At 49.9% G+C, this 64,412-nt stretch overlaps 2 protein-coding genes and 1 long non-coding RNA gene across 7 annotated transcripts in view; 2 read left to right on the top strand and 1 right to left on the bottom strand.

The window, feature by feature from the left end:
• Positions 1 to 6,377, top strand: part of AOAH (acyloxyacyl hydrolase) — a 108,339-nt gene extending 101,962 nt beyond the window's left edge. For both annotated transcript variants that reach the window (XM_072599137.1, XM_072599136.1), the window contains exon 22: positions 5,580 to 6,377. In XM_072599137.1, the coding sequence (XP_072455238.1) occupies positions 5,580 to 5,708 (129 nt within the window). In that variant the 3' untranslated portion in view covers positions 5,709 to 6,377. The remainder of the gene's footprint in view (positions 1 to 5,579) is intronic.
• A 12,045-nt stretch (positions 6,378 to 18,422) lies between these two features.
• ANLN (anillin, actin binding protein) lies at positions 18,423 to 54,495 on the bottom strand. 4 transcript variants are annotated; one of them, XM_072599139.1, is made up of 26 exons: positions 54,152 to 54,495; positions 48,803 to 48,956; positions 45,844 to 46,158; positions 44,470 to 44,852; positions 43,805 to 44,018; positions 42,289 to 42,479; positions 42,049 to 42,156; positions 40,160 to 40,268; positions 35,177 to 35,284; positions 34,603 to 34,832; positions 34,156 to 34,298; positions 33,642 to 33,789; positions 33,046 to 33,181; positions 32,489 to 32,668; positions 31,718 to 31,841; positions 30,539 to 30,587; positions 30,150 to 30,206; positions 29,053 to 29,091; positions 28,804 to 28,825; positions 28,527 to 28,639; positions 27,617 to 27,670; positions 25,436 to 25,570; positions 24,677 to 24,763; positions 22,909 to 23,016; positions 22,085 to 22,257; positions 18,423 to 19,531 (listed from the first exon to the last, which is right to left on the bottom strand). In XM_072599139.1, exons 1-26 carry the CDS (start codon positions 54,167 to 54,169, stop codon positions 19,408 to 19,410), a joined length of 3,522 nt encoding a protein of 1,173 aa, XP_072455240.1. In that variant the 5' UTR covers positions 54,170 to 54,495; the 3' UTR covers positions 18,423 to 19,407. The 4 variants fall into 4 exon arrangements, with proteins under 4 accessions (XP_072455240.1, XP_072455241.1, XP_072455242.1 ...); XM_072599140.1 differs by lacking the exon at positions 27,617 to 27,670; XM_072599141.1 differs by lacking the exon at positions 25,436 to 25,570.
• On the top strand, positions 53,957 to 56,720 carry LOC140497791 (uncharacterized). The gene is made up of 2 exons (XR_011964844.1): positions 53,957 to 54,218; positions 56,424 to 56,720. It is a non-coding gene; the product is annotated as an uncharacterized lncRNA (long non-coding RNA).
• Positions 56,721 to 64,412: the final 7,692 nt, after the last annotated feature.

Genomic DNA, 64,412 nt, shown 5'->3' on the forward strand with positions numbered 1-64,412 from the left:
GAGAGCAGGCCCGTGGGGGAAGAGCAGGGTGGCATGTGGAAAGTCCAGGGTCTTCCTACATGTGGGTGAGTCTAGTTAGCTCTCTATGGGACCCCCCAGCTACTCACCCAAGAGACAAGGACCCCCGTACACATGTGTTCTGAGAGACCCTGCCCGAAATCTGCCAGCATCATTTCCAGAGGCAGGGGACTAACTGTGTAGGCTTCCTGGGGAGGAAAGACGAAAGCAAGCAAAGACTTTGGTTTCCACATTGACTGTGGTACCCTGTGTGTCTCCTTGAGCATGAGGCCTGGAGGGTGTGCCACAGGGCGTTCCTCTCCATGGCCACAAGGACCCCTTGGTTTGAGGGCACTTTTTATCATAAAGCTGATTAAATGTGAAAGGTAAATGTAAAAAGGGGGAGAGCATTCAATAAGCATATATTAAGCACTGACTGTGTGCTTCTGCTGGGAGTACTAAGTCCATAGCAGAATGGCCTCTGCCCTCCAGCAGCCTAAGGCCTGAATGGAGAATATGCTAGGCACCAATGGATAACCCCAAAATGATAGAAGGAGACAGACCAGGCCAACAACTAGCCTTGGGGGAGGGGAAAGGAGAAGGTGGCACACAACTGGGCTTTGGAGGCAGCCAAAGATTCTCCTAGGCTAAAGTAACCAAGGAAGACATGGGAGGGGGAGAGACTTGGAGGTGAGCACATGAAGGTGGGAGAGGGAAGAACCCAATAGCCATATGAGGGGCTGAACCTGGTGGCGCCTCCCCCTCCACCAAATGGACAGCTGGAGGGGTCAGGTGATGGTTAGAGGAGTAGGGCAGAGTGGGAGAGTGGAGTCTGGGGTGCCCCATAGACCTCTGGGATTCCAAGAAACATGCTAAGGAGGATACTGGGGCTGGAGCTGTAACTTTGGGAGGAATCAAGTAGGGGCTGACAGTGGGAAGTAGATGAGGTCAATGGGGAGAGAATGTATCGTACTATATCTATGCACATAGAAATCATAGGTAGGGGGAAGGAGAGAGAGAGAAGGGGGGATGGATGGGTGGGTGGGTGGGTGGATGGATGGATGAGTGGATGGATGGATGGGTGGGTGGATGGATGGATGGATGAGTGGATGGATGGATGGGTGGGTGGATGGATGGGTGGGGGGGGTGGATGGATGGGTGGGTGGGTGGATGGATGGATGGATGGGTGGATGGATGGATGGATGGATGGGTAGGTGGATGGATGGGTGGGTGGATGGATGGATGGGTGGGTGGGTGGATGGATGGATGGGTGGGTGGATGGATGGATGGATGGGTGGGTGGGTGGATGGATGGATAATCTCCCAAGTTAGGCTATAAACAACTTGAGGGCAAAGCCTGTTCTACTTCTGTCCACATTCTCAGTGCTTAGATTGATGAATTGAGTCAAACACACTTCCTTAGAAGGAAGGAGATGAGGGACCTTCCAACAAAGGAGACTTTTCAGAAGCAGTCAGAAAAGGAGAAAGCAAACCAAGTGAGCCTAGTCTCTCAGAAGCCAAGAGAAGTGAGTCCTGGAGAAGGGGGCACTCAGACAAGCTGCAGAGAGCATGGGCCAGGTTGGGACAGAACCCATGGTTTCCTAGGGAAAGGGAACTCCCTCTTTGCTGCAGGTGAGCATCCTCTGTGCCACTTAAGGTCCCTGGAGAACTGTCTGAGCACTAAATGAAATGACTTGCCCAGGGTCCCACAGCCATGACACGTCCAAAGTGGGTCATGAGAATGGGGACCAATAGAAGTCCATTGAAATCAACAATGCTATTTCCACTCTTTACAGAGTTAATAGTGTGGCTTCATAACACAGACTGCACAATATACCAATAGACCTTTTATATGAGCATTAAGGTAGCATCCAGCTAATTTCTCTTTGAAATTTATTTGCAGCTTGCTCAAATCTGAGCTAACTCATTTCTCTTTCCATCTCCTTATCCTCACCTCTCCCACCTTAATTATTGAATCCTATAAGGAAATTACACTATGATCCTTGGTTGCCTACAATTTTTAGGAAAATAGCCTAGATCCTGTTTGTCTTTTTTTTTTTCAAGCAGACCAGTTAATTCTCAGCTATTTTATTTGCCTCCACTGAGCTTGGGAGTTGCCTGGCTCTGGAGCAAGTCCCTTGTTTCTAGAAAGCTGATTGCTTTGTGCAGGTGCATCTCATTACAAGCCAGAAAACTGTTTGTAAGCGCCCATGTTTCTGCCAGTCACTTCCTGATCTGTGAGGCAGCAGGGTGGGGCAGACAGAGCCCTGGTCTGACTCCTACTTTCACCTCATAAGTAAAACAGGTAATATACTACCTGCGGTGTCTGCCTCCAAAATCCACTCTTTGTTTACCAATAAGTTGAGTTTTTCCTAATTTGGAAAACCAACATGACACATGCCTTTGCTCCTTTTCAGAGAAAGATCACTACTCCCGTGCAGCACATGGAACTCAGCTGCTTCTTCCTTGTAGGTTGGTAGGACTAGAGCTGGAGAGGTACTACAAGGTCATCTCATCCAACCACCTCATTTTACAGATGAGGAAACTGAGACCCTATGTGAAGTGACTCACCCAAGGTCAGCAAGCATTAAAACTCCAGTTTATGGTTAGATGAAGTTTCAGGCATTATCAAGGCTTGATGGTTACTTTAATATTGAGTTATATTTTCATGCAAAATAATACTTGGCTTCACTGTGCATTTGACCTGTTTCTCTCAGATATTCATCCCTGAGGAGAACCTGCCTGAAGGTCCTCATATCTATGAACTGGAGACATTCCCCAGTCACCTGATAATAGCTACCAGAACTAGATAAAGGGTAGGATACAAAGAATATCCTTGGGGATAGAAGATAAAAGTTTTGTTGAGAAGAATAAGCCAAAACTTTGGTAGCAATGGGTATAGAGACTTGGGTGGTTGTATTTAATGTAGGAATGTGAGATCATTTGACAGAGGGAGTGAGACTTCCCTCTAGAAAGGAACCCATCACCAAGGCATAGCACTGACCAACTGGAGTCAACCCAACCAAGAAATGCCTCTACTGCCATTCTGGGAAAAAAGAACCCAGACAGTGAAAGTACAGACGTAGGAAGCTAACCAACAACAGAGCAATAGATAAATTTGACTAGCAATAGATAAACAGAACCAGGGGTGAAAATCTTTGGTGACCTTCCCTTCAGGAATGTACATAAACCACAAGCCTCCCTGCTTGTCATCATCAAATACAAAAGGCCTGTAAGACTGGAATGATGAAGTTATTGAAGGCTAGCCACTCTTTACAATCATTGGCCTATCCATACTATTTATCATCTTGGACTTGAAGGAAAGCCTGGGTGTGAATCCTGCTTCAAACGTTACATCAGTCAATATACATTTGTTAAGCACCACTACATGCCAAGCTCTATGGAGGTATGGAGTATGTCAACACAAAGGTGAAACATTCCTCCTTCCCTTGGGAGACTGGCATTTTAGCCAGGGGAAATACACATATACAGAGATTAGATAGATAGATAGATGAATGGATGGATGGATGGATGGAGACAGAAATGCAGATAGAGAAATAGAGAGATAGAGGTAGATATACAGACAGAAAGATAGAGAAATAGAGACGGAGACAAACAGACAGAAATAGAGAGAGAGACAGAGACCTAGATATTAGATATGATCAATCAACAAGCACTTATTAAGACCCATGCTTCTGTCATTGTGTTGTGCTGGGGATCCAAAGACAGAAGTGGAAAAGCCCCTGCCCTCAGGGAGTTTATATTCTAATGGAGTGGACAGCATGTACCACTGGGAAAGGGGAGGCAGGTACCAGAAGCTTGGGGACATCAAGAAAGGCTTCATGAAGAAGGTAATGCTGAAACTGAGCCTTGAGGGAAGCTAGGGATTCTCTGAGGTGAAGGGGGAGTGGATTCCAACCTGAGCAAAAGTGTGGTGATGGGATATGGCATGCCCTGCATGAGCCAGGGAGATCAGTTTGGTTGGACTCATAGAGTTGAGACTGGGGAGGAATGTCCAACAATGCTGCAAAGATAACTTGGGACCAGGTGGGGAAGAGCTTCCACAGGGAATCAGGGAGTTCGTGTTTGAGTCTAGTCCCAGGAGTTTGCTGAGTAGGGGCCAACCCGCTCATACTCCTTCTTAAAGAAAATCACTTTGGCAGCTGTTGAGAAGATGGAGTAGAGGGATAGGGGCCACAGAATGAGGACATCATCACGGTGGTGACTGACCAAGTCAGCAAGGTTTTACTAAGCACCTAGTCTGTATCCGGTCCTGTGCCAAGCGCTGAGGGTACAAAGAAAGGTTCCACAGCAGTCCCTGCTCCCAAGGAGCTCACAGTCTAGCTACGTACAAACAAGCCGTGGACAGGCTAAACTGGAGATCAGCACAGGGGAAGGGTCTGAGAATTAAGGAGGATGGAGATGGGCTTCTTGCAGAAGGTAGGATTCTAGGAAGAAGCCCCGTGGTAGAGGTGAGGAGACCCAAGGATTCCAGTCATGGAGGAGGTGGGTAGGGGCTTGTTGGTGGAGCAAAGGGGGTGATGGCATTGGATAGAAGAGTGCCGAGAGAGGAGTGGGGTGTAAGAAGACCAGGAAGGTGGGGAGGAGCCGGGTCATGAAGAGGTTTAAGAGTCGATTGGGGCCATTTCTTTGATCTCAGGGAAGCAGGGAGCAGTGGAGATGACTGACAGTGTCAACCTCCTTCTTTAGGAGGCTAAATGATGGACCAGATGGGATGAGATCTGAGGTGGGCAGCAGTGGTCTGAGCTCGAGGGGATAAGAGTGTTCACTGGATGGGTGACAGAGTCAGAGGAGAGAAGGGAGCATGTACTAGAAACGTGATGTAGGTGGAGTGGACAGACCTTGGCAAAGGATTGGATATATTGGGGAGAAGGGACTGGGGAGAGAGAAGGTAAGAGTTGACCCTAGTTGATGAGTTGGGTGACTGGGAGGATGGTGGCCAACTTGTTGACAACAGGGAATTTGGAAACGGAAAGTTTGGGGGGAGAGATAATGAATTCAGCTTTGGACATGTTAGGTTTCCTCTGGTCCACCTAGTTCATAGAGCCATATAGTTCAAATAACATAGTGACAGCCAACACACACACATCCACCCTGCCCGTCCAAGGGTGACTTGCTTTGGGGACTGTGCTACAATATCATTCTTTAAAAAAAATAGAAAGATCATTCAAAGTGGAGAAGAGGAGGCTCAGGCTGATGAGGAGCTGAACTTAGGCATCCACAGGGGACCATGTTGAAGAGGAAGAAGGATTCCTTGTGCTTGAATACAGTTTCAGAGGCAAACATGGGCTGGGTGGGAGGGGGCAGTGTTCTAACAATGAAAGCTTTCCCAGAGCAGGAGGGGCAGCCTGGGGGATTCCCTCTCCTTGGGGGGCTTCATGCAAAGCCTGGATGACTATCACTGGTTTGGGGGGATAAGCCTTGACCTGGAGAGCACAGAGGGAGGGCACTTCTAACTCAGAAATTCTGTGAAAAGAACCTCTGATAGCTCCCAAACCGAGGATACGCTGCCCAGGAAACCCACAGTCCAAAGCCAAGTATGAATCTGATTCTCTCTCACAGGTAGCTTCTCAGCTAGCTACAAAATTCTTCTGGGAGACAGTCCTCCAGCAATGGCCCCATATCCTGGGAAAGGAGAATCCATTCAATGATGAGATCGAGCACCTATTTGGAGATCAAGGTGGTCACTGAGTGCCCGGGGCTCCTTGGGCAACCTTTCCTCTGACTCCAGGAAACTAGGACCAGGACTGCTGCAAATCTACCCTCCATCAGAATGAGTACATACCAACGTAGCCAGGTTTGGCCATGCCCTGAGACGTCCAGTAGCACCTTCCTGGCATCTTTGGGGCTCTGGACCCTCAGCTCTCCTCTGTGCTAAGGTCATACATTCCTCTGTTGGGATGGAAGCTCACTCTGGGCAAGGACCATTTCTTGTTCGTCTTTGTACCCCTTCCTGAGCCCAATGCCTTACTTACAAGACAACTAGGTGGTGCAGCAGGTAGAGCCTGGAATCAGGAAGACTTGAGTTCAAATCTGATCACAGATACGTACTAGCTGTGTTGGCCTTGGGCATGTCACTTCACCTCTGCTTGCCTCGGTTTCCTCAACTGTAAAATGGGGATAATCACAGCACCTACCTCACAGGGTTGTTGTGAGGCTCAAATAAGGTAATTGTGAAGCACTTAATAGGTTCCTGACACATAGTAGGTGCTAAGTGAGTGCTTATTCCTTTCCCCTTACTCATAGTAAGTTCTTAATACATCTTTGCTAAGTGTAACTTAATTGAACTGAGTAGCATTTTTTCTCTTATCAGAGTGGATTTTCTCAGAAAAATCGGGAAATAAAAAGACCTCTGTGTGATCTTAGTCTACAACGTTTGCATGTTTCCAACTGCATGGGATCTTGGCTGAATGGTGGCACCGATGTGCCATTCCAATGCCTTTTCCCCTCCCGATTGTGCCCTGAATGGTGATGTGCCCGGCAGGCTTCACTCCCCGTATGGGAACTGGCTCAGATCCCTACAGGGAAAGTCAGTCCTGCCCATTGAAGCCCTTCTCCACCAGGCCTTGGCCCCAGAAACAAAGGGGAAATGGGGATTGGCTCACAGGAAGTCGTCATGGTGGAGGATTACCTAGAGCAGAAGCTGTTGACAGGGACGCTAGGCAGAGGGAAGGCAAGCCAACTGGGATCCTGGGCCCATGTTTCCTTGAGGACAGTGCCCCCTCCTGGCCTCTTCAAGAACCACGTCATAGCCTTCCATCTTCAGAACAGGCAGCCCTGGCATTGGCTTCTTCAGACTCCCTACTGGAACTAGATGGCTTTTGTGCCCACTGTCACGAGATCTCAGGACCAGGGAGAAAGAACAAGCCCCCAGTGGCGATGGGGTTTAGCTAGACTGGTTCAAGCCTCCAAGCCAGGTCTCCATCTCAGGGTGCCACTGACAGGGCTTGGTAAGGCCCCAGGTGTTGGCATTCTGTAATTATTGCTAGATCCTGGGTGGAGGGGAGGGAGCTGATGATCTGAGGAGCTTCCGGTGGAAATGAGTAACTCCATCCTCCCACTACCCTAGAGCTGCAGAAGTGTGACTCTCCTAAGGAGCATCCCCAGAAGGGACCAAAGCAAAACCAGGACGACTGCAAATGTACCCTCCATCAGAATGAGTACATACCGAGGTAGCCAGGTTTGACCTGGCTAGCCTTTGACCCCAGGCCACCAAGAGCTGAAGATTTTCAAAGGGAAAGGAACATTAACACAGTCACTTGGCTTCATAAACGTCCGGAGAGACCAGGAGAGTCGGTGTTAGGGATTTCAGACCAAACATCCCCAGTATTCAGCTGGGCTCATCATTGGGTACCTCACTAAAACAGTAAGGGCCATCAAATTGCCCAGTTTCTGGAAGGAGGTGAGAAAGACAGCCATGAGGGCCCCGCTCCACTCACACAATAGGTTTCCCAGACAAACCTTCCTCCATTTCAAGGTGCTTTGCCAATTCTCACCAAAAAGCCCTAGCTGGTAAGCCCTTCCTAGCACGTTTGCCTTTAGTCCTGAGCCGGAGGATACAAACAGCAAAGGCATTTAATGAAGTAGCATTGTAAGAAAAAGAGGAATAAAACATTTTCCACATAAACCTGAAGAACATTGTCCTGCCATCAGTGGAATAAAAGGAGATGTGTACAGGACACAGGAGAGGCACATATGGAGGAATATATGGGCCCTGGTCCATGCATGTGCAATGCCTCTCATCTTTGGGGGAGCTTGGCACATGACATCCAAAAACCAATACCATCAATGCTCAAGTTCAAGACTGAAAGGCCAGGAGAGGAGGTGAGATTTCTCACATGGGCACATAACTCCACCCTTCCCCACTGACTATTTCACAGGCTTCGTCCTAGAGAGAGAGGTCTGCTTTGCCATTCCCTGCATTTTGAATTATTCATGTAGCCAACCTGCCCCCTTTTCCCATTCAGAGTCTAGTTTGGGCACCAGAGAACTGAGAGGGAGGGAGGAGTGGAGAACCCTGGAGGGAGGCACAGAACTGCTCCCCAGCATTGCTCCCACTGGGACCAATCCGCTCTGAATCCTGGGACCTGGAGCAGAGAGGCACGTTTCCAGCCAGAGTGCTGGGAATGACCAGCAGTTTCAGAGCTAGGAGGGATGATAAGCAGAAGGTGGCAGGGAGATGGACCTTTCTCTTATTTACCCCCTTTATCTGTCTGCCATACACAATATACACACTGTTGCTCTTTCCCTCCCCAGCCTGAAGTCTTCATTTTTGTTTGCCTCATTAAAGGGGCCACCCCGCCCCGCCTCCACCAGCTACTTCTTAAACAGGCCTATTCAAAGAATGGGCGTTACCTCACCCTAAGTGAATACCTGAACAGACTTTGATCTAAAGGGGCCAAGATCTCTCAGTGCATCCTGGGTCATCTCCAGTCATCCTGATGAATATCTGGTCACTGGATCCAGATAGCTCAGGAGGAGAAAGTGAGGCTGGTGACCTGCACAGCCCTCTCTCAAAACAAAGTCAAGTGCAAGTCATGTCATCATTTCTCTGATGGCACGGTCTTCGGCAACAAAGGACAAACACAACACACGCGTGTATGTAAACATATACCCCACATACATGTGCACTCATGCAATAGATGTGTGTTCATTGTGTGGTGGGTAAATGCCTGTGCGTACGTACATGCATATACATTTACACATACGTAAACTTTTTTATTTTTATAAATAATGTGCCCATTTAAAAAGTCAATTGAGGCAATTTTGTTTGAATAAAGCTGGTTAGGAGGAGGTTTCCCAAATCTGTGTTCAGGTGGAAACTTCCAGGTTTTCACGATGTCAGTGTCACAGAGTGATCTTCTACTTGTATCATTGTATCATTATTGTATCACTACTGAATCTGGGCCAGCCTCCAGGAGCTGCCTGGACCCAAGATGGCAGAAAGACCAAGGTCTTGTAGTCATAGGCTGAGCGCCCTCTGCTGGGAAATGGGCACACAGCAGCCTTTGGGAGCTTCCACATACATGCATGCCCTCAATACCCTGGAAGAAAAAATCACTTGCTTGAGGCTGGCTGCTCGAAGGCATGCCACCTGGTGGCCAAATGACACATTGTGCTCCATCTCTGGCTAATTACTGATGAGTGACAGCCTGTTGCTCTGGAGCTTATAAAAAACAGGGGAGTGAATGAGCCAGGGGAGTTGGGGTACACATAATCCACATTAGCTGTCACACATGGGAGGACACATATTCAGGGACATTTGTGGCCAGGTTACATGCGTGAAGAGGCACACGTGGTCAGGCACAGGTCACACCCCCCATACTGCCCCACAATCCATGTCTTCTGGCAAGGTCCTTGCAAGCTTCCTGCCCAAGTGGCCTTCCATGTCAGGCAGTCTCTACCAAGTTGGTGATTTCTGTTCAAAGGTGGGGCGTGGTGTTTGCCTTTACTTCCTCCTGCTGGTCTCTACTGGCCCCTGTGGGATAAGCCTCCTTGGTCTTGGTGGCTCTTCTGGAAAGTGCTTGCTAGCTCTTCTCTTTCATTCAGCTGAGAGGCTACCTCTTCTCCATCACAGCAATCATGGCCTCAACCACCTCTCTTTAGCTCAAAGCCCAGAAGCTTTTAGAAACAGCTCTTTGAGCAAAGCACGTCTCACACCCCCTGTCATTGTACTTGTAAAAAGTCCGCAGCGGCTGTTCCTCCCATAAAGGAATAGGAGAGCTCTGTCCAGGCTCAAAGACTGAACTGAAATGGAAATTTCCTCACCAGGCATCCACTTGCCTCGGGACTCAAGTCCTTTGGATTACAGACCAGTCTTTACTGATTTGTGCCTTCGGGCTTATATCTAGTTTTTAACTGTAGCTTCCCAATGACTAAAGTTTCAGGGTACCTCAGTCAAAATCCTCCATCTAACCTACAGTTAAAAATTCCTCATCATTCCCTGTCTGATTGTTTCATTCAGTTGGCATCCATTCAATATATTGCCAAAGAGTTTGGGGCCTCCTAGGCTTTTTAACCTTTCATTGGATCAGCCTTGCAGATGGACAGGATGGGAGAGGCACAGGAAAAAAATGATAAGCCCAGGGGCTTTCTCTTCCATCTAACCACATTCCTGCCTTTATCATATCCATGTGTTTGGCTACAAACTGCCTGTAGACAGTTAACATGGTTTTAGACTGTGCTGGCTAAAGATGGATTGAGATGGGGGGTGGGGGTGGGGGGTGTCTCAAAGTTGGGATTTTTAGTGCCCACATCGCCCATTTCTGTCAATACCTTGAGGCCTAACCTGAAGTCACCATAGGGAAAGCTGTCCAAATGACCAGATTCTAGAGGGAAGTGAGGCACGCAGGGACTCGGGATGAATAATGTGTAAACTGGACTGAGAAGTCTTCGGGGAAACACAATCACCTCAAAGACATGCCTACCTCAGTCTCCTCATCTATACAACGGAGATGCTAACAGCACCTACTTCCCAGGGGTGTTGTGAGGATCAAATGAGATAATTCTTGTAAAGCATTCCCCAGTCTTTAGAGTGCTACATAAATGTTGTCTACAATGAGGAGGAGGAGGATGTGAAGGCTTATCATTCTGAAGACTTATTTTTTTCTGACTCCAGGAGGGAGAGCAGTAACCAGCTGATGTAATTTCCATGAGGGTCGATAGAGGTTATGCACATACATGGTTCCATACACCCATGCAGGTGTACATAGAGGGGAGGTGTAAGGAGGGCGAGAGGGAGGTCACTGCTCCTTGAATCAGCCCACTCCATTTTTGGTTCCCTTGAATTCTTAGGAGAAAAATGTCTTTTGTGCCATCGATACATGTGTCCATAGGAAATGTAAAGCTGTGATGGCTTCAGACCCAGCCTGACAGGGCAGATTAGGCATTGCTTTCATTATGTCCCTCTTTTTCCTCTCACAGCAAACTCCTTTGGCCATGGCAGGAAACAGTTTGACTTCACTCTCTCGAAGTGTCCCTGAGTCCACAGTAACGGGTTATGGGAATGGGAAAAACCCTGTCCCGGGTACATATCTACTGATTTCCATTTGTTGGTCCAACCTGCCTCCCCATCACAGGGAACTGAAACCCATTAGAAACTTTGGCCTCGACAGAGATTTCTGCGGAAGAATTTATTGACATGAAGAAGAGTTGCCCAAGGGCTCTCTCTGATTTTCAGACACATCTGCCTGTGTCTGGAACAACCACTGGAATTCCCTTCTTTGTCTTGTTGTCTTGTGCTCCATCATCCTTCCCTCTTTGTCTCCATCCAAATCCACTCGCCACATCACTGCCCTTTGGCATCTTCTTAATTCACAACTCTTGTAATTCTTCTTGTCTGAAAAACAAACCAAAAGAAACCCTTCCATAGCTCCTGACCATTAACTGAATAAAGTTCAATTCCTTAATTGGTATTCAAGGCCCTCTATAATCTGGCTCCAGTTTGTTCACCAGATTTTCCCTGTATTATTCACCTTTGCATATTCTTGGTTTCTGCCAAACTGGACTCTTCTGTTTCCCAAGAAGTATGATGAGTGACCAAGTGTCAAATCATCAGGTGACACAAGTATGAAATCTGATTACTGAGCTAATTCACAAAAAACATGACTTCCCCTCCCTTTTCTATCACTTTAATAACCATGGGTTTTTGCTACTAAGAAAAACCTGAGGGAACCAAAAATGGAATGGGCCAATTCAAGGAATGAGCAAAGGCTGGTTGACCATCTACAGGACGTTCTGGGGGTCTATAAAAGATGATTCAACACCAGGGCATGGAGGGGTTGGGGTAGGGGTAGGATGATACACCCCACAGTGACAACAAAGTCAGAGAGACCCAGGCTCTCTAAAGGTACAAAATAAAATGGCTAGATCTTTCTCTCCTTAGCCAGTGCTCTCTGGCAGAATTGGGCTTTGGACAAGACAACTTATAAGGCCCTTTGCAGTCCTAAGAGTTTATCATTTGCTGTTTCCCCTTTATTCACTGAAAAGAAAATCATATAATTGAGATTCAAACCAGATTGAAGCCAGTTACAAGGGCTGTCCTCCATACATGGAATGGGGAGGCCTGAAAGGAAGCAGAAGAAACAGCTCCAGCCTCTTCTCCCTCAGTTCCTCTCCAAAGCAGACTTTCATTTCTCCCAGGAAGGGAAGCAGAAGCTTGGCCACTCTGTTCTCCTCAGAGAGAGGAGCTACCTGACCCCCTAGGATTATATTTCTCTTATCCTTTAAATAGTTTTAGTCTAGAGGATGTGGTTTTCAGCTTCAATCTAACTTCTAGTTGTTTCATTAATTGAAAGAAGCAGAACCAAAGCTTTATATCCAAGGCTTGTCTCCCTTCCCACCAAATACCAGTTCTGCTACAAACATACATATGGTGAATAGAAGAGAAACCCATTTGTCCAAATCATAGTAAAGCAGAAATCAGAGAAAGAATACAGGGAGGATATGTACCAGGCAATGAAGCATGAAGGAGCTCTCCCACTGGGAGTGGAGTAACTCAGATCAACAGAGAGAGAGTTCTAGATCTCATCCAAAGAGAAACTCCTCAATGTCTCTAGTGTGGCAATCTGGGCATGAGGATATGATGGCAACTGCTGGGTCCTTTAATGTCTTTTCCTGAAGCAGCCCAAAGTGGGCTTGGCCTCACCCATCTCCCCTCGAAGCTGGAAGCCAAAAGCACCCATAGTGACTGCAGAACCTGAAGAGACTCAAAGGGACTCAGTATATCCAAAGAGACTCTTGAAGACCTGAAGAAATCTAAGCTTCCCTGCTCCCTCCAACTGCACCCTAAGCCTCACATAGGTACCCTGGCATTGAACTGCACCAAGGAGAGCAGAGTCCCACGCCAGCTGGCTCTGGGACTTGGATTACACACAAAGATAGATCAACCAGCTGATGAGAAGGGCAGAGAGTGGCTGCCACCATGGAGGAGGGCAGCTATGTTGGGGGCATGTGTCAGTTAGCCCTGAGGGACCTCATTTCTCAATGTGGCCTTGAATATAGACTCTTGATAACTACAATAACGCCAACAATCCTCATGGAGAATCAAAGACTACCTTGAAGCTACCTGATTCAAGCCTGGAATCACAGTCAGCAGGAAAGCTCCTCCCTTTTCCATGGCATCCAATTTCCTTCTAGGATTTCTGTGTCTAACTGGATAATAGGTTTCTCTGCTACCTGCTATTTGTCTACTCACTGTGGAACTGGTATTCAGTGGGAAAGGGGTCAAGCCTTGGATAGAAAATTTAGGATCCTACTTCCCCCAATTAATGAAACAGCAATCAAAAGTGAGATTGAACCTGAAAACCACAGGTGGAAGATGTTGGGTGAATATGGGACGTTTTCCTGGACTCTTCACCACATGGGAATCTGGGGCTATCCGAATTCAGAACTATCCTGTCTATTCCAGGACAATTGACTGGCTGAATCTAGGTGTACTGAGATATTACCATACCCCAAACAGATATACTATATAAATAAGGTAACATTTGCTTGGCTGTGCAGGTCATTTAAAATAGATTGGGAATGAAAGTACAAGGAGTGAAGGACAATGTAGGAGAAGAAACAGCAAGACTATTAAAAGAAAATATGTTCACTGTGCAAGCAAAATATATGGATCTAAAAGAAAGGATGCATAGAGACAACTTCAGGATTCTGGGTCTCCCAGAAGAACGTGACAGGCCAACAAAACCTGAAGATCCTAATGAAAGTAATAATAGCAGAGAAATACCTGGAACTTCTGAATGTAGAAAATGAAATTCCAATTCAAAGAATTCACAGATTGCTTCCAGAAAAAAAAAAAAATCGAGGCTACAAACTCCACGACACCCAGTGGTCAAAATCAGCAGTCTGATTCAGGACCTATGTACTGGGCTTTGAGGTCTCACCTTCCTTTGTATCATGTTTTTTGTTTTTCCTGGAAGAGGATTTCATAAATTCTCAGAAATATATATTCTCAGAATATAACTTACCATTAAATCAAGTAGATCTCTAGTCTATTATCTAGATGAACCGTAATAGCCTCTTAGCTGGTCTTTGTATCCAGGCTTTCGCCTGCCTGATCTTTCTTCATCTCCACTGTCATAATTTGGTGAAATGAAAGCTGCTTGAGGATAAGGACATTTTCATTTTTGTCCTTTTATACAACTCTCTATCAAGAGGTGGGTAGCTTATTTTTACCATCAGTATACTGGAATTGGGATTGGTTCAGTGTATTGATCAACGTTCCTAAGTCTTTCAAAGTTGTTTGTCTTTATAATATAATTGTTGGTATATACCTGGTTCTCCTGGTTCTGCTCACTTCCCTCTGAATCAGTTCATGTGAGTCTTCCCAGGTTTTCCTGAAACCATTCCCTTCATTATTTCTTTTAGCACAGCTACTTCTTGGGTTACTTCTAAGCTATACTTTCGGCCACAAGCTTCTAGTAATATACTACAGAGGTGACTCCTGAAAATATAGTCTTCCCTTTCCTCCCCTTCCAGTCTCCTTACATTTTACTTCCCTCCACATAGTCAACAATGCATTGACACTGACCTCTGCTATTGCTCACAAACACCTGATCTCCAGACTCCATGCCTTTTCCCTGGCTGTGCCTTCTGCCTGGAATGCTCTCCCTCCTCATCCCTTTGTGACTTCTATGGCTTCCTTCCAGCCTCAGCAAAAATCTCACCTTCTGCAAGAAACCTCTTCTGCAGAAGATGTGGGAGAATTGGAACACTCATTGTTGGTGGAGCTGTGAGCTGATCCAACCATTCTGGAGAGTAATTTGGAACTATGCCCAAAGGGCTACAAAAATTTACATACCCTTTGACTCAACAATATTACTTCTAGGATTGTATTCTCAAGAGATCATCATAAAAGTGGGAAAGGGTCCCACATGTACAAAAATATTTATAGCAGCACTCTTTGTGCTGGCCAAGAACTGGAAATCAAGAGGATGCCCATCCATTGGGGAATGGCTGGACAGGTTTTGGGGCTTTCTTTCTTTCCCAATGGAGACAAAGGGAGGTATAGTTGGATTTTCATTGTTCAAAGGAAAAAAAATAGGAAGGGGTCAAGTTATGAATGTTTGAACCTGTAGGTAACAGTCAGTGAAGAGTATTGACTAGAGGGTGACGTGGCTCACACCGTCATCTCTGGAAGATTAGTTTGGCCCCTGAGTGCAGGATGGGCTGGAGGGGAAGATACTTGAGGCAGGCAGACCCCCAGCAGGCTATGGCCACAGTCCAGGTGTGAGGTGATGAGGGCTGCACCAGGAGAATGCATGACATTGCCAAAGAGGGAGTGAAAGGAGAGTCAAGATGACCTCCAGGCTGCAAGCTTGGGTAACAAAGACAAAGGTGCCCTCGACAGTGTGGGGCAGTTAGGGATAGAGAAGCATTTGGGGGGAAATATGCAGAGTTCAAATGTCTATCAGGCATCCTTTTGGACAGATGAGATGGGGTCAGCAGGGACAGTAGGGCCAGACTATCTGAGAACTGGATCCATGGGAGCCAACCAAGAGAAATAGTATAAAGGGAGAAGAGCTTGGAGGACTCCCGCAGCCAGTGGGCGTGATGTACATGAAGATCCAGCAAAGGAGCTGTCAGGGAGGTAGGAGGATGTCAAACACCTAGAAAGGAGAGAGAATCCGAGAGAAGAGTGACTGACAATGATGTCAAGGATAAGGACTGAGAAAAGGCCATTAGCTTTGGTGCAGCTGCACAAGGGAGTCAGAAGACAGACTGTTAATGGAAAGGAAACAGAATGCCTGCGTGGATGGCACCTCAAGGTTAGCAAAAAAAAACAAAAGCTGAAGCCCAGAAAGATGGCTCTCAGGGATAGAGGGGGACAGGGAAGATATGGGCATGTTTGTGGGCAGGAGTGGGAGAGATTAGTGAGAGCACAAGGGCGATAAAGGGCAACTTGGTGGCACCACAGTTGGTACAGCACTGGACCTGGAGTCACAAAGATCTGATTTCAAATCTGACCAGACACTTAATAGCTGTGAGACTCTGCCTCAGTTTTCTCACCTGTAAAATGAGCTAAAGAAATGGCAAACTATCCCAGTATCTTTGCCCACAAAAACCCAGATAAGGTAACGAAAATGAAAATCAGACATGACTGGAAATGTCTGTACAAAGGGATGACAAAGGGGGCAATCCGCTGTAGAACATGGGGTGGGATGGGATCATTTGTGCACGCCAAAGGGCATGCCTTGGTAGGAAGGGCCACCTCTCTAGGTGAAGCCAGGTGAAGTTGGGGGGAGGAAAAGGTCTAGAAGAGCCTTGGTGGAGTCTGGGATAGCGCGTCCATTTTGTTCTTGTCGGTCAGTAATTTTCAGCTCCATGATTCCATCTGGGGTTTTCTCAGCAAAGTCAATGGAGAAGTTGGCCATTTCCTTCTCAGCCAGATCACCCTGCAGGGGTGAGGTCCTGACTGAGATTACCTACCGCCAACATGGTGTGGATCAGGGCTGAGACTCAGGAGGGCAAGAACTTCAATGGAATGAATGGGGAAAGGACAGAGAAGAGCGTAGGGTAGACTGGAAGTGTCAGGGTCAAGGTGCAGAACAGGGTCAGGGTCATAAGGCCAAGGGAAGGATAGAGAGGAATGTCCTAGAGAACTTGAGTGGAAACAAGCAGCGGGAGGGGGAACAAGACCTAAGACTCCACCTTCAGTTAATGCTAAGAGTGGAAGAAACTCCAACTATCCTATGGGAACATCTGACCAAGCCTGGGGTTGGTACCACAATAGTACTTTGTCCTGGTCTCCAGGACACCTGATCTCTTGTGAGCAAACTCCCCTAGTTAAGCCTGATAAACCCTGTTCACAACTGAGCAGGTGTGAGCCCCTTTCTTTGGTATCTCGGCACTCTTTTGGAGGGTATGCCACTCTACAGTTAACATAATTAAGGCAGAACGATTCTGCCTCCTTACACCACCCACCTGGAGCACAGATCAAAGGAGATTTCTTCTGGATGTAGCCAAAGTGGGAATTTGTTTCATACATATTTGTACCAGGGGTTTTGTTTCTCAGTTGATGGTGGGAGGTGAGGGAAGATTAGGAAAGGAGAAAACACTGATGTGAAAATAAAATTTAACTTAAATTTTTTTTTATTGGAAAAAGACATGATCAAATAAAGGAATCCCACAGTTCATGACCCTTTAGTGGCACACCTGTAGTTAACAGCCATGTCTGTGTAGCCGGGCTGGGAAGGAGGAGGGAATCTCGAGAAGGGGACAGATTGAGGAACTCGGAGGTTTTGGTGTTTGAGAGACGACCAATATGTATGTTGAGGGCCCTTAGTATGAGGGCACTCACTGAGGGTGGAAGCAGTGTGTCCGGGAACTTGGGGCACAACAGCTGCCAGAATCTCAATTGAGTGAGCATGGACTGAATCAACTTGGGAGGAAGAGATGAGGCTGGGTAGTGGTGGAAGATGAAAAGCCTGGAACTAATAGTAGGGAAAAAGGAAACCTTGCCCTGAGCAGGGAGGGACCCGAGGGGTTGCTTCATCAGGAAAGAGCCAGGTGTCAGGGAGCACAAGGTGAGATCCATCAAAAAGCAGGCTGGAGCAGAAGGTACAGCCTAAAGAGGTCTGGATGGGAAGGCCCATGGTCCAGGACTGGCCTCCAGCCTTCAGCACCCTGGAGAAGGCTCTGATTCAGGAGGCCACAGGCCTGTGAGCTGATTCAAGGACAGAGGCAGAGGGCACAAGCAGGGGGCTTAATCTGGGACACCAGAAGTCCCCGAGGCAAAGACAGAGGCCACAGGATGCTGGCCAGGAGAGGATCAGGGCCTGGGGCTGGCTCATGCTACTGACCCCCTGGTAAAAATCAGCCAATAAACCCCTACCCAAAAGAGCTCAAGTGCAAGCTCTCCCTAAGAACCTAAATGACGCTATGGGATCGCACAAATCTGAAGTAGCAGACAGGACTCGAGCCCAAGCCTTCTAACACCCCCCCCCCCACGACACACACAGACACACACACAGACACACACACACATACACACACATACACACACACACAGACACACACACAGACACACACAGAGACACAGACACACACACACATACACACACATACATACACACACATATACACACACACATATACACACACACATATATACACACACACACAGACACACAGAGACAAACACACACAGACACACACACATACATACACACACACACACACACACACACACACACACACTCACTGGCCAATAGATGTGCAGTCATACAAATGTTTACCCAGCTGATTTCAGCAGACAGAGGGAAGGCCGGCTCCTCTGGCCCTGTGTCTGCACACTGTCCCCTGAGGACGAGGCCCCGAGGCCCCGAGGCCCCAGCAGGCCCCACAGCCTCCCTCAATACACATTATGATTTCAACACGTGCTGCAAAAAATAACCAATTCAATAAGATATTTACAAGCATTTATTTGGGTAAATACATAAAATATATTTTAAGGATATATATTTGAGAAAAACTAGGTTTCCAAAGAAATAATATCATCTAACAAGAAAACGATGACTGAAATTAGTGTTTTTAAGCAAGAACCAACAACTTTAAGATCCAGAGAAAATACTCAAAGTCTACTTCAAATGGTGCCTGCTGAGCGGCCCCGTGCACAGCAGTGCCTGAAGTCTCTGACAAATCGTACTAAGACGCGCGGAGACGCTGCCACGTCAGGACACGAAAACAAAAGCAACCTTTGGCAAGGGAAGCATTAGTCCATAGCAGCTGCGTAAGAATGATTTACTTTCTACCAAAACTCCACCACAATTCCTGCAACGTCTCACCCCAGGAGCATGTGCAAAGTCTATGCGCTACTTCAGGACACCAGCAGCGGCCTCCCGTGAAGTGGGCCACCTGCCCGCCAGAGACCAGAGACTGTAAACATGCGCTCAGCCCCTGTGCTGTCTAAAGGCTTCACCTGAACCCTTCTGTGCTATCCCTCTGGCAGGGAAACAGAGGCACTAGAAGAGAGCTATTTTGGAAAAAATTCCTAAATCCCTTAGTAAAATCTTGATGCGAACCAAGCCTTGCTGAAACAGCCTTCCTTGCTCTATGGCTGGTGCCCACAAGCTCCAGCCACAGCAAGGAGGCTGAGCAGAGGTTTCCTAAGGCCCTCGGGCTCGTCTTCCCTATCCTGCAGTTGTAAGGAGGAGAATCCAACACATTCACTTGCAAACAGGACTTGGGAAACCACAAGGACTGACCAGGAGGGGAAAGTTCAGAAAGCTGTGGGCGCCTGAGGAGGGGTTAGTAGTGAAAGATCTGCACACCCAGAGAACAGCAATAGCAAAGTTGAGACCCCTGTGCAATTTGGGGGCTGAAGCCCAACACCCAAGTGAGTACTCTCGGATGGCAGTCACAGCCGGCCCCACCCACCCACAGAGGCTCAGGCCTTCCCCACAGGCTTGTAGCAGGCATCAGGCTGCCACAGGCGAATGTCCATAAGGATCTGGTTCAGCTTCTGCATCCACAGGTCCCGTTCTTCTTTAGTATCGGCAGACAGCCAATTCCTGTGGGGAGAACCAAGACCACATCAGCAGCCCTCTCCCAGGCTGGACCCCCAAGGGCTGATGCTCCATACGAAGCTCCCTGGCCTTCTGCATTACAAGTGGTCCAACTTTGCTAGCAGCCTAAGAGACTAAGAAAGCAGGTTCTGCTGCAGCACCCTGCAGTGAGCTGGACTCCCAGAGACTCTGTGCCCTTGTTTGTGCAGGCCAAGTTCCTTCCTAAAACAAAGGTTCCCCTCTTCTGACAACCCCCCATTCTTCCCCACTAGCCAGTGCCCTCTATTTCTTCTCTGGCTTCTGGCCTCTTCATTGAATCCAACTGTATCTTCCAAAGTCCTGGCTCTTCCTTGGGCCTCACTCCCTTTGCAGGGTCTTCCAGGCCACATCCACTAATCATGGGGTCCCCCTCCTCTTTTCCCTCCATCCCTCCCCAGCTCCCCCAGACTCAGATCAGCTCTATGCAGACCATTCTTGTTTATTTATCCAGCTTTGGCCTCTTGCCTGACTTCTGGTCTTGTAGGAACAGATGCCTCCTGGGCCTTTCAACATCCATGTCCCAGACGTGTCCAAACATGACCTTGTTACCTTTCCTCAAAAACTCTCTTTTCTTCCTAACTTCTCATCACTGTCAAAGACACCAACGTCCTCCCCCTCCCCTGGCCAGAAAGCCTGCTGTCATCCCATGCTGCCCCAGCTGTCCTTCCTACAAATACAGGCCCCTCCTCTCCTCTGGCCCTGCCCTCAGCCTCATGTCTGTACCACTGCAGCAGATGCTGAGGGTGGGCGTGGGGGATTTGCCTGCCTCCAGCCCATGCTCCAGCCAGCCATCTGAAGGTCTGACCATCTCACACGTCTCCCCTATCGCCTCTAGATCAAATCTAAAATAATCTTTGGAATTCGAAGCCCTTCATAACCCGCCCTGCCCTGCTGTCCAGCCTTCAGAGCAGTGACCCGGGCCCCTTGGCTGCTCCTTGAATAGGACACTGTGACCTAACTCCAGGCATCTTCTCTGGCTACAGTCCTGCGCAGAATGCTGCCTCCTAGCGATCTCCTTGGCCTCTCCCTTCCCATCCCTCTGAAGTCCGGCGCCTTCCCTTTATCCTGCAGGCAGCTTGGCTTGTGTACATGCCTGTGTGCACACCGGGCTCTCCCATTAGATGGGAAGCTCCTGCAGAGCAGACTGTCTTGCCTTTATCTGTACCCCCAGCGCCTGGCACACAGGCATTTTGTAAATGCTTACTGGCAGATTTTCCTGGTACTGCCACATGGTAACCAGGCATAGCTTATAAAGAACCACAAGATGGAGTCACTCAGAGGCTGACGGAGACATGGTGCCTGAGGACAGCAGACCCTACCCACCAAGCATTTCATGAGAAGCATCTAAGGTTGTCAGAGATGTAGGATAGAGAAAGAAAACGTCCTGTCCTCTGGAGGGACAAGAGGACACCGGGGCTCATAAATATTGCTCTAAAGCAATGTGACAGGCCAGGGTCACACAGGATGGGAAGGGATTGGCTGGGGGGAAGGGGGGGGTTGTCACAATCCAAGGGGGAGACAGCCCCAAAAATGCCATCACCCCCAGAGCAATGGGACAAGGTGTTTGTCAGAGCTGCTCTCACGGAGAGAGGCACATTTGAGCTCTCGGTAGCCCAGGGCCCATGCCCTCTGCTGCTGCTGCCAGCTTCCTTTCCTTGGCTCCCCAAGGGGGAGCATCGTGTGCATGCCCAGGGGTAATCACCAAGACCTGAGCCCCCAGACTCTCACATTTCCACCCAAAGAGACTATCAATGTCTCTCCACAGATTCCCCAGCTCCATTCCCTCTGGCTTCCCAATGGGGTTCTTTTTCCCGGGCTCCTGAAGCCTCTGCAGAGCTCCAGGGAAGGACCCAGGGGCTCATAAGGAAAGGCCTCCCCATATCTGCCCTTTGTTCCAAGATCAGCTCCCTCCTCCCTTCCACTGCCCTATTCCCTTCCTCTCTCCAGGCCAAACACCCCCAAGAACTGGCAGCCCTTCACCCCCACTTGTGGCCTCCAAATGCTCTCCAGGTGACCAGGGATGGTACTGAGTTTGGGTCCCCAGGATGGGAGAGGGATATGGCAGATGTGGGGGATGGAGGCTCCCTGAGCTAGTCCTGGGGGCTCCTCCTGTAGCCTTTCTCTGGTGACCATGACCAGCTGACTCAGAGAAACCCTAGAATCATCTTCAACCTCCTAGCACAAATTAAAGGCCGAGACTGGGGCAGGGGAGGAATCACAAAGAGCTGGACCACAAAACCCCAGCTCAAGATCCCTGCCTCAAATAGGCTGCCTGTGGTGATGAGCCCTACCAAACTCAAGTACTCACTAAAGCCTTCCTGCACATCCTGGAGTGGAGAGGCTCTCCCCACATGTTCTTGGCTGCCCTCAATTCTGCCTTCTCACTGCTTCCTGTGTCTGGCCTCTCCCTGACCAGTGGCCCTCGAAGCCAAAGCCATTCCCATTGCACAGCATGCACAGTAGGTGCTCACATAGTAGGCATGCTAACTGCTGGGCATGAACACGTAAGGCAGTACTCACTTGGTGACACAGAGTGTGTCTCTGCACTGACTGACCAGAGTCTCTCTGTCATCTTCTCTTTGTGGTCGGACGGTAACCAATTCAAATGTATTGCGCCGGGCACAGTACTCTCGGTTGGCCGGCTCTATCTGACGACTGGTACAATTGGCCAAGTTGATCCTTCCTAAGGGGGTCTTTAAAAAATAGAAACAAAAAGAAGTGAAATGTCCATACCCTAGATCACATTTTAAATCAACAAGAATTGTGCTGAACATTTTGATTTATGTTAAACTATTGATACAAATCACCCTCATCCATGACCATTTTCTGAATATAGAAAGTGCCCTATGAGCGTGCCCAGTTCAGCCCCCTCCTCGTCCTGGGGCTCCAAGGGGAGCCAGATGGCCTCCACTGCTGAACAGGCAGAGCAGAGAGGGCTACTCTAAGAGTGCAGGGGTCAAAGTGGGGATGGGACCCGGGGATCCCGCCTCGGCCTCACACCCCATCCAAAGACACCCCATTCTCAGAGCTCCACAGTCAGGCACAGGGTGCTTCTCCTGTAGTCACCTCATGCCCTTTTTGGCATGTGAATGACTAAACCCCAGAGCCAGGAGGGAGATCTCCCCAAGAAACACTCTGGGAGGAAGAGGGCTCCAGACAAAGCTCCACAGGACACTGAGCTCTCAAGAGACTTTGAGCATTTTCCAAAAAGGAATGAATGGGGGGGGGGGGGGGGGGGAGCTGCTAGCCTAGGCACACATTCAGTCTTCATTTCACAGCCTGTCTACACAGTAACTGCCTCCAGCATGCATATCGCCGCACTAACACACGAAAGCCAAGACTACCTTTCTTTTCTCATCGTCTGGGTAGGTCCAGTAGGAGATGCAGTTTCCAGAAAGAACACACCAACGCCTATGCCAGGCTCCAAAGCCACTGACATCCTCAAAGATGGTCTAGAAAAAACAAAGGGCAACAGTGGACCAGAGCCTTTTTTTAGAACACCAGAACAGTACAGGAGACGCTAAGTCTTAGCCTCAACTTGGAGTGAAATGGGTGTGTTTAGCAACTTGTCACTGAGAGGTCTGGGACATGCATGGAGGTCTAGGAATCAGCCCGAATCACAGTGAGGGACACCTGAGGACACACATTCACATGCACGCACACACATGCACACACACACACACATGTGCGCCCTTTCTTTGGCACAATCATGGGAAAATCAAGGACTCAAAGGTCAACCTAAGTACAAAGCCAGATAGCCACTGAAGACTCTTTGCCAATGATCCAATCTTCTTTAAGCATCTCTATCACAAGACCTATTTTTAAAGCAGGCTTTACAAAGTCCTACCTTGGATGTCAAAGAGAAGTTCTGCCCCCAAACCCCCGCACCCCTACTTGAAAACCACTCCCAGAGTGCGGGAGGACACCATGTGCACCACTGGATAATTTATCTAATAGTGAATTTTTCTCCTGCACCAGTTTCTGGCCCCAATTTTATTGGCACTGTGATGTCTTAAGATGAGACAAGTTTAATCTAAATATCACAGGCCTGGTGTGACTAGGAGGTTTCTGGTCCTTCCCTGCCTCCATACACACACCTGCACTTGTTTTCTCTCAGCATAAATTCATTCTGTTTCTGGGGAAGCCTAAAACACTACAAAACCCATCAGCCTCAGGCAAACTGCCGAGGGCAGCTGTGATTGGGGATGATAACCGCGTCACTCAATCTGCTGCCCCATGGGGAGGTTACAAGACAGACCGCTGGATCCTCCAGGTAGAGTCTCTCTCGGATGGCAACCTCGGGGACCCCAGGCTTGCCCTTCAGAAAGGCCTCCCATCAAAAATGGGAGGTGGAGAAGGGCAGGGCTGAGCAACTCAGACTCTGACTCCAAATCACAGTGGGCAGCGTGCCTGTGTAAACACCTGGGGCACACCAGTCTATGGATTTCATTGTTTTGAGTTCCCAAACAAACTAACTGCTTAAGAAACCCTAACACAGGTGCTGAACATGCCACAGTGAAATACTTTTCTTAGAAAAGCAGATCTCCCCCCTCCCCAAATCAATTTAAAAACACTGCTTTAAATTCAGAATTTAAAGCTCTCAAAACTGGGTTCATGTTTCTGAAAATGGGATTTCAAATCACATCTACTGCCACCTGCTGGATCCATTTGTAACTACAAATATTAGCAAACAGAAGGGTCTTTGGTGAATCCTTCCTCATGCTCCTTCTGCAGCCTCCCCCACTTAGACCTGCCCCAGACCCCACTGACTGCCTGGAGACATTTCTGGTACTCCTTACATTTCCACGTCAGCATCTTACAGAAAGACTAAGTTCCTAAAAGTAGGGACGCCCCCCCCCCCCTCTTCACACTGAGGCTCTGGAACCCTGGTCCCCTCCACGTCCAGGTCCTGGCCTCACCTCCTCCCTTGGATCTGTATTGCTAAGGGCCAGCTTGGCTTCCTAAGTCAAGCATTGCTATAGTGGGTCAGGAGGACACCCCAGGCCCAGGCTCCACCGCACCCCATCTTTGGCAGCTGTCATTAACACAGTCAAACAAATCACAGTATTTTAGACTTTTAAAGGAGGGAGAATAAAATCAAGTTTCACTTACCAGAAAGCCTTTTTCTTCCACAAATGAGTTCACCTGGCACTTTATTTTTAAATAAATATGACCTTCCAGAGGACACAAGAAAGGCACCTGTGGAAAGAAAGGCCACTGTGGGGAGCTGCCCCAACCAAGGCCCGGGGGGGGGGGGGAGGGGGGCAGGGGGGAAGGGAGAACAACGTCTGGGCGGGCAAAGAGAGCAGGGGAGAAGATGGCCTGGTGGGGGAGGGCAGGAGACAAGATGGTCTGGGGGGGGGGGGGGGGGAGGTGGCAGCTGCACATCAATTTCCAAGATCTGCCCTCAGCAACAAGCAGCAGAATCAAGAGCCCAAGTGAGGAGAGGTCTCCGAAGAAAGCCTGTCAAAGCAGCAGCAAACACGTCTGCTCGGTCATCTTGGAAAAAACCACCCAAGATGCTGCTCCCCTTTTAACACAGGGGTAGCCACAGAGCTTTCTATCACAAAGACGGAGTTCAAGGTGGGCTGGGGCACAGCCCCTGAGAATGGGGCAGGTTGACGGGAAGGGAGCCCACAGGGTCACCATATGTAGTCATCTGGCCTGCCTGGGAGCCCAAGACCTCCAAATGTGGAGGAAGACCATTTTTTGGCCTCTAGTTCTCCAGGTCAGACAACTAAAGGCAGAAACTCAAATGCTCTGACAGGGTCTGTGGTGACATGTCCCACAATGTCAGAGGTGGCACCAGGCATCGCATCTGCCATCATCTGTCCCTCCACGGGAACACCCCATTCCCATACTCAAACTGACCTCAGAAATACAAGCACAGCAGAGTCTGGACACGTGGCCCTTCCTGGGCTCCCTGCCCTGCCTTCTCACCCCAGCTCCAGGTCCCCTCTTTGTTGGCTCTTTCTTTCTAATTCTTCTAAGGATGGGATGAGAAGCCTGCAGGTCAAACCATACACCCCTCTGGGTGTACACAGAGTTTCCTCCTCCTGCTCAGTCATACACACTGATGCTTGTCTGCCTCGTGAGACTTTTACTCACTTGGTTTTTTTCAGGGACTAGTTACATCCCTCTCCCCTCTTAGGGGTCAACCCTCAAATAAGGTAGATTTATAGCATTTGGGTGTGAAGCTCCTAACCAAAGCACACTGGAGCTCCGAAAATGTAGGCCAGGCAGCACTAGGGGAAACAAATGGCCCACGTGCCAGGCTGGGAGGCAGGAGGTCCCTCTGGTGACTGCTAGGCAGCCACCTCCACCTAAGGAAGGACACAAGGGTTCCAGACATAGCCCAAGATGGGAAGGGGGAACAGGTTGCACTCTGAAGTCAGAGGTCTTTAATCACTGAAAATGCTCCAAGAACACAACATGGTAGCCCCCAGGTAACAGGCTTGAGTTTTATCCTGCCTGGGAGGGCACTTGCAAAACTGGTGATCAATGAGCCGTGCCAATCACTTCAGACAGGCTAGCAGGGAGCAAGTTGGCCACTAGGTCAATCTCATCAGAAGGGGCCTCCAACAGTGAAATCCCAGGGCCTCAGAGTAAGGAGTAAGGAGGCACCAACAAGCAATGACACATCCGTAACAAAACTCCGTCACTGGTGGGCGCATTGGTGCATTAAAACTCAGTGACCTGGAATGTCACAGCTGCCTGTTAGACAAAATATTCCAAGAACTTGGAGGGGGGGGGGGGGGGGCACGTGCAGAATATCTGACCCCTCAAACCTTCAAGCTTTCAACGACATCTGTTTTATGGGTACAAAAGAGGAATTTGGGTTTGCACCGACTAAGCCCTGAACTAAGATTCTTCATAGTTCTCTCTCTCCTTTCTTTCTCTCCCTCTCTCTCCCCTTCTCCCTCTCATTTGTTAGACAGAACCTTTTTAATGCAAAGAAAATGCAATCAGTTTCTTGCTGGCACCTAACCAGAGCGACAGACTAACATCCATGCTAACAATGACCCCCAGACTAACATCCATGCTAACAATGACCGCCAGCACTCGCTGGAAAGCGGAGATTAGCTGCAGGTCGTTATTGTCCAGTCACTTCTCAGTCACATCCGACTCTCCATGATCCCCCTGCGGTGTTATTGGCCCATGTCCTGGAGCAGCCACCATTTCCCTCCCCAGCACTTGACCCCTGTCCCGTTAAGTACTGAAGGCATGTTGGGCCGCTAAATGGTGCTGCAGTGCACAGAGCTCCAGGCCTGGAGTCAGGAAGATTCGTCTTCTCTGAGTTCCAATCCAGCCTCAGTTACTTACTGTGTGACCCTGGGCAAGTCACTTCACCCTGGTGGCCTCGGTTTCCTCATCAGTAAAATGAGCTGCAGAAGGATATGGCAAATCCTCCAGCGTCTTTGCCAAGAAAACCCCCCACAGGGTCACCAAGAGTCAGACAGGACTGAAATCACTGAGCAACTGCAGTCAGGTATTTGAACGCTGGCAACCTCCATGTATCCCAGAGTCACCCCCAAATACCCAACAGCCCTAGCCCCGCATGCAAACAGCACTTTCACTAGGCCCAGACACCAAAGGACCCATTTGGTGTGTGTGCTCTAAGTGAGCCAAAGAAGGGGCGGTTTTATAGGCTCTTGTATAAGGACCCAACAGCAATAAAAAGTAAATTCTACTCTCCCTCAAGAACTTTAAATTCAACGAGACTCTTCTTCAGCATTTCTGCAATTTGTCGAGAGAGCCCAGGATTGTACTGAAGTAACAAGACCAGAGAAATCCCGAGGCCCACGCACATGCACGAGAAAGAGCCCTTTCTCCCTGGCGGGAAGAGTCAATGTGAAGGAAAGCCAACTCCCAACACAAACAAAGCACTTGCCAAGGGTCCACAGGAAGGATCGCTGACATCAGGTTATGACTCAGGCTTCTTCTCAGTGTGTAAGAGTAAGAGGTTAGTGGGGTAAACAGAGCATGCGGCCAAGGATTAGGCTGGGTCCTTTCTTTACACTTATTAGTTTTAAGCAAATTAAAGATAGCAACCTTGTCGTGGAACATATAACCCAGTAGCTCCCGCTCTTTTACATCATAATTTATCTAAAACGTGAAAATAAAAAAAGAAAAGAAATACCAGCATCACTGCCATTTGTTAAACGAGCTCAAGTTAATCGAATTTTAAAAAGGTTTTATCTTTAAAGTTTTTGACATTAGGGAAAACCATCAACGGTTTGAAAATGGCAATTTCTTCTGCACTTTGTTTAAGGACAACCAGCCAAGGCTGTGAGAAGCGCAGTTCCTTCCCCATGCCTCTCCACCACCCTGCTGCGTGAGATTCAATATGCTGACGTGTTTCGTGTACCCTGATGACAGCATGAGCCCGCTCAATGCAAGAGCTCACTCCTCGTGCTCAGGCCTCAGCAAGGAAGCCAGTGACCCTCAAAAGCTCAAGAGCTAAAGTTTCCTTTTAACACATCAATCAATTCACGGCGAGGAAAGGTCATGGCATTAAAAACCCAATGACTTCATCTCAAACATTAGCTCCATGTTCCCCACATCGGGGCCAAAACTGACCTTGGGATGGTTTCTCTTTCACTGCCAAAGTTCAGAGGGGAACAAGGTCAAAATGTGCCTAGAACCCAGTGCCTAAGTTTCGGAGGAGGGGGTCCCCTCCCTCCGTCACAGAGGCGGACAAGGAGCCCAAAAAGCCTGCTCAGGGGCACAGGGGGTTTATCACAATCATTGGTCAGATATTGCTAAGAATGAGGGTGACCAGTGGTGAATCAAAAGGAGACCAGTCAACACCCTATGCTTTGCATGTGAGATTTGTAAAACAGCCTCAATTGTTTTTAAATGGTGAAATTACTATCTGGGAAGTCCTTCAATTTTTTTGATTGGGTTTTAGGGGAAAACAAAAATGACCTCAGACAAACTTCTACTAAAAACATCAGATTACCTTGTCCAAAGCAAATTTGGTACTTCCTATGGAAGCCAGAGAGAGGGTGTGAGACCCAACGAGGACAAAGTTGCTGGTGCGCACGGCGTGGAGGCCCCCCGGGCTTGCCATCACTAAGGAGAAGAGATGCAAGTTTACATTGGAAGGGAGCATGGGAGGAGCCAGGAGGGACCAGCCCACCCTGGGCCTGTGCTCTGCTCGGTTGTCAAGCTTCTCCTGAGGTCTGGCCTACACCTCTCAGTCCCACCTGACTTTTCAAGACTGGAGGCTGACTCACCTGAAGAATGGAGGCTGCTTTTCTAGAAAAGAAAAAAAGGGAACATAGATTATTTTCTTTCTTTGATGGACCATAAATAGCAGGTTATCCGGATGCAAGATGACAATACTTCTAAAGGTGAGTTCAGGCACTGGCACAGCAAAAACTCATTTTAACTCCAAGTTTGAGACTCCCCAAATTTACGTTATCGGTCTTCAGGTCGAGAGCCCTCCCCCAGTTCCCACAAAGGAGTAAATCAGGGCTACTCACAGTGGTGATGGACGTCAGGAGTCGCTTGGGAGTGATGGCCTAGGAGGGAAGGGAGCTTGAGGTGAGGGCAGAGGCCCCTCTGAACAGGGGAGGGGAGCAAGCCTTGAGGAGTTCTCAGGAGTCTTTCAAGACCCATATGCTTCTCCTCCTCAGGACACTAGCCCCACGGGTGTCAGCACAGAACCCTGCCTCACTCTGCCCAGGCCCTCCCACCCCTCAGAGCCTGGACCTCCCCAGGTAGAGCAGGACCAAACTACTAGAGAAAGCTATTTGCCTTCGCTCCCTGGCCCTTGTGATCTGGCCTCTGCACCAGTCAAATGACGTGGCCTTTCGAAAGTTATTAATGAATGAAAAGCATTTATTAAATGCTCCCTATGTACCAAGCAGAGACAACAAATGCAAAACCAGAAGCACCTTCCCCAAGGAGCCTGTAATCCAATGGGGGATGACCCAGGACTAGTGGCTGGGGGAGGCGGGGTGAGGTCACCAGGAGAACAAAATAGAGAAGCGAGGCCCCCAGGCAAGCCCCCAACACACAGGGCAGCATGGCCACACCTTCCCTACACCAGCCCCATGCTTCCCTTTCCAAAGAAGCCACCACCTGCTAATGTCAAATACACAGCTCGCCTCTCCATTTCTGGGCCCACTGTCTCCTGGCGCTGTCCTGTAGTCCTAGACAAATGGATCCAGCCGCAGCACTCCCTCCTACATCATCCCACTCCAGCTCTGTGTGTGTGTGTGTGTGTGTGCGCACACGCGCACATATGAGTATATGTGCATATATGAGCTGGAATATGCATATGTGGGGGTGTAAGGAAATGGGTGTAGGTGTCTGCACTGGAGTGCATGTGAGGATGTGTTGTAGGATGGGCCTGGGATCTGTGTTGAGAGTGGGTGTGCATGTTGGAAAGGGTATTGGGGTAGTGTTAGGGTGAGCGTGTGGGTGTGTGTTGGGGGGGGCGCTGGGAGCAGGGGGTGAGGGGGTATCTCATAGAAAACCACTGGAGATGACATTTCTTAGAAAAGACCACACTAATGGCTCTAGACCATCTATCTCCATTATCTCCACTGATACCTTTTCAGCACAGGTTCCTTACCTTGGCCTTGGACATCTTTCTCTTCTTGTCAGGCCCTGAGGAAGCTTTCTTTTGGACCTGTACAAAAGCACCAATGTTAACATAAGCCCTGGGCCTTTATGAAGGGCCATCCTTTTCCTAGGCTTGGGGGATGCTCCTGTGATCTCCATTCTGGGGGAGGAGGTTGAGGCTGGCACCTCCCAGGGATTCGGGCACCGGGCTGGTGAGCTCTGGGAGCAGAGGACCCTCATGCTTACCAAGGAAAGAGAAACTAGCCCAGGTTGAAGCCTCATGCCAACTAGGGGAACCCCTCAACTTCTAGCGTGGGCAAGGTAAGGAGGCCCCATCGTACAGAGAGAAAATAAAAACCTAAGTCTAATGAGTCGCTACAGAAAGCACAGAACACTCACCAAACTGTAAACTTCAACACTGATTTCAAAGTCATTGGACACGTCTTGCCTAGAAGATAAAGGAGGCATCAGTGCGCAGTTCCTCCAAGCAGCGATGGTGGTGCCCCGCGCCTTCTGGGCTGCCTTTTGGGCAGCACAAGGAACGGGGAGGGGAGGAAAAGGGGGGCAGCAGGAAGTTGCAGCCTGGTTCCCCCTGGCTGACAGCCACACCTGCTCTCACCTAAAGTAGAAGTCCACTCCATCCCCCAAAGAGTGCACAAGCCCACACATGGAGTCAGGTCTCCTGCCTAGAAGGGGTTTTAATCCCACAGACAAGAGGCACCTAACCAAAGAAAACACTTGCCCTGAAAGGGAACAGACCAATTGGTACTGCACATCATCACCTATGTGCCAGGAGCCAGGGGAATAAGAAAAAATGGAACCACCCCTGCCCCCAGGAAATTTAGGCTGTGGAAAGAAGAGGGAGACAGGGAACAGAAGGCCAGAGGGATGAGCCCCAGAATGCAGGAAGGGACATTTCACAGATGAGGGTCAGCCAGAAGGCTTTAAGGAGCAGAGGCCTTTCTGTCCAGGGCTAGAGTTAACAGGGAGTCACATTCTCAAAGGGGCCAAAGGGCATCACGGGAGATGCCCTGACTTGCAAGTGAACTGGACTGAAGAAGGCAGGATTGTGCAGTCACCAGCCTCACTCCCTCCTCTTGAGTCATGGGAGTCCAATGGCAGGACACTGGCGAGGGTGTGGGACACAATCCTCCATGTCTGGCCACAGTGCCCACGTCAGTCACCTAATGGCCATTGGAATGGCCATGTTCTCCTCCACCCATCCCACCGGAGGGACATCTTCACATGCTTGGGGTAGATACCCCCCAAACTCACTGATGGGTTTGAGACCCCTCAGTCACTACTGGAGTTTACTGAATAGGATAAGTGACATGGCCGGACCTGGTCTTTCATCAGGGAATCCTACACATTAGGGCCTAGAAGCTCCATCCATCGGAGCAGGTCAGCATTTGACCACTCACCCCACACCCTCTCATCAAGGCTCAACAAATGAACTCTGGTTTCAGAGCTCTAGGAAAGGGCATTCTGGATTCGAGGTGCCGCCTGACCCTAAAATCTTTTACTCCTTCATGGTGGGGGGGGAGGTATGACTCCTGAAAACCAAACCCTTTCACTTACAGAGTAAACGTGGTAGTGAATGTCAGGGCATCTCCAGTGAGAGAGTCTGCCGTGCTCGCCAAAGGTGTTGCCACCATATTCTCGGCGCCTGCTTTCAGCATAATTAAGTAGTAATTCGTGGCTTCTGTAGAAAACAAAACCTGTTTCAGAAATGCTCAGCCACCCTGAAAGGCACTGAGCACCTGTGGAGGCCACAATGCCTAGGGATCATTCCAGCCAGGCTTTCCAGATGTCTCAAGTTCCCACAGGTTTGTGTTAGGGGCAAGGACCCTCAGGCTCTGAAGTGGTGCCAAAAGGGAACTGGACCCAATGGTGGTCAGAGCAGAGCGGGATTGGCCAACACCTTAAACAGTCTGAGGTGTGGTTCCACATGTATGAAAAATTGCTGATTTTTCATGAAGGCAGCAATACCCCTTCCCCTCCAAAATAACGACCTTCTCCACAGTCATCCAACTCATTAAATAACCAAGTATTCTGCCAAGGCAGTGGGCCCCTACTCCTTTGTTTGTGAGGTGAAGGTCCAGGACATCACACAATCCAAGAACCCAACTGACCCAAGAGCCTTTCTATCCATATGCTCAATGTCAAACTGCTCCCCTACCCTCAGATCAGAAGACGAAGAGTCTGATTGTCCAAGCCCCTCAGTGCCCTCATCTCTAGGTCATGCAACATACACATGGCTTGGATGGTGACTCCAGGACAGAAACATGTTCAGGTGATGAATTCTGGGAGATGGCCCCGGAAGGAGGGCTGCCAGCACCAGCATCCTACCTGCTCGCTGAGCTGGGTCACAGACAAAGTCAGCTTTCAGAGGCAGCCGGAACTCTGAGAGGGCAATGGAGCCCCGCGATGGAGCCAGTTCGCCGGATGTGGGGCTGGTTCGGGGCTGGCGCTGAGGCCCCTCTGCCTTCAGCTTACTTAGCTCTTCGATCAAAGCTGCTCTTTTCTCAGCTGTGGAAAAACAGGCAATGTTCCAAACTGCAAAGTCCCCACTCTGTGTCAGACTAACTCGTGTCCCATGAGGGGGCAGTGCAAAAAGGGGCAGCTCCGTCTCAGCCAGCCCCTTCACCCCCACCCCACATCCCTCCCTCTGGCCCAGGGGACACGGGTCAGAGCTTTTCTCTTAATTCTGCTGCTGCTCCCCGGCTTCACTTCAGGAAGGCACAACAGATCCTCTAAAGGGGAAAGGTCAAGAACCTCATGGCCGTGGTTAAGACAAATTCAGATTTGAGCCAGAGAGGGAGAAAAGGGACTTTTGCTGCTGGTGGCCTCTCAGGGCCTGCTCTGTGCCCACCATGCCCAGCGTGCACCCACCATGCTCGACGTACTTGCAATCAGGAGGAGTCTCTCGGCTTCAGCCTCTTCCAAGGAGCCCTTCCCGTGCTCGCCATCAATACAGCAATTCAGAGCCTGGCTGGCCTGATAGATCACCGTCTGCTGCAGATTGATCTCATTGTTCAGCTCCTGTCAAATCCAAGGTCGGAGGGGAAAAGAGGGTGAGTGGAGTTCAGTTTAGCCAGAATGGATGAAAAGTAAAGCAGGACAGTGTGGTCAAGTGATGCTTACATGCATGGTGAGTACCACACCTGGGCAGCTGCCTGAGGGCTGCCCTCCCCAGCCTCCCAAAAACATCAGAGACTCATAGCCAAGAGAACCCCTGGCTGTGAGAAGCACTAGCTCCCCCAGCGGCCTCCCCTAACCTTCCCAGGATGCCCAGGACTTCGACTGGTTGTATCCTCTGCTCCAAGCCCAGTGCTGGGCACACACAGCAGGGGCTTCAGAAACTTTGTGGAAGGAGTGTACATTGTGTTAAACTTCCAGTCGTCAGGACACTTTTGAGAGCAAAGAAGCTCCTGTCCAACTTAGGACCAGCCTGGGACAGTTCCTGATTCAGATAAAATCAGCCTCACAGAAAACAACCAACCTGGATCTTCTGCTTGATGTTCACAGGGTGGGGGGGAATGGGCATCCTCTCTTCCAGTTTCGAGGAGATGTCTTCTCTGCGAACAATCACCTGCTTTATCGAAGGGCGTTCAGTCTCTTTGAATCTCTGAGAGCGATAGGCATCAATGCTGTGGAGAAGGGGCAACGTCTCACCAGCAGCCACCACCAGCCCCACCTTCTGTAGCAACTGAGGGCAGCATCCCCCCTCAGAGGGGAAACTACCAAGGCAGGAGAACGTTGGCAAGGCTCGTAAAGGGCTAGACAGCCAGTCTCACTGAACGCTCCCAGCTGGCAGGGAGCCAGGGCTCTCGGCCTCCCCTTCTGAAACTCCCAGGATGTCCCAGGGCCCTACAGGGAAGGGTCTGAGACAGCAGGACTCCAATTCAGGCCCACACTGCCAGGCCCAGCCCTCCCTCCCCTGGGCCGACTGCTGCCTCCCTACATTAGCCAACAGGAATCATTTCCCATAAATATTGGTCTTCCTCCCCCTTCACCTATAAGGAAGGTCACGGTCTCCAGAGCTGATGCTATCCCCAGACTCAGCTTTGGGGACACGAGTCCTCTGGAATTTTCCAGGCTTTGGGCTTTCATCACTTGTACTATCTTTCATTTCCAGACTAGGAGAGGAAGCAAATACCTGAGGAAAAGCACATCAGATGGTGATGAGGAAGCCATGCATCTCAAGGTAACATCATCAGCTCTATCCCCAACAAAGGCAAACCCAACAGTCCTGGAATAAGCGTAATCCTTACTGTAATAGACTTTCTAAATAATACTCTCTCTTTCAGGAAGTATTCAGAGCTGGAGAGAGCCTAAGGTCAAGTGTGCTTTGGGGGAATGAATGACGGAAAAGTCCTTGTCACTGCTGTAGGGAAGATTCCTCTGGATCCAGCCTCACTCACTGTGGTCAGCTGGCCATCCCTCCCCCATTGTTTCCTCACCTCCGGACTTCTCACATTCACTGTTTCTACTAGCGGGGCCAGTAAGGACATGGACGAGATGTTCAGGGCCTCCTCTGGCTCATTGAGGCTATATGCGTCCTCGCTGCTCTCCTGAGACTCCAGGCCTAGCCCATTCTCCTCCAAAACGTCACTAAAGATGTCACTGATGACTCTAGAGCTGTTGAGGACCTCATCACCACCAACATTCTTCTCCCCATCACGTACCTCTTCTAAAAAGAAAAGAGTCTGACACACCAAGCTGGACGTGCGATGCAGCCAGAACAGGACAGGCAGCCAAGTAAGGCTGTTGCTGCCCACTTCTAGCAGAGCCTCCACACTGGGCTCACTCCATCAACCATCTCCAACCCCACTGCTGCTGCTGCCGCCGCCTCTGCACAGGGCTGACCCCAAGTCTGGGCTGTTCTCAAACATCCCAACAGCACTAGTGTTCTCGGCTCTTTATACAAGGCCCAGTGACCCTTTCCCCAGGTGCCCTCACTTGGGAACCCATGAGTCACCCACCAATACCTACAGTGGGGCCACAGGCACTGAGAGGAAATGGGGACCCACAAACCTGTCTGCTTTTCCACCTCAGAGACCAAAGCGACTTTTGGGGATGTTTCCTCTAAGAACAGAGTTATTTTCAAAGGACTAGATGTGGTCATTTTGCTTTCAGGAACGCCTAGAAAATATGAGAAAACAGCTTTCAAGCTCATCTGCATAAGCACTTCAGTTTTCAAACAGAAAAGAATTCCAGAGGCCTAAAGACCTGGTTTCATTGTCCTGAATCTTAAAAAAAATATTCTAGAGGGGGCGGAGCCAAGATGGCGGAGTAGAAAGACGCATATACTCTAGTGCTTCCCCCCACAGCCCACAAAATGCCTGTAAAAAATGACTCTCAACAAATTCTAGAGCAGCAGAAGCCACAGAACATCAGAGTGAAAGAGGTTTCCAGCCAAAAGTAACCTGGAAGGCCAAGAGGAAAGGTCTATTCCACGGGACACTGAGCAGAGCAGAGCCCAGCCCTGGCCGCGCCACACTGGGAGGAACAGGACCTGAACAGACCTCTGGGGCAAAATCCCCAGCAGGGAAGGTCCCAGATCCCTCAACCACGAGCAACAAAGAAAGCACCAAAGGTCAGTGTGGGAGGGCTTTCCCAGCTGGGAGGGAGGGGAATGGGGTTTCCCCTGCACTGGTCCCCAGCAGCAGGCAGCTACGCGGAAGCAACCTGGGTCATTGTCCAGGTAGCTCAGCTTAAACCCTCTGGCAGAACTGAGCAGCATCTGAACCTCACCCAAAGCCCCTGGGGGAATTGAGCAGCTGATCTAAATCCCAGCCCTGAGCATGGTACTGGGGGGAAGAGGAGCACTAGGACCCTCCTTTTGACAAAGGATTCAGAAGTCAAGTAACTGGCTGGGAAAATGCCCAAAAAAGGGAAAAAAAATAAGATCATAGGTTACTTTCTTGGGGAACAGGTGTCTCCTCCCATCCTGTCAGATGAGGAAGAACAAGGCATACTGTCAAGGCCTCTGCCTCCAGTACCTCCAAAATGAATATGAAATGGGCTCAGGCTGTAGAAGATCTTGAAAAGCGTGTCAACAGCCTACTAAAGGAGAACCAAAAAAATGCTGAGGAAAATAACAGCTTTAAAAAGAGGCTAACTCAATTGGAAAAACAGGTCCAAAAAGCCAATGAGGAGAAGGAGGCTTTAAAAAGCAGAATTAGCCAAATGGAAAACAAGGTTCAAAAGCTCACTGAAAAAAACAGTTTTTCAAAAGAGAGAATCGAGTTCAGGGAAGCTAATGACTATGAGATAAACTAAGAAGTTAGAAAACAAAACCAAAAGTTTGAAAAAATAGAAGATAATGTAAAACATCTCATTGGAAAAACAACTGACCTAGGAAATAGATCCAGGAGAGACAATTTAAAAATTATGGCACTACCTGAAAGCCACGATCAAAACAAGAGCCTAGACATCATCTTCCATGAAATTATCAAGGAAAACTGCCCTGATAGTCTAGAACCAGAGGACAAAATAAATATTGAAAGAATCCACCAATCACCTCCTGAAAGAGACACAAAAAGAGAAACTCCTAGGAATATTGTGGCCAAATTTCAGAGTTCCCAGGTCAAGGAGAAAATATTGCAAGCAGTTAGAAAGAAACAATTTGAGCATTGTGGAAATACAATCAGGATAACACAGGATCTGACAGCTTCAACATTAAGGGATCAAAGGGCTTGGAATAGGATATTCCAAAAGTCAAAGGAACTGGGATTAAAACCAAGAATCACCAACCCAGCAAAACTGAGTATAACACTTCAAGGGAATAAATGGTCATTCAGTGCTATAGAGGACTTTCCAAGCATTCGAGATGAAAAGACCAGAACTGAATAGAAAATCTGACTTTCAAACACAAGAATCAAGAGAAGCATAAAAAGGTAAACAGGAAAGAGAAATCATAAAAGACTTTCTAAAGCTGAACTGTTTACTTTCCTGTGTGGAAAGATAATATTTGTAACTCTTTAGACTTTTCTCATTATGTGGGTAGGTGAAGGGATTACACACACACACACACACACACACACACACACACACACACACACACACACACACACAGTACAAGTTGAGTTGAATCAGAAAAGACGATATCCATAAAAAAATAAAATAAAATAAAAATTAAGGGGTGAGGGAGGAAAACACTGGGAGGAGAAAGGGAGAAATGGAATGGGGCAGGCTATAACTCATAAAAAAGATAAGAAAAATCCTGTTCAATGGAGGAGAAAAGGGAGAAGGTAAGCACAGAAAAGTGAAGCTTACTCTCTTTACATATGGTTTAAGGAGGGAATAACATGCTCACTAAATTTGGTATGAAAATCTATTTTACATTACAGGAAAGTAGGGGAGGAGGGAACAAGTGGGGTGAGGGGGATGACAGAAGGGAGGACAAATGGGAGAAGGGACAAGGTCAAATGAGTGAATAAAAAAGAGGGGGTTAGGGTAGGATGAAGGGCAATATAGTTAGTATTACACAACTTAATTATTACAGAAGTCTTTTGCAAAATGACACATATATAGCCTGTATTGAATTGCTTGCCTTGTCAGTGGGGATGCGTAGGGAGGGAGGAAGAGAAGTTGGAATTCAAAGTATTAGAAACGAATGCTGAGAATTATTATTGCATATAACTGGGAAATAAGAAACACAGGTAATGCAGTATAGAAATTCATCTTGCCCTACAAGAAAAGAGAGAAGATGGGGATAAGGAAAGGGTGGGGTGTGATAGAAGGGAGGGTACATTGAGGGAAGGGGCAATCAGAATGCAAGGTATTGGGGGGGAGGGGAGGGGAGAAATAGGGAGAAAAATTGGAACTCAAAATTTTGTGGAAATCTAAAAATAAATAAATACAATAAAAAAAATATTCTACAACAACAGACACTTGGATAACCTTGAAGGTTTGCAAAACACATTACAGGCACTCTCTCCTTTGAGCCTTAGCAGTGCTGCAGTGCACCTGTCTGTGTATGTATGCGTACATGTGTGTGCGTGCATGCACGTGTGTGCGTGTGCACGTGTGTGTGCGTGTGTGTAGTGGGGGGGTGTTGGGGGGGATGGGAGGGGTGTATAGCTATGATTAGGGCATGGAGGCCCATGCGTGCAGACCTGGCCCAGGGACACCTGGTGAACAAGCTCAGTCCTCCTCACATCCAGGACTGGGAAAGGATAATGAATGAGCCTCCCCCAATTTTTAATCTCTCTTAGTTTATTAAATAAAATATCTGCCACTTAATGGAAACATAAACTTTAAGGTCACTTGAAGACACAATTTTTAAAAATCTGTCCTCCACGTATCCAGGCATAAGGAACACCCAATATGCATGCCCTGGTGCAACAACCAGGGAAGCTTTTGAATCCTGGATGCAAGGTGGGCCCTGGCAAGGACTGAGGCAGGCAGGGATCATCCTATCCTACATAGTAAAGGGAGCAGCAAAAGGGGTTCCCTCCTCCAAGGATGCCCTGCTTTCATCAAGCTGGCTTCCAGAGCGGGTCAGAAAACCTCAAATAACAAATATAGTAAGCACCCGCTAATGTTTCCTGTGTAGGAAATACAAAGAGGATCCCTGCCATCAAGGAGTTTATATTCCCCAGGGAGGTGGTCAAGGCAAAAGAGAGCCCCAGGAGCTGAAGGGAAGGGAAGAGACAGGAATGCTTCCACATAGGCTGGGGGGTGCAGGGGTCTGAGCTGGACTTGAGCAGAGCTGGGGCCATCAAGTGGCCAAACATTCCGGCCTGGGAGCACAGCCTGGGCAAACGTGTAGAGAGAGTAGACCATTTGTGAATGATGCACAGCAAGTCAGCCACTAGGAGAAGGGATGAATTCACGAGGATGAACGTGTGATAAACTGGAAAGGCAAATGCCTCCTCCTGGGAGTCCATGGACAAAGAGAAGAAAGGAACAAAAATGACCATTCGGTTCTATACAGAGCAAGCTTTTCAGAAGGAATGGACAAAGCATCTGTGGAGTGTTGGCTCTGCCAAGAGTGAGACTGGCCTCTCTGCTCTGTGCCCAGGTGTGCCCTTATAGGGCCAGGGCCTTCACTCCTCTGGGGAAACCCATCCATGAGATGGGGCCTCCACACTGCAGGGAGGGAGGAGGTGCCTGTGGACTGAGATAAAAGAAGTCACGTGCACCTTCCAATCCTTTTGTCTCTTAAGGCTGAGCCCTGTTTTCCCCATCTTCACTCTGGATGCCCGCCATCACACATGGTGTCTCCGGGCACAAAGTGATCTGGGCTGACTTCTTAGTCTTGTACAATGAGTGCACTCACTCATCCACGCTGATGCTGGCAGAAAAGTAGCCATTCTCTTCCTTTATGCCAATCAGTGCTGCACAGGGGATGATCGGAGGGGGGCCCTCTGAGGGGACACTAAGGCAGCTGCTCTTCCACACTCTACTTCCATTCACTTGAAGAATGTGACTATTGACATGGCTTGATGTGCTTTTCCAAGTCTCCCCAGTAGATTAAATGCATCCTGAGGGTCACAAGTCATACATCGTGCCCACCCCCCCCTTGTACCATGTGAAAAAAAGGGCTACATGGCCGCAGGGTTAATCTGTCCAATCTATAGAACTATATCCAAAGCCTTTCCAATGTCACAGGTCCTTCTTCAAGATGTGCACTGAGTGGCAAGGCTTCAGAAAGTCAGCATCACCTCAAACCATAAAAGGGCAAAGGAGACTTTTTTAGGAGCCCCACCCCATTCCCCAGCAAAAGTGAGAAGAGAAAGGTAAATGGGTCATCTTTCCCTTGGTGTAGTCACATAAGGACATGCTAACAGTGAGAAAACAATGGGGTCGGTGATATTGCTGGCCTACACACAAGGAGCATGGCCACATCTGCCATTACACTTGGCCTCCAGGGAACACGCTTAGGGAGCAGCCGGGTCCACTTAGAGAGGGCTCAAAAGCTCAGCATAGCTCACTTTCTCTCCCCTCAAGGCGCCATCATTTTCGTTTTTAAGCAAAAAGGGATCCACATTTTGAGAAAGACCAACTCACCCACAGGCTTGATGCTGGGAGACTTTATGAGTGTCTGAGATCCTGTGACCTCTTCCTTCCTGGAATTAGCCTGGTCTTTTCCTGGTAAACCATTCTGACATGGGACTTCCTATGGACAAGATGGAAGAGTAACAAGTAAGCTCTCCTGCTTCAAGAATCTGGCACAGGCCAGGTCTTTGGTCGGCGCCATCCCATTAATATTAAGCTGTACGTTTGACAGTCATGTTCTGTAGAGTTCACAGACCTCTGAGGAGTCCAGGGATTGATTTCAGAGGGTCCCTGAACTTTGTTGGGAAAAGGATGACACCTTTATCTTTATTCATTTCAAAGTGAAATTTAGCATTTCCTTCAATTATTTAAAAACCTGATCCTAAGAAGGGGCCACCAGAGGCTCCAACAGACTGACTGTTCAGTGTGCCCAAGTCGTCCAAGACCCAAACAAGGTGAAGTGAATCCCTGATCACACACACACACACACACACACACACACACACACACACACACACACACACACACACACACACACACACCTTCTTCATTCACCATTTCAACACCAAACCTAGGCTGACCTTCTACCATGTGTACACAGAACATCAGTATACGTGTACTCAACACCTTCTGGGAGATAAGGAGGCAAAAGAGCACTGAGTCTAGCTAGAAAGCCAGAGCCTGCAGCAAGCTAACTTCTGCAGCCCCTCACCTCAGCCTCCACCAGCCATGAAACTTATGTCCTCACAAGAGAAACACTTCAAAGCAGCCACTCAAGATTTGACATGTTCAAGATCGCCTTCTTCCCCTGCCCCTCACCCTGCTGTGGGTGCCTGTAGCAGTCCTCCTGCTCAGTGTCCAGGTGGAAGGGCCTAGATGTGGGATCTAGGGGAAGCCAGGATATGGACGGGCACAGGCAGCCCACATGTGATTCGGAATCCTGCCCAAGATCTCCTAGGATGTCTCCTGGCTGCCTTCTCCTCTACAACAAGGTTCCACCCCACTCCAGGTCTCCAAACCTGCCTCTCCTTTCTGACTCCACAACCACTGAGGCCCTAATGCCCTCTGACCTATATCACTGGCACACAGCTGGGTCTCCTTCATACCACTCCTCCTTCCCATCCATCCTGGTCTCAGCTCCATCCCATTGGAGAAATTCCCTATGCTGACACAAACTGGGACTCCTCTGTAACTTGTGGAGAAAAGCAGGTTTTTCTCATGTGATCATGAGGCCTAAGCAGCCCTCTAGCTGGTGGCTAGAGAATTAGAACCTCTAGCTGGTGAGACTCTGGCAGGCCCTGCTCACTTCCTGGGGCTGCTCCGGCATGGGAGGCCAGCTGAGAAAGAAAGGCTTGTTTCAGAGGGAGGCTGCCCCACCTACTGTGGCCCCTCTGGGAAGTAGGCACACACTGCTCGGGCAGCACACACTGTCCCTGGTGCCATGGAGATGGACAGGCAGGGGAGAGTGTGACCAGGGCAACCAAGTCACCAGGAAGGCCCAGAGCAAGAGGGATGTTATGGGAACAGATCACAGAAGAAGGAGCATAAAAATGAGGAAGTGAGAAGAGGAAAGAGCCAGGGGACGCCCATTGACAAGCAGGAGGAAAAAGAGGCAGGGGTTATGCACCAAGGTCTGAATACAGAGAGAGAAGCAGGAGACTCGCCCTGAGGTGTGGTGCGAGTGCAAGGAGGTAGGCACAGGATGCCCATCGAGAAGAGTGTGAGGGGATGGAGGCACATGTTGCCAGGGCCAGCTTCACAGGGTCCCTGCAGCTGTCCCTCATGTACACAATAACGTGTTCCTCTGGTTTCAGGCCACACAGGTCACTACCGCCAGCCTTGTACCCTTCCTTAATCCCCATGCAATGTGCCCCTCCCCAGATGCCTCCCTCTTCCCTCACCTCTTTGGCTTCTGCCCGTTTGCTCCTAGAGTTTTCTCCACGCTCCGCAGTCCACAAATTGCCCTTGTCCAGACGGCCACGAAGACAAGCGAGCTCTTTCTCTCGTTCCTGAATTCACATAGAACACAGTGACCCTGATGACCTGAGCACTGCACAGGAGGGAACTGGACTCATTGCTGCCCCTGGCCCAGACCCTGAGCCCAACTGGGCTCCCTCAGCCCCAACTGTCCTCCAACCCACCTGCTTGAGCTGCTGGCTGAAGGTGGCAGAGGAGGGTGCTGCCTTCTGCTTCAACAGCCTCTCCTGGAGGGCCTTTGTATTGGGAGTGACAAGGGGACCACGAGGTGGGGTTGGCGCTGCGGGGCTTGCCCTGCCGTGCTCCTGGCAACGCTCTCCAAAACGCTCCAGGAAAGGCTTAATGCCACCTCCCCCTACATACATACAACAGGGAAACAAGGTGCCACCGCAAATCAGCAGATGAGGACAGAAGAGGCTGGGCAGTGGCTCCCCGCAAGCCATCAGTGGGGGGACCTGGGAAGGGCCCTGTTCCCCCATAAGGCAAGAGGCTGCTGAGGAGAACCCCAAGTCCCAGAGAATGCCTAGGAGAATTTTAAAAGAACGTCTTGAAAAAGGATTCAATTCCTCAGAAGCTCATCTCTCTCTGCTCCCTCTACCTATAGCTTGGCTAGCATCCACACCACCAGGTGCTACTGGTCACCTGAGAGGCACTCCAGCAGTGGCCAACAAGTCTAGGATGATCGGGGGAGTTGCCCCTCCAAGTCCCTTCCCAGTGTCAGTGAAAGACAAAGAGCAGTACCTACTGGTCAATCACCTGCCATTCACATAGCCCCACTGGATAGGCTGGAAGGCCAAGAACACTGGGCAAGCAGGTGGGGGCTTGAGAGAGAAGGAGGGATCACGGTGCCCAGAGCACTGGGTCGGGAGTCAGGAAGATCCAAGCTCAAATGCAACCTCAGACGCTTACTAGGATAAAACTCTGTCTGCCTCAGCTTACTTAACTATAAAATGCGGATGATAATGGCCCCGCCCTCCCAGACTAGCCTTCAACCACTAAATAAATCCAAGTTATTGCGACTGTGATTCTCATCCTGGTGACTACTTTGGTCTGGGCAGCCCCCAGCACATGCCCCACCGGCCCCCCCCAGTCTGCTACCCTTCATCTGCCTATGCTCCTCATTAGGGAGATCCCAGCCCTCATGCACACATGTAAGAAGCCACATATGGTAGCCTGCAGGCACACCCATGCACACACAACCTGTCCCCATGTGCGCACACACACAAGCACACAGCTGCACAGACTTGTAGCACACACAGGCAGGTGGAGAGCTACGTGAACAGGAGGAGGGCCTGCTGCAACCTGGCACCTCCTGAGCACCCTCCGTCCTGGGGCACTAAGGGGTCAGGAAAAAAAATCAAATGTTCATCAAGCACCCACTCTGTACCATGCACCAGTGACTGCTCGTGAGGCTATATTCTGTACTAGAAGCACGTCTTGAACCCAGGTCTTCTGGCTCCCAGGCTAAGCCTCTGACAAGAACTGGCTCAAGTCACACCAGGGTCTCAGCAAGGGGTTCAAGTTGTAGTCTTCTGTTTCCTCATTTGCAAACTAAGCATTGATAAGGACTTTCCAGCTGTGACCTCCTTGGGTCCAGATGGGGCATGAGAACCCCAGCCCCAACCCCTAACCACACCCAAGCTGTGTGCTAGTCCAGCCCCTCCAACCATGAGGCATCACCTGGAGTCGCAGCCTGGTCTTTTGGGGGTGGCCCCCGGGCTCCTTGGGACTGCCCAGGCTGGGACAGAGTGGGCCTAGGGCCAGGTTTCACAATCTCGCTGGATAGAGTTGGGCTAGTGCGTGTTTGGGGAAGCGGCTCTGGATCCTGCCCCTTTCCTCGCGCAGGGTTCCTCAGGGGAGATGGGCAGGATTTCACTGGGGAGGGAGCAGCTTTCTGAAAAAACAAAGCCAAGTGAGGCTGACCCCGGGTCTTCCCCAGCCCTAGCCACAGTCCCTTTACTATCCCTGGATGAGTTGCTGCTTAGAGGTCCCACACCTGCCAGGGGCATCCCTCTCCATTCTTGGGATGCCATCTGGGCTAACAGCCATCCTGAGACCCTCCTCAGTCTAACAGAGAGCATTCTAAATGCCGTTCCTTGCTTGGTGTTCTTGGGGTCCCATGAAGTCCCCCATCCTCTCTCAATACCCAGAGTTGCCCTGGGAAGGTCCAACTCTGCAGATCCAGTTCTCTTTGGCTAAGCTCTCCTTTCTGTCCTTGGCATTCTGGATAAATAAAGTCCTTCACTGTCACCATCCCTCTGATTTACACCAAACGACTAGAGGAAAAGATGCCTACAGATCACTGAGTCACTGATGGGTCCCCCCACCCACAAAGACACACTTACCCGAGGGCTGCTGCAAGCTGCTGCTGCCACACAAGCCTGAGAGGCCTCCCCTGAGCTGGACGCTGAGCCGGCCGCCACGGCCCCTGACTCCAGGCGGGAGCAGCCGGGAGCTCTCTGGCCAACAGTGCTGCTATTGATGTGAGCAGATGCTCCCGTGGAGGAGGAAATTGGGGACAAACAAGCTGTACCAGGCTGCTCTTGGCCACGGCTGGGCTTTGCAGATGGACGGCTGAGGTCATCTTCCCAGGAACAAATGGTGGCAGCAAGGTTGGCCAGGCGGCCCCTTCTCCCAATTGGAGTAGTTGCGAGTGCCTCTGCACCAGGGGTTGGGGCTGGGCTGGGGGTTGGGGCCAGGCCAGGGCACAGGGGCTCAAGGACATCATCTGAAAGGAGAGAGTGATCCAGAGGAGGGCCGTGGTGCCTGCCCATGGCTGCAGCGTCCCCTCAGGCCACTGGGCCTGGCAACACAAACAGGCATGGGCCTCCACCACGGCCCCACCAAAGCCAACTGGAAGCCACCAAGAACACCAGGTAGCACCCCCTTGGCCCCAACACAAGCTCCCAGCCAACCCTTTGGGCCCAGCCCACCTTCCAGTCTCTTTTCTCTCTCTACTCTTTGCCCCTGCTCAATGTGCTTCCGTCCTGTCCCTCTCTTGCCTCAGGGCCTTTGTCTTGGTGCGGCCCCATGCCAGAGGTGCTGTGCCTCCTCACCTCTGCCTCAGAAAATCCTTGATTTCCTTCAAGCTCTGTTTTAGCACCATTTTCTAGAGTAAACCATTTCCTGATCTCCCCCAACTGCCCATACATTCTAACTACACGTGTATATGTGCACACATGTGCATATACATGTACACAGGTGTCCCTGACATCTGAGTGTGGGGATAAACTAGGCTTTCAAAGCACCAGCCTGGTAAATCACTTCTTGTGGACTGATCAGATTGACCCCAAGTGGGACAGTGGGAGGCTCATGACCTGAATCCCTGGAGCCACCAGGGCCCCTGGAGGGGTGAGTGCCATCCCCACCTTGCTAGGTTCCCTGACCCTCTCCTCTGACAACCCTGTGGGGGTTTCCTGGAGCCTGCAGGACACTGCTGCTGGTCTCCCATCTCTCCCAGTCAGACATGAGGCTGGCTGCTTTCAGCCCAGCCTCCTCATGGAGGCTGGGGTCCCTGCAGACTGAAATCTTAGGTTGGGTCTTCCTGGAGTGGTACGACCAACATAGGCTCAGTAGGAGGACCATGGTGAAGCCAGCCATGGAGGGTTTAAGGCAGGATCAGGTAGGGTCACAGGGCCGATCTGATGTGAACAGAAAGGCTGGGTTGGGAGAGGAGAGTGGGGGCCAAGGGGTTGGGCTGTGGGCTCAGGCACACCTACCGTCACTTTCCCAATGGCGACGTTGCTGCGCCAGCTTCTGCATACGAGTTCTAACAGAAGAGGGCATGGGAGTTTCCGTTTTGGCAGTCAGCATTTCTGCCTCCCCCAGCAGTGACCCAGGCTTAGCCAGGGGTGTGCCAGCAGAAGGCGGTTTCAGAGGCTGGGCCTGGGCTGAGGTGTCAGAAGAAAGCTGCTTCGGAGAAAGCGGATTTGAAGGTGGCGAAGCCTGCGGCTGTTTGTTCTCCAGGTTAGAAGCTGGGACGTTAGTGTCCGAACAGGATCGCTTCGAGGGAGATGGTTTTGTACAAGCTCTTTCTAGATGTTAAGTAGCGGGGTAACAATATTGTTAGGGAGTCTCAATTTATTTCTCAAAATCAAAACTTCTGCAATTGTTCATTTTCTTGAATGTTCTTCTATAAAGGGAACTAGCTTTCCTGTGAGCTTTGGAATTGGCCAAATGCTTTATTGGTAACTCTCCTCTGATCCTTAGAACAACCCTGTGAAGTAGGTTCTATTCACAGCCCCATTTTACAGGTGGGAAAACTAAGGCTGCAAGGAATCATTAGTCACTCTTAAACTGAGTCCCTTTCTCTGACAAAAATATTATGAAAGATGCTATAGAAATGCCCCAGGAAATAAATCTCTTTGAAGCAGTTAGGGGCATGTGCTAAGAGAGACAATCCAAATATATACATTTATTTGAAATGGGTGGATGAAACAAACTTCCAATCGGACTTCCAAGGCATGAGAGCCACTGTCCTACCCCCGCCCCCACCTCGGAAGCCCACAGGCATCAGGTGGGACATGTATCTGCAGGCTCTGCTGAGATTTTCTTTTTAAAATTATTTGTCACATGGGACGGCTCTCTGGGCAGGGAGAGGTATCAGAGGAAGTTATAGCGAAATACACGAAGAACCAAAAGGGATCAACAACAACTCATTTTTAAGAAAGAGAAGAACTGTAACCCTGCCGGAAGTCAAGACTTCAAGCACACCGCTGATTCTCTAGGTCAGCCCGAGGAACACCACGGTCGGACTGGGCCATTCAGCACATTTCCTGAGGCCATTTTCCTGTCTCAGAAGCACATTCCCTACCGCTTCATTCTCTTCACTTGGCATGATTGTCTATGGTGGAATTTAAACCCTGAACCTGCTGCCTGTGAGCCCGGGGACACCTGGGAGCCTCAGGAGAGCCTGAGCCCATATCTCCCAAGTGTGTAAGCCCACATCAGTTGAGGCTGGAGCAGGCAGGAGGGGAGTCAATTCCTCACAAGGAACAAGGCCTGGCCGTGAATCCTTCCACATGTCTCCTTCTCTGTCAAGGCGGATGTCCTTGTCCCTCTCCCTCCAAGAACTCTGAGGAAATCCCTCCACAAACAGCCCGATTCTTCCTCCCCTCTGCCCGTGAAGGCCCTTCATCCTGCGATGCCAGCCCACTTGGAAGCCTCAACTCGGGCCCACCCTGGCTGCCTCCTCTGCTGTCAAGCTGCTCAAACTAAGGACAAAGGAAGGCATGGCAGGGGTTGTCCCAGACACCGCCCTCCCCAATTCCTCTGCCCACCAAAGACCTCCCTCTATTCTAGCCTAAGCCCAAGCCCCTCCATCCCCCTCATCATCCTGCCTCTGCTCCCCCTGCAGAGTTTCCCCCCCACCATCCTTCAGACTCTCCTGCCATGCTCCAGCTTCCAACTGTCCCCTCTGGTCCCCACCCCAAAACCCTCTTCAGTCTCTCCCCAGCTCCCGCCTGCCCCTCCTTAATCACTGATGCTCCCACCTTCCCTGGCCTCTGCCCTCCTGGAGCCAGTTCCCAGGTCACTCAACCCACTCCAAGTTTGATTCATAGAAATGCCACCACCTTCTCAGGGGAACGCTAACCCTCCAAGTGCAAAATCAGAGACTCCCTTGACATCACTGGGGTCTCACTCTGGACTTCCTCCAAGAAGCTCTGTCTCCCAGATCCCCCTCCTAGAGCCTGCCAAAGGGGCCTCACCTTGGAAGCCTCCATGTGCTCTTCCCTTCCCCTTGGGTGGCTCCTCATCTCCGTAAACTACTTCTATACCAAGGGATCCCAAATGAATGTGCAGGGGGCCCCCCTCCCCAGGTGTCTGCCCAGCGGCAGCCCTGCCTCCCAGGTCGGTCACTGTGGTCTCTGCCTCTTCCCCCTTTGTTTCCTTCTGTCCCCCTTGCCCACCCTCAGCATGGGGCCTAGCACATCAGAGGAGCTTCATAAGTGTTTATGGACTTCATGGCTCACATCCAGTGCTAACTCAGGTCTGGACCGTAGGTCACAGCCCCGCTACCATGTCTGTCCCTTCACGCCCCTTTCTCCTGTACCATCCTGAGCTGGTACCCATCTACCATGACCTGTGGGACTACTGTGCAGTCTAGGCCTGGGGGAAGCTGCCAAATCATGTCCCCACACTACAGGTCCCTCCTCCTTCCACCTCCAGACCAAAAAGCTTCCAGTGATTGTGACTTCAGGCCCAGGGTGAGGACAAAATGCAAATTCCCTAATCTGGAGGCTAAGCCCCTCCCCTCAATCTGTTTCCAATCCACCAGGGAGCCTTATTTCCCAAGACTCGTCAGCCACTCTCCAAAGCTGACTTCTGTCAGCCCCTAGGCCTTTATTCAGGTCAGTGCCTTCTCAACTCTGACTCTAAGAATCCTTCAGTTCATGGTTCAGCTTCAGAAACAACCTCTTTCATGACATCATCCCTGCTGCTCCCCATCCTCCCCCATCAGCCCCTAATCCCTGAATCACATTCATTACATGCCCCACCCCTCCCAGCCCCACCAAGGAATACAAACTCCCACAGGGCAGGGGAAGGCATTTTAAACTCATCCATGCACAAGGTAGAAGCTTAATAAATGCCCAGGGCAAGCATTTGCTTGAGATTTCTGTAGCTGATCCTGCTCTGATAAAAGGGGAAGCGGACAGCCTCACGCACCCAGTACTTTACCTTCCCCTTCTCTTGGGGGCAGTTGGTTGTTGGTTTCTGTGAGTGGCTCCCGAGGTCTCTTGGTCTGGGCCGCCGTCTTGCCTGATGCCTTAGGTCGCTCTGCCATTTTTTTCTGAAGGTTCTCTCGTCTGGCACGAGTTCGTTCGAGGAGTTTCTGAGGAATTGATGTGATAAATGGTCAGCAAAGGACAAGGTCAAAGGATTTCCTGCAGTCTCCAGAGGCCCCATGCCACGAACTGAAACAAACTGTGACCTGATGCCCAAATACACTCTGAGACCCACAGAGGGAACCCCAGTTGTGAGAATGAGAACAAAACATGCAAAGTTATTGTGCTAAAACACAAGACAAACAACATTTAAAAAGGAAAAGCCCCACGACCATCTCATGTTCTAGGTTACCATGAGAACTAAAGGGCAGCGTGACTGGGGTGGGGCTCTGGGCAAGTCACCTCATCTCCCAGGGCCCCAAGCAACTGTCCCAAACCATGAAAAGTCAGTCAATCCTCCAATCAACATTTATTAAGCTCCTACTGTATGCCAGGTACAGCACTGAGTGCTGGGGGTCCCTGCCCTCGAGGAGTTCAAGTCTAATGGAAGAGACAGCATTCAAACCAACAACAGCAAACAAGATTCAAGAGGAGATAATTGATGGAGGAAAGGCCCTGGCACTCAGAGAAGCTGGGGAAGGCTTCCTGCAGAAGGTGGGGCTAGGGAGGTCAGTGGTCAGAGCAGAGAAGCGGGGGAGGCTGGGGTCCCTGGAGTAAAGAGGAATGTTAGGGAGTGAAGCATAAGAAAGCTAGAAAGGTAGGGTGGGTCAGGGCATGAGCCCGAGCATTCAGTATTTGCTCCTCGAGGTGAGATTGGAGCTGAATGGAGGATGGGGTGGGGAGGAGATGCAAGGCAGGTAGAACCCCACCCCCTAGCAGCTACTGCACTGGGCCAAGCCAAAGGGGATGGGGGCCTCCAAAGGTGAAAGGGATAGGCCATGACAATGGCTCAGCTCTGGGGACTGAGGATGCTGGGAATGGGGGAGAGAGCCAGCAGAATTAGTCGTCTGGGTTGAAGCTGAGAATTCCCCATACCAACAGAATCCCAGAGCAGAGCCAAAATCTACTGACATTTTTTATCTGAGTTGTTTCTGAGTTTCGCTAAACTGTCCAACTAAGGAAGTTCCTCTGAAGACAGGAGCTGGGCCAGCTTTGCCTCCCTTCTGCCCAATCCTGGCCCAAAGGGCTCAGACTGCTTCCTCTGAGTTGGCCACAGCAGAACGGGAGTCTTGGCTTTTCCCGTGACACTGCAGGTCAGACCTCACCTGTGCTCACAAGGAAGGCAGGCGCATAATTGTTCTGACTCCCCCCTCCAAGCACTTCAATCAGCCAGGCTCGTCTCTGTAATCAGTGAAGATAAAAGGGCTGAACTGGAAGAGCCTTGGCTGCTGGCAACCGGCCCAACAGACCTTTAGAATGAAGGGGAAATGCCAGGGGGCAGCACTAAGAAGTGCCAGGCCCTCTCTGAGCAAAGCCCAACGCAGGCAGCTGCTTCTTGAAGACAGAAGGAAGTCCACCAAACAGCTATTCCAGAAGTGAGGGAATGACGGCGGACTGCAGGCTTTCAAATGGCTCAGTGCAGAACCCAAGCTGCTGAATTCATGAACTTTGTCATGTAAAGGGCCTTTACAGAAGCATGGGGGGGAAACGTAGAAGCTGAACATTCAAATTTTCAAGTGATGCTTATTTTTGACTCCCCACCCAATGCTGGCCCAGACAGGAGCCACAGCAGCATCCACTAGCACAATGCCTAACATACAGTAGGCACCTCATCAATGCTTAGTCCTTTCCCCTTCTGGGGGATGGGTCCACATTCCAGTCTTTTCAGTTGGAAAATGTCTAGCAGTCTCCAGCTACTGTGTGCCATGTGTCATACCAAAAGAATGTGACTTTGCTCCACAGCCACAGTGGAGGCCCATGGAAGCCTTGCCCACGCCTTGCCCAGCTCCCCAGGTTTCTGATTCATCTATTTTGTCAAAACCCAGGGGAAGGAGAACTGAGAAGGGAGAACTGAGGACTAGATCTGCCCTGCCCTGCCCTGCCCTGCCCCACCCACATCAAGAAGGCAGGGTGTGGTGGGGTGGGCGGGCAGGACAAGCCCAGGCAGAAGGGAAGGGCTGGGAGATCTCAAGAGTCAGGACACAAAAATGATTTGAATCTAGCCGTTAGCGGCCTCAGCAAGGACCCAAAGAGTGTGTGAGATCATTCCTTACCTACTAAGGAAAATCTCTCAGGACTGTTTATGTGAACAGAACAAGGGCTCCCAAGTCACACGGACCGGAGAATGTGGAGACTCAAACTTAATCCGCTAAAAAGGCAGGATTAGTGGCTCTCACAAAGTCCCATTACCATCAGGCCGAGTGGGATAGAGAGGGGCTCTCGTGGAGCAGCCCTGGTGAATGAGCCTCTGCAGCCTTCTTCTGGGTGTGGTGCTCACCCCTTCCACGGCTTTTTTTTTCCTCTGAGTGCTAGTCCAACATCCCCATCACCACCAGGCTGGCTGGCACCCCTCCTTCTACCCAGCTCCTCTCCCCCATCCTCCCAGTCACCCTAACTTCACAGAGCCAGGCCCTGCCCTGCCCCAGGTCTATTAGCACAGCCTCAGAGGCAGATCCCCCACCTCAGGCCTCTCCCTGCTCCCGTAAATCCTTAGTCCCGCTGTCAAAGGGACCTGTCACAACCTGTTCAATAAACTCCAGTGGCCCCCATTTGCTCCAAGATCAAATTAAAATCCCACTTGGCTTTTAAAGCCCAGCCTCTCCATGTACTCCACAAGCCAGGGAAACCACATCCTTCTGTCCCTATGCCTGGGCTTCCTCTTCTGGCTTCTCCTGAATTCCCTGCGGTCTCAGCTTAAAGTCCCACCATCAGGGTGAAGTCTTTCCCAGATGCTTCAATTTTTGTGCCTTCCCCTGACATCCTCCTCAGTTCTCCTTGTTTATACATATTGGTTCAAACAGTCACCCCTGATAGGGAACAGGTGCTTAAAGCTTGGTGACTGCACTCTTTGACCTCAGTCACAATGGTCTTGATTTCCTCCTCCATAGCCAATCAGTTGCCAATTCTGCCTCCCCAATAACTCCTCTGTGGCCCACACCATTAATCCCACAGCCCCATTCCTCTCTACTTAACTAAAAGCTTCATTATCTCTTCAAGAATGAAACCCCTAATCAGTCTCTCCTCCCTCCAATCCTTTCCTGGCACAAATCAAAAACCTTCTTCAAGCACAGAGGTCTAAGTGAAGCCAAAGACCATCACCCACAGCCGCTCACTAATTCCTTATTGCCTAAAGACTAAAATCCAAATGTCTAGTCCTTTCACTCAGTTCAAAAAACTCCTTCAGAGCCAACTGTGTGCACTGGTTGGCCATGCCTCTAACCATCAGGCTTGTTCAAAACCAATAAGGTGGGGGTGGCACCTAAGGGGGCCTGCCCAAAGTTGGTAAAGGAAGGAGCCAGAGCTTCTTTGAGGGCCAGATCTGGAGGTGGCTCCAGCACTTCCAAACTGGCTAAGGAGACTCAGATCCAAGAAAAAGGGGAATTCAGTGGAAAGGACCCTTATGAGCCAGCACCATACCTAGGCTGAAGGATACACAAACAAGTTCCAAGCAACAGTCCTTGCCCAGAAGAGTTTATACTCTGCTCAGGATTGGATGAAATCCAGCTTCTCCCGACAACCACAAGACTCCTAATGCCAGAACACCCTCCCTCCACCCTTCCCTGGGCCAGAGAAATTCTTTTCTGCTTCTCAGTCACAGATCTGGAGCTGGAAGAGGCAGTATGAAGTCATCTAGTCCAACCCTTCCTCCCTTTTACAGAAGAGAAAACTGAGGCACCAAGAGGTAATGCCACCTATTCAAAGTCACCCAGGGTTAAAGGCAGTCATAAATCACACTTGGCCCTTGGACTTCAAATTACCAGGCTCTTTCCAAGGTATAATGTCTCCCTGCAGAAATCCTTCTCTTCCTCAACAGGTCCAAAGAGATCTTTCTCTCCTCCATCCTGTACCGCACCTCTTGGTGTATAACATCACCTGTTAGACTGCAGGATCTATGGAGAGACATCCCTACTATCTTGTAAACAGTAGGTACTTGGAAATATCCGCTGAAGTGAAGTGCCAGCTCAGCAGTCCTACCAGCTCCTGCCCCTCTCCTCCTGCAAAAATGTGCTGGCCCACAAAGTTCCTCAGGCTCCGGGGCATTCAGCTCAGACTTCACTGTCTCCCAAGTTATAATCTCGACGATTACAGTTACAATGATAACAGCCAGCACTGCTCTGCTAGTAAGTATCTGAAATGGGATTTAGGCCGCAGCTCTCCTGCCTCCGGCCCCAGAGCGCTGGGACAGCTGAATACAGAAATGAATGACATCAGGCATAGCGGACAATCTCGTCTTAGCCAGGTCTGCCTTCACACTATCCAATCACTACTTGCTACAATGTTGCAGTAGGACGAAAGCGAGCGTCCTTCCCTGGAGGCCCACAGGATCCCTCAGTTTCCAAAATCAGTTTCCCGGACCCACCCACCCTCGGGTTTGCCTTCAAGCCCGGACTCTTTGGAACTCAGACCCGGGGTCCAGAGGGTCTTTCAGAGAAGGGAGGGGACTTCTGAGAGCAGGTCACACGGTCAGTGAATGGGGCAGAAGAGGCCCCCCAAAACAAACCACAGGCATCCTCCCAGGCAGCCTAAGCCACTCTGGGAAGTCTCCACCCTCATCAGGACATTTTCCACAATTCTCCGCCTCGGGGATGGCAGTCAGAGCACGGCCAAACAATCACCCCAGAGAGGCTCACTCTAACACCGACCCTGGCCTCAGTTTCTCCGTCTGTAAAGCCAGACTCATCGTGACCCTAATGAGCAGATGGCCTAAGAGCCCCCGGATCTGCCTTCTTGTCCCCCACCCCCCGCCATCCTGCTCTCGGCAAGTTCAACCACAGGGCTCAAATAACCGAACTTGACAGGGTTCCCTCTTCCGTGTCATCGAGTCAAAGTGGTCCAGAGTCCCAGCCCAGGCTCGGGGGAGACCACACCCCTCCCCCGCGGCGCCGGACCCCAGCACGTGCGCCCTGACAGCCCCCTGAGAGCCCCGGGGAGCCGACTCCCCGAGCGTGCGCACTGGCGGCCTCCCCGCGCAACCAAGGCGTGTCTCGCCTCTTCTCCCCCCACCCCCCACCGCGCGTGAGCACGGGAAGCCTCCCCCGCGAACCCCGAGGGGCCCCCCAGCGCCTGTGCCCGGACCCCCGAGGCGAAGGGAAGAGGCAGGAGCAGGAGTGAGGAAGGACCTGAGGCCGCGGCCCGAGCTCACCTCGGTGAACGGGTCCATCGCGCCCAGCGCCGCAGACTCAGCCGCTCCGGAGCCGCCGAGGAAAAGGGTAAGCGTAGGCCTAGGGTCTGGCGGGGCAGGCCGGGCTGGGGGCGAGGTCGGAAGGACGGGGCGCCGCGGCCGCGCTCAGCTCGCTCGGCTCCGGATCGTGGGCACCCACCTCTGCGCCGCGGCCCCGGCTGCCGTTCAAATTTGAATTTCAGCGCCCCGGAGCTGCGCGTGCGCGCTGGGAGGGGGTGTGTCCCAGTGCCCTGGGCGCTGGCGCGGTCACGTGACTCCCTCGCTGCTGCCGGGAGGTCAGCTTTGCGGCTGCGCCCCCGGGGCTCGCCTCTCCGCGCGTGCGCCCGAAAGCCGAGCGCTGGCTCCTCCCAGCGTGGCCCAGGCGTAGGGAGGGCCCAAGTCCCGAGTTTCCCGCCTGCTTGGAGCTACGGCCATGGAGGTCATCCGGGCCAGTCCCCTGATGCAGCCTCGTTATACTGTGGAACCCCACTATAAGAGGCCTCTCACTAGGGTGGGGCAGCCAAAGCTTCGCTGTGGGAGGTGCTTTGTCCTGGCCGCCGTGGGAGACCTCCCTCTGTGTTCGGCTTTCTTAGATGGATACTTTGTATCTACCTCTCTTGTATCGGATTCCGTTAGGGAGCCAGATATTGGGCTTGGAGGCAGGAGAATGCCTGAGTGCGAATGCTGCCACCTACAGACGGTCGCAGAAATGTTGTGTGACCCCCGACAAACCATTTAACCCCACTGAACCTCAGTTTCCTAGTCTGAAAAACAAGGATACGTGTCCAGATGATTGCTAAACGTCCCCTCCGACTCTTAAAGCCGTAATCGTGGGTGTTTGGGGCTTTTCTGCAAGAACTCGGGGAATGTCCCTTAGTGCCTGCCCCTAGACAATGAATAAATAAATGCATATTGATTGATTGCTTCCCTATGCGTAGGCCTGGTCGCCCTGTTTTAGAAAAGGTTAAGGCAAAGCAACGTTAATAAGCTGGGTCAGCAGGGTGATCAGGACTTCCAACAGGGTGCTGAACTGGTGTCAGCTGAAGGGGGTGGAGGGCAGCCAGGCCTCTCTGAAGAAGTAAAGAGGGAACTCTGCCAACCAACAAGCATCAAGTGCCACGTGCTAAACTAGGGATACAGACAGGAAACTGAAGTCTGACCATGCCACTCCCTTACTAGGGTTAGTTAAGTGGCTAGAACCCTGGGTTCAAATCCAGCCTCAGATATTTTACTAGCTATGTGATGCTGGGCAAGTCACTCATTCTCTGACTCAGCTTCCTCATCTATAAAATGGGATAATAACACCACCTACCTGTGAGGACCAAATGAGATAATCTTTGTAAGGCCCTTAGCACAGTGTTTAGCACATAGTGAGCACTTAGTAAATGCCTGTTGTTGCCTTCATTTCCTACTAAATAAATTCCAGTGTCTATTACTTCTAAGATCAAGTATTAACTCCTCTGTCATTTAAAGGTCTTTACCATCCAGCCCGAGTTAACATTCCAGCAGCCACAGAGAGAAGGCTCTCTCTCAGGCCTGCACTCTCTCTGTCTCTGTCTCCCTCCCTCTGTCTCTCTCTCTTTCCTTCCCTCCGTTTCTCTCTCTTTCCCTCTGTCTCTCTCCCTCTCTGTCCCTCCATCTCTCTCCCTCCCTGTCTCTCTCCCTCCCTTTCTCCCTCTCTCTCTGTCCCTCTCTGTCTCTCTCTCTCTCTCTCCATTTCTGTCTCTCTCTCTCTCTCTCCCTCTCTGTCTTTCTGTCTCCCTCCCTGTCTCTCTCTTCCTCTCTCCCCCCCCCCTCCCTCTCTCTGTCTCTCTCCCCCTCCTCCCACCTCTCTCTCTCTCCCTCCCTCCTCTCTTTGTTCCTCTCCCAATCCCAGCTAAACTGCCATCCTGGAGAGCTCCTCATGCCCACTACTTCCTTTACTGTATCCACAGGCTACATGAATTCTCTCCTCTCCAAATTTCTGGAAATATCTAGTCCCCTTAAGTCTCAGCCCAAGTAACAGCTGGCCTATGAGGCTTTTCCTGATCCATCCCCACCCCCACCCCCCAGGTACCACCCCAAGCCCCATCACCTTGGGTCTATTTTTCAAAATCAGTTTTGCATAGATATAGAGAATACACACCCCTTTTTGTTTTTGTAGCCCCAGTTCTGAACCCAGTGCTTGGCACACAGTAAGCACTTAATACATGCCTGTTGACTGATGGACAAAAGTAAAATAACCAAACAATGTAATGTGCCTTGTTGCCCTTAGACACGGGTTAAAATCAACTCCAACAACAACAATTCGCCTTTCCAGAGAGGACCTGGGATCCATCTTTCCACTGAGCCACAGCCTTCATGTATCTAGGGAGGTCGTGGAATGGCTACAGTTCCTTCCATGTCAGACCACTGGCCAAAGAGCAGCACGGAGGAGCAGCCACCCTCCCACCCAGCAGAGTCTCAGAGTCACCTTCCAGCCCTCTTGTCCTTTACTTCCCTTTTTCTCATTTCCTGTCAGTTACTATGATAGTGCTCTCAGAAGGAAGAATAAAGTGGTTTTTTCATCTAATCATAGTGTCTGCTGTTTCTTATGCCCATTTTATACCTACTTGTGGTATTAAAAAAAATTAGTATTAAAGTTTACAAATTAATTTATACCAGCAATAATTCATTGTTGTTGTTCAGTCACGTCCAACTTTCCATGACACCTTTTGGGGTTTTCTTGGCTAAGATGCTAAAGTGGTTTTCCTTCTTCAGCTCATTTTACAGATGAGAAAACTGAGGTCTGCAGGGTTAAGTGACTGAAGCTAGATTCGAACTGGGGACCTCCTGCCTCCAGGCCCAGCGCTGTATTCACTGCAGCCACCCCTTTTGTAGCTTTTGTGTAATATTAGGCCATCTAATATCTTGCTAATATCACACAATATAAGTGCCATGATGTGATGGACAGAGAGCCAGCTTAGAAGCCAGGAAGGTCTGGGCTCACGTCCCTCCTCTCACTCGTCCGGGGCCCTATGAGTGCCCCTGGCATTTCTCCAAAACTGTGGCTGCAGAGTAGATGCCAACCAGTATTGGCAGGAGGAGTTTCCTCTGGGGGAGACTGCTGTGCCAATCCAATGACAGGCTCATTAACAAAAGCAAGGAACCAAGAGTGTAAACAGTAGCGCCAGACCAGGGCATCATTGGGCACCACACACCAAGGCCAGGTGGTTTAATCAGTCATGAAACAGGAAAAGCCCCCTTGTTCCTGTAAGGCTCTGCTCAGAAACAATGGGCATCCCCACCAGTGCTCCTCATCTGGTTACTGTGGCCCCCAGCATTCTACTTAATCACTAATCTGTGAGCTCCATACACAAGAGCTGCAGTCTGTATCCAGGAAGAGAATGCCCCAAGGGTCCAACAATAAACCCAGCCAAATCTTTGGTGTACCCCACAGGGGAGCGTCAATCCCCAAGGTTCAAGCTCCTGAGGGGCTTGACGTTGGCTGTTTGGAGTGAACTGTACCTTGCCCAGTGTTGGATTTCCATCTGCACACAGCTTGGACCAGATAACCTCAGAGGTCTCTTCCAGTGATGGAATTTGATGACTTAGAGCCAATCCAGATGAGAGAACTGAAGCCTATGGGGAGAGAGAGACTTGTGCAGAGACAGTCAGTAAAAGATAGAGTCAGAATCTGAACCCAAGCCCTGCAGTGGGCACTAGGGATATGAAGGCAAAAACAAACAGCCCCCACCTCAAGGAGTTTATATTCTATAAGAGAAGATGACTTGTACATATATACAAAACAAATTACAAGATAATTTTAAAATTTCACTTGTAGCATTCATTTTTCAATTTTGAGTTCCATATTTTCTCCATCCATTCAGCCCCTCCCTCACTTACTGAGAAGGAAAGCAATATGATGTCAATTTTACATGTGAAGTCATGGAAAACATTTCCATATTAGCCATGTTGCAAAAAAACAAGGCAAGAAAAATAAAGTGAAAAAAGTCTGCTTCACTCTGCACTCAGAATTCATCAGTTCTCTCTCTAAAGTAGAGAGCATTTTTCATGGTGGGTCCTTTGCAATTGTCATGGATCACTGTCTTGATCAGTAGCTAAGTCATTCACAGTTGATCATTGCTACAAATATTGCTGTTACTTTATACAATGTTCTGGTTCTGCTCACTTCACTTTGCATCCGTTTATATAAGTTTTCCCGAAATCATTCTACTTGTCATTTCGTACATCACAATCATATACCACAACTTGTTCAGTCATTTCCCAATTGATGGGGATCTCTTCAGTTTCCAATTGTTTGCCACCACAAAAAGAGCTGCTATAAAAAAAAACACACCTTTTTTTGGTACAAATATTTCCTTTTCCCTTTCCATTGAATTCTTTGGGATATAGATCCAGTAGAGGTATTGCTGGCTTAAAGGCTATGCAGCTAGGTGGTTGCAAAGGACAGAGTGCCAGATCTGGAATCAGGAAAATTCATCTTCCTGAGTTAAAATCCAGCCTCAGATATTTACCAGCTGTGTAACCCTAAGCAAGTCACTTTACCCAGTTTGCCTCAGTTTCCTCATCTATAAAATGAACTGGAGAAGGAAATAGCAAACCATTGCAGTATCTTTCCCAAGAAAACCCCAAATGGATCACAAAGAGTCAGACACAACTGAACAACAACAGTTTTATAAACCTTTGACCAAAGGTCCAAATTGTTCTCCAGAATGGCGTGACCATTTCATAACTCTACCAACAATGCATTAGTATACTTTTTTCCCATATACCCTCCAGCATTTGTAATTTTTCCTTTTCTGTCACGTTAACCAATCTGATAAGTGTGAAGTGGTACCTCAGCGTTGTTTTAATTTGCATGTGTCTAATTATTACTGATTAAGAGCATTTTTTCATATGTCTGTTGATTTCTTCTTCTGAAAACAGTCTGTTCATATCCTTTGATTATCAAGTGGAAAATGACCCTTATTTTTATATATTTGGCTCAGTTCACTGTATAGTTGAAAAACAAGACCTTTCTCAGGGAAACTTGTAAAAAGTTTTTTCAGTTTCCTACTTTCCTTCTAATTTTACATACATACGTACATACATATATTTATATATGTGTGTGTATACATATATATAATATATACACACATATACACATTGTTTATATATATGTGTGTGTATGTATGTACATATTTATGCAAGAACTTTTTAATTTCATGTAATTAAAATCATCCATTTTTGTTCGGCCTAGAGGCCGATGGGCTACCCGAATCTTACCTTACCTGTCGTCCAGGTCTTCGGTGGCCAAACCAGATAAACGTATTGAGAGAAGAGACTTTCCAGAGTCCAACAAGGGTTAGGCTTTATTCAGGGTCTTGGTTACATGTGCAGGGTGAATTCTTCCTCAGGAGAGAGGAATCCTCCTCCTCCCAAGGGGCAAGGATCGTACAGCAAGAGGTTGGGAGCGGGAGAGCAGAGGGACCCTCTGCCCTCTAAGGGCCCCTCAGCGCAAAGAGCGCCTTCAGGCTTTCCTGACCCTACTTAAGCTCTCCCGCCACATAGTTTGCACGTGAATACCAGGTGTGCTCTCAGCCCTTAGCTAGTCAACAACAGGTGTGCTCAGACCCCGGGCCAATCTCAAGGGTGGGAGGCTCTCCCCAGCACGTTTCCCACTGAGAAGAGGTGGAAATGCACGAGATAGCCCGTGTCTCACGCCTCAATTCCCAGCTGTTCCCTGGGGGGCCTCATGAGAACTCTGAGGTTTAGAAGTCCTCACCTTTACCTGCCCCAGACTGTCCACGTGAAACTGAGCTTACACCCCCAACACATTTTACCTCCTATGACCCCCTCTTGTTTAGTCATAAACTCTTCTGTTATCCATATATCTGACAGGTACACTTTTTTCCTTGTTCTCCTAATTTGTTTATGATATCACCCTTTCTCTCTTATTTTGGTATACTGTGTGAGATGTTGGCCTATACCTACTTTCTACCCAGTTACTTTCTAGTTTTCCTAGAATTTTTGTCAGATAGTGAGCTCTTACACCACCTGGGTTTATGGGACACTAAATTACTATGGTTGTTTATAACTACAGATTGTATAGATTGTGTATAGATTGTTCCAGTGATTCACCACGCTGTTTCTTTTCTGGTACCAGACTGTTTTGATGATTACACCCTTGTAATATAATTTGAGGTCTGGTGCCTTGCTTCACTTTTTATTCATTGATTCCTTTGATATCTTGACCTCTTCTTCCTCCAGACCAATTTTATTATTTTTTCTCTAGCTCTATAAAATAATTGGGTAGAAGTTTGATTGGTACAGTATTGAACAAGCCAGTTAATTTCAGTAGTATTGTCATCTGTATTATATTGGCTCAGCCTACCCATGATAATAAATTCTGGTTTCCTTCTCCCTAATTAGTTTCCTTTGTAATCCTATGATGATTTAAACTCATGGGACTGAGAAATTTGGGGCACTGATAATTTGAAGGCTGTAGCAATCATCCTGGCCAGCAGCAGGGAGGACATGTAAGAGTGGGGAGCAACAGAAGGATGGTCTAGGGGAAGAAATAACAAAATTTAGCAATTTACCAGATCCGTGAAGTGAGTGAAATTGAAGGTGAAGATAACTGACTAGAAGGATGCTGCTGCTGTCTCCAGAAATAGAGAGGTTTTAAAGGGTTTGCTTTTGCAAGAAAAAAATAATAAATTCTCTTTTGGAAATGTTGAACTGCAGCTGCCATGGGGACATCCAACTTAAAATATCTGAAAGCTTTTGGTGAAGCAGAACTAGTGTTTCAGAGAGAGAGTGGGGCTGATATATACATACATATACACACATATACATACACATGTGTGTATGTATATATGTATATACACAGGTATGTGTAACACTAATCAACATAGCACACTTGAGGGCAGCTACGGTGAATATATTTAAGGTCGAATCACACAGTATAATAAGCACTCTATTCAAAACTAAATCTTGAGCCAAGAAACTAAAGCATTCACAATATAACATAACAACATAACAATTTATTACCAGGGTGGCCACATGACCTTAAACAGACACAAAAGTATATAATATAACATAGCATGCCCCCCACCTTATACTTGTTTATATAATCAGGGGATCCCAGGCCAGGATCTTCCCTAGCCCAACACATCCCCAGAAGAGAATACAACACACTCCACCCTGGGTGTAGGTTAAAATCCCCTCAATCAAAATAGAGTGTCCAAATCCTAAAAGTCTTGGGGGGGTGTCCTTTCCATGCTGCTGTTACAGGCTCCCACCTGGCACTCTCAGGCACACACATGCTCAAATAAGCCAAAGAGTTCAAGTCCTGACACTGCTCCAGCCCCAGCTTCCAAGTCCTGAGGGGCTCTGGACACCGCACACTTCCAGGGCCCCTGCCCTCTGGCACAATTTGGGGTGGGGTTCCTCCACTCAAGCTCTGCCTTCAGCCATAGTGTTGGCTCTGAGAAGTTCAAAAGAAACTTCTCCCCAGGCTCCTTTGTTATCTCTACAGGAGTTTTAGCTTCAAAAATGACACAATAACTGGGAACAATGAAGAACTACCCCAGTCTCGCTGACCCCCATACTTTCCTTTAGTCTGTGCAGGTCCCACTGACAGGAGTGCTGCCAGCACAGCTTCACTCAATCCATGGGAGGTCCTCTTGCCTGCTACCAGAGGTCTCCTCTCTCCTGAGTGAGTTCCGGCTGCTGCTAGTTTTCTCAATGTTCAACACTTGTTTTCTTCTCATTTTCTCAATGCTCTCTCTATATACAGTTTTACTCAGCGCCTGTTGCAGCAAGCACCCTGGCTTACACAGGAGAGCCTGCTGTACAGGTTCTTAGATCTGCTTTTCTAAAAGGAAAGCAACTTTTGAGGGGTCAACAATCTAATTACATATACCAACAGAGAAAATACAAGCAGAGAAGTAAAGACCAACAGACAGGGCTTCCAGCTGTCTGACCATAAGCAATACAGACCGATCCAACTGTCTGACCATTGCATACATACATAGTTACCAGAAAGAAGCACCAACATCTGGGTTTTCAAAAGGGGGTAAGGGGGCACAACTACCCAGATTTTCTCCTGGCAGATGAACCTTCTTCCAAGCCCCAAAGCAAAACCTCACCTCAGAGTATATATACACTTTTCAGAGAAGGAAGGCACAACCTTTGTGACCCAGTGCCTCATTAATTAATAAAAGGTGTGGGCACTCCTACAGAAACAATCCCCCCCTAATCAAGTTCCCCTTAAAGGGCTCCCAGTGAGGTCTATTAATGGGTAGGGAAGATCTTTAATTAACATTACAGCATCTGATTGGCTCAGCGCTAAAAGGCATGAGAACCCACATGCCTAATGCTGAAACTTGGCACCTGATGTGTTACAGCGGTGCAAAATACCTGGGAACAAGAGATTGTTATGATCATGGATCCTGGATATTGGACTCCAAGAAATAATAACAAAAATCTAATTTGCTTAGGCTTACAGTATGCATGTATTGTCAACAGGACCAGACTGGCCTCTAACTTGTGGATGACCAAAGTTGAACAGAGTAGGCTAGAGACAGGAGAGTCAGGAAGCAGACAGAGCAAGGAGGGGATCTAGGGGACCCATGGCAGTGTTGGGAGATCTCAGTATTTATATCAATGACTTCACAGTAAGCTTTAGTCCTGACAATGAGGGCTAATAGCAGCAGACTGATAAGTTTGATTCATAGCAGGGCTTCCAGTCCAAAGCATGGGTACTTGTCGAGTGCTTATCTGATTTCAGGGAACATCTGGTGCTGGTCAAAGCAATACAGTAATTCTGTGATTTTTGTCCAAGGGGGGGGTCATCCAGATGTTGAGTGCAAAGGACTGTTGTTATGCCACAGTTCAGGGTGCAGCCTGCTTGCTGGGCCTTAGCTCTGGAAAGTAGTGTCTCCTAATAGCATCTTGAAGGTATAAAATGCTGATCCTGAAGTACTTTGGTCACATAGTAAGAAGAAAGGACTCACTAAAAAAGCCCCTGATGCTGGAAAAGGCTGAAGGCAAAAGGAAAACGGGATGGCAGAGCATTCCGTCATGGAAACAACGAACATGACCGTGGATGGACTCTGGGGGATAGTGAAAGACAGGAGGTCCAGGGTGTCATGGCCGATGAGTCGGTATTGGACGGTAACAGTGTACACACATATGTCTGCATGTGCAGATACATACACGTGTTACTTTGTAGCTAGAATAATCACGGCAGTTATGTAGCGCAAAGTGCTGCGCACGTGTTGTCTCACTGACCCTCGGGAGGACTCAGGGAGGGCGGGGCTGTCATGAGAAAGCTGACTTGCCCCAGGGTTACAGCTAGGAGGCAGGGCAGCAGGTGGTGCAGCGGATAGGGCGCCAGGGCAGGGGTCAGGAGGGACACTTGGCACTCACCCGCTGGGGGACCTTGGCCAGGTCACTTAGCCCCAGCGGCCTCATGCTGGGTCATCTCTCTGGTCACTGGATCCAGAGGCCCTGGAGAAGTGAGGCTGGGGACCTGCACAGCCCTCACTCAGAACAAAGTCAAGTGCAAGTCACGTCATCACAAACACACAGTTAGTCGGTATCTAACGAGAGATTTCCGATTCCCGAGCTTTTAACCATTGCGGGAAGCGCCAGGCTGCAGGAGCCAGGACGCCTGGGCGGGGCGAGAACCCGGCCACGCCGGCCTGCGCTCTCCGAACCTTGACTGGTGACTGGGCGGCCGAGGCTTTCCCCGGCGTCCACGTGGGCCCGCTGTGCCTGCCGGGACTCGTAGTTCTCTGGTGGCCTCCCATCCTGCCGGCCCTGGAGCTGGGGGAGGCGGGGCCGGGCGGGCGGGGCCTGGCGGGCGGGGCCGGGCGGGGAGGCGGGGCCTGGCGGGCGGGGCCTGGCGGGCGGGGCCGGGCGGGGAGGCGGGGCCGGGCGGGGAGGCGGGGCCGGGCGGGGAGGCGGGGCCGGGCGGGGAGGCGGGGCCGGCCGGCCGGGGCGGGGCTCCCGGCCCCGTATCCTAGCGACCACGGGAGCGGCGCACGTCACTGCCGCCCGCTGGGAGCTGGCCCAGGGACTAGCGGAGACCCCGGGCTGCCCTTCACCTGCCCCCCCCCGAGGTCGCCCCGCCGCTCCCCGCCAGCATCCCTGCCACCACCCCGCCCCGGCCGCCCGCCGCGGCCTGAGACCCGGCCCGCGGGCGCACCCATGCACTCGGCGGCGCTGACCGCCGCCCGCCGCGCCCGCGCCCCGCTCCCGCCGCCCCCCCGCG

Source organism: Notamacropus eugenii, chromosome 3, assembly GCF_028372415.1.
Source record: "Notamacropus eugenii isolate mMacEug1 chromosome 3, mMacEug1.pri_v2, whole genome shotgun sequence".
In the NCBI taxonomy this organism is placed as follows: domain Eukaryota; kingdom Metazoa; phylum Chordata; class Mammalia; order Diprotodontia; family Macropodidae; genus Notamacropus; species Notamacropus eugenii.

Bases quoted from the DNA above. Each gene is read 5' to 3' on its own strand.
- ANLN (XM_072599139.1), bottom strand. The intron at 44,019-44,469 runs GTAAGTGTGTCT...TTGTTTTTTCAG, and splicing joins CAGCTTGCAGCAGCCCTCGG to AAAGCTGCTCCCTCCCCAGT. The intron at 28,826-29,052 runs GTGAGTAGCCCT...TTTCTTTTCTAG, and splicing joins TCCTGACGTCCATCACCACT to AAAAGCAGCCTCCATTCTTC.